Source organism: Anomaloglossus baeobatrachus, chromosome 2 (assembly GCF_048569485.1).
Source record: "Anomaloglossus baeobatrachus isolate aAnoBae1 chromosome 2, aAnoBae1.hap1, whole genome shotgun sequence".
Classification (NCBI taxonomy): domain Eukaryota; kingdom Metazoa; phylum Chordata; class Amphibia; order Anura; family Aromobatidae; genus Anomaloglossus; species Anomaloglossus baeobatrachus.
In genome coordinates this window covers 356,745,487-356,809,148 of record NC_134354.1, presented here as the reverse complement: position 1 = coordinate 356,809,148, position 63,662 = coordinate 356,745,487, and the positions used below count along the sequence as shown (strand labels likewise).

At 42.3% G+C, this 63,662-nt stretch overlaps 16 non-coding genes across 16 annotated transcripts; all 16 read right to left on the bottom strand.

Moving 5' to 3' along the window:
- Nucleotides 1-20,910: 20,910 nt before the first annotated feature.
- Nucleotides 20,911-20,983, bottom strand: TRNAV-CAC (transfer RNA valine (anticodon CAC)). Its single transcript has one exon. It is a non-coding gene; the product is annotated as a tRNA-Val (tRNA).
- A 666-nt stretch (nt 20,984-21,649) lies between these two features.
- On the bottom strand, nt 21,650-21,722 carry TRNAV-CAC (transfer RNA valine (anticodon CAC)). Its single transcript has one exon. It is a non-coding gene; the product is annotated as a tRNA-Val (tRNA).
- Nucleotides 21,723-23,907: 2,185 nt separating this feature from the next.
- Nucleotides 23,908-23,980, bottom strand: TRNAV-CAC (transfer RNA valine (anticodon CAC)). The gene has a single exon. It is a non-coding gene; the product is annotated as a tRNA-Val (tRNA).
- A 176-nt stretch (nt 23,981-24,156) lies between these two features.
- TRNAV-UAC (transfer RNA valine (anticodon UAC)) lies at nt 24,157-24,229 on the bottom strand. Its single transcript has one exon. It is a non-coding gene; the product is annotated as a tRNA-Val (tRNA).
- Nucleotides 24,230-25,882: 1,653 nt separating this feature from the next.
- TRNAV-AAC (transfer RNA valine (anticodon AAC)) lies at nt 25,883-25,955 on the bottom strand. Its single transcript has one exon. It is a non-coding gene; the product is annotated as a tRNA-Val (tRNA).
- Nucleotides 25,956-28,885: 2,930 nt separating this feature from the next.
- TRNAV-AAC (transfer RNA valine (anticodon AAC)) lies at nt 28,886-28,958 on the bottom strand. Its single transcript has one exon. It is a non-coding gene; the product is annotated as a tRNA-Val (tRNA).
- Nucleotides 28,959-31,102: 2,144 nt separating this feature from the next.
- On the bottom strand, nt 31,103-31,175 carry TRNAV-AAC (transfer RNA valine (anticodon AAC)). The gene has a single exon. It is a non-coding gene; the product is annotated as a tRNA-Val (tRNA).
- A 2,240-nt stretch (nt 31,176-33,415) lies between these two features.
- TRNAV-CAC (transfer RNA valine (anticodon CAC)) lies at nt 33,416-33,488 on the bottom strand. The gene has a single exon. It is a non-coding gene; the product is annotated as a tRNA-Val (tRNA).
- Nucleotides 33,489-36,375: 2,887 nt separating this feature from the next.
- Nucleotides 36,376-36,448, bottom strand: TRNAV-UAC (transfer RNA valine (anticodon UAC)). Its single transcript has one exon. It is a non-coding gene; the product is annotated as a tRNA-Val (tRNA).
- Nucleotides 36,449-38,101: 1,653 nt separating this feature from the next.
- TRNAV-AAC (transfer RNA valine (anticodon AAC)) lies at nt 38,102-38,174 on the bottom strand. The gene has a single exon. It is a non-coding gene; the product is annotated as a tRNA-Val (tRNA).
- A 3,480-nt stretch (nt 38,175-41,654) lies between these two features.
- On the bottom strand, nt 41,655-41,727 carry TRNAV-UAC (transfer RNA valine (anticodon UAC)). The gene has a single exon. It is a non-coding gene; the product is annotated as a tRNA-Val (tRNA).
- A 1,403-nt stretch (nt 41,728-43,130) lies between these two features.
- Nucleotides 43,131-43,203, bottom strand: TRNAV-UAC (transfer RNA valine (anticodon UAC)). Its single transcript has one exon. It is a non-coding gene; the product is annotated as a tRNA-Val (tRNA).
- Nucleotides 43,204-44,860: 1,657 nt separating this feature from the next.
- TRNAV-AAC (transfer RNA valine (anticodon AAC)) lies at nt 44,861-44,933 on the bottom strand. Its single transcript has one exon. It is a non-coding gene; the product is annotated as a tRNA-Val (tRNA).
- Nucleotides 44,934-47,326: 2,393 nt separating this feature from the next.
- Nucleotides 47,327-47,399, bottom strand: TRNAV-UAC (transfer RNA valine (anticodon UAC)). The gene has a single exon. It is a non-coding gene; the product is annotated as a tRNA-Val (tRNA).
- A 10,173-nt stretch (nt 47,400-57,572) lies between these two features.
- Nucleotides 57,573-57,645, bottom strand: TRNAV-AAC (transfer RNA valine (anticodon AAC)). Its single transcript has one exon. It is a non-coding gene; the product is annotated as a tRNA-Val (tRNA).
- A 665-nt stretch (nt 57,646-58,310) lies between these two features.
- TRNAV-UAC (transfer RNA valine (anticodon UAC)) lies at nt 58,311-58,383 on the bottom strand. Its single transcript has one exon. It is a non-coding gene; the product is annotated as a tRNA-Val (tRNA).
- Nucleotides 58,384-63,662: the final 5,279 nt, after the last annotated feature.

The window sequence follows — 63,662 nt, the reverse complement described above, 5'->3', positions numbered from 1 at the left end:
CCCAATGATGATGACACAGTTCACGGTAAAACAAGTGGCTGGATGGACGGGTCCCTCGGACGGCTGCGGTTGTTCCTCCCTGCAGGTTAGTGAGGACTGTCTCTCCCTGCACCTAAGTTCAGTGTTGGTAGTGATGGTTTCCCACCGATATCCCGTTCCCCAACCTGGATTTGGGCCGGAGGAGCCCCTTTTGCCCACAGGCGCTGGCCCTGGGAGACGGTTGCCCTTGGCGGTGGCGGTGTCTCCCCTTCACAGTTGGACGGTTGCCTTCTATCATGACTTGGCTGTTTGGAAACCCTGAGGTCCCCTTCACTAATGGATTTGGCAAATTCACGACGACACCAAGCCTTGCCGGGATCCGAAAGGCCCCTGCCAATGGTGCTGTCTTCTCTTTGTATACCGGTCCGGTACGGCCGGGTCACCACCCGTCCACGGTCCTTACGGCAGACTCCAATCGGCCTCCACTGCAGACGGTCACCACATCCTGCCAACCTTGCTGTCCTGTCCGGGCCACACACCCGGACCAACTTCAGGCTCTTTGCTGTCACTTTTCTCCTCTCTACTACTTTCCTCCTTCCACTTCCTTAGCTTAACTCTCACTGCCTGTGTTTTCCCTCCTCCTTGGTGGGTGGAGACCAACCGCCTGGCTCCACCACCTGGTGTGGACAACAGCCCCTGGGGAAGGCAACAAGGATTTTGTGTTTTGACTATGATATGCCTGCAGGGAGTGTGGGGTGTGTAAGTGTTGTGCTCTGTGGCCCCTGGCTTGTCCAGGGCGACACAGAAGCACTGCAGCACTGCCTCGGCGAAGCGGCAACAGGCTGTGCTGAAGCTAATCTGCATAGGTGACAAACCCCACAATGCAGAAGAGGTGTGGACAGCTCTGAAACAGCAGGCAGATCACTGGCTCACACCTCTGAACCTAAAGCCAGGAAAGGTTGTGTGTGACAATGGCCGGAACCTGGTGGCGGCTTTGAGGCGAGGCCAGCTGACACATGTTCCATGTGTGGCCCATGTGCTCAACCTCGTGGTTCAGCGTTTTCTAAAGTCATACCCAGAGCTGTCTGATCTGCTGGTAAAAGTTCGCCGCCTGTCTGTACATTTTCGAAAGTCACCTACTGCTTCAGCCAGCCTTGCCGGCTTTCAGCGCCATTTGCATCTTCCGGCTCACAGACTGGTGTGTGATGTCCCCACGCGTTGGAATTCAACTCTGCACATGTTGGTCATGATATGTGAGCAGAAGAGGGCAGTTGTTGAGTACCTGCATCACCTAAGCCGTCGGGAAATGGGTCAAACTCCACACATAACACCTGAGGAGTGGAGATGGATGTCCGACCTATGTACCATCCGCCAAAAGTTTGAGGACTCCACCAAGATGGTGAGCGGCGATGACGACATTATTAGCGTCACCATACCGCTTCTCTGCCTTCTAAAATGGTCTCTGCTCAAAAAACAACCATGATGCATTTCAGGCGGAGCGCGATGAGTTTGAGCAAGAAAAAGTAGTGGGTGTGGGTGATAACACACATCCCAGCCTCGTCTCATCACAACGTGCAGTGGAGGATAGAGATGAGCGAACCGGTCCCGGTTCGGCTCGAGGCGGTTCGCCGAACGGGGGGTCTGGCTCGAGTTCGGCTCGTCGAACGTTCGACGAACCGAACTCGAGCCCATAGGAAACAATGGCAGGCAATCACAAACACAGTAAAACACCTAGAAAACACCCTCAAAGGTGTCCAAAAGGTGACAAACAACTCACAACACAACACAAACACATGGGAAAGTGACAAGGACATGTACTCATGCGAAAACAAAACAGCTGGACAAGGAAAAAGAGGAGGACACACAGATATAGGCATGGCACGCCCTTCTAAAGTCATGTAAAACACCGCAAGGTGACTCCAAGCGGAGTCTCCCTTTTTTCCAAAAATTGGGCCCCACACACCCACCCCTTCAGTGGCAGCAGTTGTGCCCCAGTTGTACACTTCACAGCTAGATTTGCATCAAGCACATTCAAAAATACGCCATTCTTATCCGTCCCCAGGATGACACCGGGGTAGGTAGCAAAGTCTTTCCTGATCCCAGCTCTGTTCATCTTGGCTTCTTTTAAAAACACAGCAAGCAAGGGTTACTCCAAGCGGAGTCTCCCTTTTTTCCAAAAATTGGGCCCCACACACACCCACCCCTTCAGTGGCAGCACTTGGGCCCCAGTTGTACACTTCACAGCTAGATTTGCATCAAGCACATTCAAAAATACGCTATTCTTAACCGTCCCCAGGATGACACCGGGGTAGGTAGCAAAGTCTTTCCTGATCCCAGCTCTGTTCATCTTGGCTTCTTTTAAAAACACAGCAAGCAAGGGTTACTCCAAGCGGAGTCTCCCTTTTTTCCAAAAATTGGGCCACACAGACACCCACCCCATCAGTGGCAGCACTTGGGCCCTAGTTGCAAACAGGATGTTTTGATTTGCATCAAGCACATTCAAAAATACGCTATTCTTAGCCGTCCACAGGATGACACCGGGGTAGGTAGCAAAGTCTTTCCTGATCCCAGCTCTGTTCATCTTGGCTTCTTTTAAAAACACAGCAAGCAAGGGTTACTCCAAGCGGAGTCTCCCTTTTTTCCAAAAATTGGGCCACACAGACACCCACCCCATCAGTGGCAGCACTTGGGCCCTAGTTGCAAACAGGATGTTTTGATTTGCATCAAGCACATTCAAAAATACGCTATTCTTAGCCGTCCCCAGGATGACACCGGGGTAGGTAGCAAAGTCTTTGCTGACCCATGACTTGTTCATCTTGGCTTCTTTTAAAAACAATGTAAGCAAGGGTTACTCCAAGCGGAGTCTCCCTTTTTTCCAAAAATTGGGCCACACAGACACCCACCCCATCAGTGGCAGCACTTGGGCCCTAGTTGCAAACAGGATGTTTTGATTTGCATCAAGCACATTCAAAAATACGCTATTCTTAGCCGTCCACAGGATGACACCGGGGTAGGTAGCAAAGTCTTTCCTGATCCCAGCTCTGTTCATCTTGGCTTCTTTTAAAAACACAGCAAGCAAGGGTTACTCCAAGCGGAGTCTCCCTTTTTTCCAAAAATTGGGCCACACAGACACCCACCCCATCAGTGGCAGCACTTGGGCCCTAGTTGCAAACAGGATGTTTTGATTTGCATCAAGCACATTCAAAAATACGCTATTCTTAGCCGTCCACAGGATGACACCGGGGTAGGTAGCAAAGTCTTTCCTGATCCCAGCTCTGTTCATCTTGGCTTCTTTTAAAAACACAGCAAGCAAGGGTTACTCCAAGCGGAGTCTCCCTTTTTTCCAAAAATTGGGCCACACAGACACCCACCCCATCAGTGGCAGCACTTGGGCCCTAGTTGCAAACAGGATGTTTTGATTTGCATCAAGCACATTCAAAAATACGCTATTCTTAGCCGTCCCCAGGATGACACCGGGGTAGGTAGCAAAGTCTTTGCTGACCCATGACTTGTTCATCTTGGCTTCTTTTAAAAACAATGTAAGCAAGGGTTACTCCAAGCGGAGTCTCCCTTTTTTCCAAAAATTGGGCCACACAGACACCCACCCCATCAGTGGCAGCACTTGGGCCCTAGTTGCAAACAGGATGTTTTGATTTGCATCAAGCACATTCAAAAATACGCTATTCTTAGCCGTCCACAGGATGACACCGGGGTAGGTAGCAAAGTCTTTCCTGATCCCAGCTCTGTTCATCTTGGCTTCTTTTAAAAACACAGCAAGCAAGGGTTACTCCAAGCGGAGTCTCCCTTTTTTCCAAAAATTGGGCCACACAGACACCCACCCCATCAGTGGCAGCACTTGGGCCCTAGTTGCAAACAGGATGTTTTGATTTGCATCAAGCACATTCAAAAATACGCTATTCTTAGCCGTCCACAGGATGACACCGGGGTAGGTAGCAAAGTCTTTCCTGATCCCAGCTCTGTTCATCTTGGCTTCTTTTAAAAACACAGCAAGCAAGGGTTACTCCAAGCGGAGTCTCCCTTTTTTCCAAAAATTGGGCCCCACACACACCCACCCCTTCAGTGGCAGCACTTGGGCCCCAGTTGTACACTTCACAGCTAGATTTGCATCAAGCACATTCAAAAATACGCTATTCTTAACCGTCCCCAGGATGACACCGGGGTAGGTAGCAAAGTCTTTCCTGATCCCAGCTCTGTTCATCTTGGCTTCTTTTAAAAACACAGCAAGCAAGGGTTACTCCAAGCGGAGTCTCCCTTTTTTCCAAAAATTGGGCCACACAGACACCCACCCCATCAGTGGCAGCACTTGGGCCCTAGTTGCAAACAGGATGTTTTGATTTGCATCAAGCACATTCAAAAATACGCTATTCTTAGCCGTCCCCAGGATGACACCGGGGTAGGTAGCAAAGTCTTTGCTGACCCATGACTTGTTCATCTTGGCTTCTTTTAAAAACAATGTAAGCAAGGGTTACTCCAAGCGGAGTCTCCCTTTTTTCCAAAAATTGGGCCACACAGACACCCACCCCATCAGTGGCAGCACTTGGGCCCTAGTTGCAAACAGGATGTTTTGATTTGCATCAAGCACATTCAAAAATACGCTATTCTTAGCCGTCCACAGGATGACACCGGGGTAGGTAGCAAAGTCTTTCCTGATCCCAGCTCTGTTCATCTTGGCTTCTTTTAAAAACACAGCAAGCAAGGGTTACTCCAAGCGGAGTCTCCCTTTTTTCCAAAAATTGGGCCACACAGACACCCACCCCATCAGTGGCAGCACTTGGGCCCTAGTTGCAAACAGGATGTTTTGATTTGCATCAAGCACATTCAAAAATACGCTATTCTTAGCCGTCCCCAGGATGACACCGGGGTAGGTAGCAAAGTCTTTGCTGACCCATGACTTGTTCATCTTGGCTTCTTTTAAAAACAATGTAAGCAAGGGTTACTCCAAGCGGAGTCTCCCTTTTTTCCAAAAATTGGGCCACACAGACACCCACCCCATCAGTGGCAGCACTTGGGCCCTAGTTGCAAACAGGATGTTTTGATTTGCATCAAGCACATTCAAAAATACGCTATTCTTAGCCGTCCACAGGATGACACCGGGGTAGGTAGCAAAGTCTTTCCTGATCCCAGCTCTGTTCATCTTGGCTTCTTTTAAAAACACAGCAAGCAAGGGTTACTCCAAGCGGAGTCTCCCTTTTTTCCAAAAATTGGGCCACACAGACACCCACCCCATCAGTGGCAGCACTTGGGCCCTAGTTGCAAACAGGATGTTTTGATTTGCATCAAGCACATTCAAAAATACGCTATTCTTAGCCGTCCCCAGGATGACACCGGGGTAGGTAGCAAAGTCTTTCCTGATCCCAGCTCTGTTCATCTTGGCTTCTTTTAAAAACACAGCAAGCAAGGGTTACTCCAAGCGGAGTCTCCCTTTTTTCCAAAAATTGGGCCACACAGACACCCACCCCATCAGTGGCAGCACTTGGGCCCTAGTTGCAAACAGGATGTTTTGATTTGCATCAAGCACATTCAAAAATACGCTATTCTTAGCCGTCCACAGGATGACACCGGGGTAGGTAGCAAAGTCTTTCCTGATCCCAGCTCTGTTCATCTTGGCTTCTTTTAAAAACACAGCAAGCAAGGGTTACTCCAAGCGGAGTCTCCCTTTTTTCCAAAAATTGGGCCACACAGACACCCACCCCATCAGTGGCAGCACTTGGGCCCTAGTTGCAAACAGGATGTTTTGATTTGCATCAAGCACATTCAAAAATACGCTATTCTTAGCCGTCCCCAGGATGACACCGGGGTAGGTAGCAAAGTCTTTGCTGACCCATGACTTGTTCATCTTGGCTTCTTTTAAAAACAATGTAAGCAAGGGTTACTCCAAGCGGAGTCTCCCTTTTTTCCAAAAATTGGGCCACACAGACACCCACCCCATCAGTGGCAGCACTTGGGCCCTAGTTGCAAACAGGATGTTTTGATTTGCATCAAGCACATTCAAAAATACGCTATTCTTAGCCGTCCACAGGATGACACCGGGGTAGGTAGCAAAGTCTTTCCTGATCCCAGCTCTGTTCATCTTGGCTTCTTTTAAAAACACAGCAAGCAAGGGTTACTCCAAGCGGAGTCTCCCTTTTTTCCAAAAATTGGGCCACACAGACACCCACCCCATCAGTGGCAGCACTTGGGCCCTAGTTGCAAACAGGATGTTTTGATTTGCATCAAGCACATTCAAAAATACGCTATTCTTAGCCGTCCACAGGATGACACCGGGGTAGGTAGCAAAGTCTTTCCTGATCCCAGCTCTGTTCATCTTGGCTTCTTTTAAAAACACAGCAAGCAAGGGTTACTCCAAGCGGAGTCTCCCTTTTTTCCAAAAATTGGGCCACACAGACACCCACCCCATCAGTGGCAGCACTTGGGCCCTAGTTGCAAACAGGATGTTTTGATTTGCATCAAGCACATTCAAAAATACGCTATTCTTAGCCGTCCCCAGGATGACACCGGGGTAGGTAGCAAAGTCTTTCCTGATCCCAGCTCTGTTCATCTTGGCTTCTTTTAAAAACACAGCAAGCAAGGGTTACTCCAAGCGGAGTCTCCCTTTTTTCCAAAAATTGGGCCACACAGACACCCACCCCATCAGTGGCAGCACTTGGGCCCTAGTTGCAAACAGGATGTTTTGATTTGCATCAAGCACATTCAAAAATACGCTATTCTTAGCCGTCCCCAGGATGACACCGGGGTAGGTAGCAAAGTCTTTCCTGATCCCAGCTCTGTTCATCTTGGCTTCTTTTAAAAACACAGCAAGCAAGGGTTACTCCAAGCGGAGTCTCCCTTTTTTCCAAAAATTGGGCCACACAGACACCCACCCCATCAGTGGCAGCACTTGGGCCCTAGTTGCAAACAGGATGTTTTGATTTGCATCAAGCACATTCCAAATCCACAAGCATTTACTCTCCCCAGGATGACACAGGGGTAGTAAATTCCTTCTGGATCCATGACTTGTTCATTTTGATGAACGTCAGTCTGTCCACATTGTCACTGGACAGACGCGTGCGCTTATCTGTCAGCACACACCCAGCAGCACTGAATACACGTTCAGAGACAACGCTGGCAGCTGGACACGACAAAATCTCCAAGGCGTAAGTTGCGAGCTCTGGCCATTTTTGTAGGTTTGAAGCCCAAAAGGAGCAAGGCTCCAGTTGCACAGTCATGGCATCGATGTTCATTTGGAGATACTCCTGTATCATCCTCTCCAGCCGTTGACTATGTGTCAGACTTGTTGTCTCTGGTGGCCTTGCAAAAGAGGGTCTAAAAAAATTATGAAAAGATTCCATAAAATTGCTGTTACCGGCACCAGAAAAGGTCCTACTGGTACGGGTAGACTGTTGAAGATGACGAGACCGTCCCATGTTTGTCAAGTTACAACTGGGAGATTCACTCCCTGCACCTGCACGGTTGTTTGGTGGAAAAGCCGAGCTAAGATCTAGTAACAGCTTCTGCTGATACTCCTGCATACGTGCGTCCCTTTCTATGGCTGGAATTATGTCACAAAATTTGGACTTGTACCGGGGATCTAATAGTGTGGCAATCCAGTAGTCATCATCACTTCTAATTTTGACAATACGACTGTCATGTTGGAGGTAGTGCAACAAAAAGGCACTCATGTGTCTTGCGCAGCCATGCGGACCAAGTCCATGCTGTGTTTGTGGCATAGAGGTGCTACCCGTTCTTTCTTCCTCTGACATCTGACCCCAACCTCTTTCAACTGAAATTTGACCAAGGTCTCCCTCATCCGCTGAGTCTTCCATGTCCATGGACAGTTCGTCCTCCATTTCTTCATGTTCTCCTGCACCTTGCTCAACATTTCGCCTGCTACTATGCGCCCTTGTCGATCCCTGTCCCCCATGGTCCCATGCCTGCTGCGTTGGTGATGATGAACGTCTGGACCTTCGTGATGTTGTTGTCCCTTGCGCATATGAATCCTCCTGTAGTTCCTCCCCTTCATGTTGTCCCACCCCCTGACTCCGAATAGTGTTTAGCGTGTGCTCCAGCATGTAAATGACTGGAATCGTCATGCTGATAATGGCATTGTCAGAGCTAAACATATTCGTCGCCATGTCGAAACTGTGCAGAAGGGTGCATAGGTCCTTGATCTGAGACCACTCCATCAGGGTGATCTGCCCCACCTCTGCATCTCGTTGGCCCAGGCTATACGTCATGACGTATTGCACCAGGGCTCTGCGGTGCTGCCACAGTCGCTGTAACATGTGGAGAGTTGAATTCCAGCGTGTCGCCACATCGCATTTCAGGCGATGAACCGGCAGGCCGAAAGACTTCTGGAGCGATGCAAGTCGCTCTGCTGCGGCGCTTGAACGGCGGAAGTGAGCTGACAGTTTTCGTGCCCTGTTCAGAAGGCCATCTAGGCCGGGATAGTGTGTTAAAAATTGCTGCACGACAAGGTTCAACACGTGAGCCATACAAGGTACGTGTGTCACCTTGCCCAGGCGAAGTGACGCACCCAGGTTTGCAGCATTGTCGCACACGGCCTTACCAGGCTGCAGTTTGAGTGGAGACAACCATTTATTAAACTCGGACCGCAAAGCTGACCACAACTCCTCAGCTGTGTGACTCTTATTACCAAGACATGTCAAGCTAAAGACCGCCTGATGCCGTTGCGCTCTGCTGCCAGCATAGTAATGAGGGGTGCGTGATTCCTTCTGCGCAGTGAGAACGCTGGTGGCCTGACCAGGCAGGCTTGGGGCGGAGGTGGAGGACCCAGATGAGGTGGAGGATGCAGAAGCAGTGGCGGAACTTGGACAGACAGAGGATTGACACACAAGTCGTGGGGACGGCAAGACTTGTGCAGCAGACCCTTCACCATCTATCACCATAGTTACCCAGTGCCCAGTCAGCGACATGTAACGTCCCTGTCCATGCTTACTGGTCCAAGTATCGGTGGTGAAATGCACCCGTTCACACACAGAGTTTCTCAAGGAAGCGGTGATGTTGTGTGCGACATGCTGGTGTAGCGCGGGCACACCTTTCTTAGAGAAGTAGTGGCGACTAGGCATCTGGTACTGGGGCACAGCGACAGACATAAGGTCTCTAAAATCCTGTGTGTCCACTAGGCGGAAAGGCAGCATTTCGGTAGCCAACAGCTTACAGAGGGATAGAGTCAACCTCTTAGCTTTGTCATGGGTCGGAGGAAGTGGCCTTTTATTTGACCACATCTGAGGGACAGAGATCTGGCTGCTGTGTGTAGACGGTGTTGAGTAGGGTGTCCCTGGAAAAATGCAGGTTTGTGAGGAAAGTGCAGGCGGAGACATGATGTTGCCTTCATCCAACGTTGGTGCTATCGATGTCTGAGAGAGCTGTACACACTCACTTGTTTCCCCTTCCAAACCAACTGACGACCTTACAAGCAAACTGCCTGTTGCGGTTACAGTGGTGGAAGTTTTGCGTGGAAAAACAGGTGTGGCAGCTGTCCCCACAGTCCTAGAAGATGAAGAGCGCGCGGATGCAGTGGAAGGGGCGGGCGGTGGATGGTTCGCTCCGCTAGGCCGCATTGCAGCACGGTGAGCTTCCCACCGGGACTTATGATATTTATTCATGTGACGATTCATGGAAGAAGTTGTCAAACTGCTGAGCTTTTGACCTCTACTAAGAGAATCATGACAAATGTTACATATCACATGAGTTGGGCGATCTTTTTCGATGTGAAAAAAGGACCAGGCTAGGCAAGGCTTAGAGGCCATGCGACCTGTTGATCCACCCCGAATAATGCTCATAGGCAGAGTGGTGGCTGAGGATGCAGTTGTAGACGTGCTACCAGTGCTCCGACTCTGTCCAGGAAGGCGCAAGGTAACTTCGTCGTCGGTTGCATCCTCCTCCACCGCCTCTGTTGACCTCCTCGAGTGCCTGACTGGGGGTTGACAGTAGGTGGGATCTAGAACGTCATCATCAATTGTTGTGTTTGCACTCCCCTCCCCCTCAGACCGAGCCTCTTCTTGCCCTGACGGAATATTTAAGTTGTCATCCCAATCGGGTATCTGCGTCTCATCTTCATCAGTATGTTCCTCATTGTCTATAACCACAGGTGTTACAGTTTGTGACAAAGGGTCAACATTATGCTCAGAAACTTGGTCCTCACGGCCTGAATCAGAGTCACAAAGGTTCTGGGCATCACTGCAGACCATTTCCTGTTCTGTACTCACTGTAGCTTGGGAGCAGACCTCTGATTCCCAGGCTATAGTGTGACTGAACAGCTCTGCAGACTCAGCCATCTCAGTTCCACCATACTGTGCAGGGCTGATGGAGACTTCAGAGCTGGGAGAAATCAAGTGTGATTGGGATGACAACTCAGAGGACTGGTGTTTTTTGGATGCGGTACTTGAAGTGGCTGAGAGGGCACTTGTTGGACCACTTGAGATCCATTCAAGCATTTTCCTTTTTTGCCCATCATCTACCTTTCTTCCTGTTGTTCGTGTCCGTAAAAAAGGGAGCACATCGGATTGTCCACGGTAAGTAGTAGACATCTTACTTTTGCTGGTAGATGGTCTATCTTCAGCAGATGATAATGGAGCTTTGCCACCTTCCCCACGGACAAAACCTTTTTTGCCTTTTCCACCACGCCTCTTCCCCTTTCCACCAGCATCTGTCATTTTGCCACTCATGTTGATTGCGACAAGATTGTGGACTGAAAATGTGGTAGTAAAAATTGAGAGGTGGTGAAGATTGCAGTGGTGGTCTAGCTTTATTAACAGCAGAATAATAAAGAATAAATATCCCTGACAATGCAACTTAGTTATAATTAGTTGGAGTGTGCAACGCAGGCAGACGCGCTCTGCAAATGTCTTTGCACTAGTGGGACTATAGCAAAGTCCAATAGCCACGTATAGGATGCCACTAGGTACACTGAGTGTTTGCTAGTATAATGGCTTGGTTAGAATGAGTTGTAGTGTGCAACGCAGGCAGACGCGCTCTGCAAATGTCTTTGCACTAGTGGGACTATAGCAAAGTCCAATAGCCACGTATAGGATGCCACTAGGTACACTGAGTGTTTGCTAGTATAATGGCTTGGTTAGAATGAGTTGTAGTGTGCAACGCAGGCAGACGCGCTCTGCAAATGTCTTTGCACTAGTGGGACTATAGCAAAGTCCAATAGCCACGTATAGGATGCCACTAGGTACACTGAGTGTTTGCTAGTATAATGGCTTGGTTAGAATGAGTTGTAGTGTGCAACGCAGGCAGACGCGCTCTGCAAATGTCTTTGCACTAGTGGGACTATAGCAAAGTCCAATAGCCACGTATAGGATGCCACTAGGTACACTGAGTGTTTGCTAGTATAATGGCTTGGTTAGAATGAGTTGTAGTGTGCAACGCAGGCAGACGCGCTCTGCAAATGTCTTTGCACTAGTGGGACTATAGCAAAGTCCAATAGCCACGTATAGGATGCCACTAGGTACACTGAGTGTTTGCTAGTATAATGGCTTGGTTAGAATGAGTTGTAGTGTGCAACGCAGGCAGACGCGCTCTGCAAATGTCTTTGCACTAGTGGGACTATAGCAAAGTCCAATAGCCACGTATAGGATGCCACTAGGTACACTGAGTGTTTGCTAGTATAATGGCTTGGTTAGAATGAGTTGTAGTGTGCAACGCAGGCAGACGCGCTCTGCAAATGTCTTTGCACTAGTGGGACTATAGCAAAGTCCAATAGCCACGTATAGGATGCCACTAGGTACACTGAGTGTTTGCTAGTATAATGGCTTGGTTAGAATGAGTTGTAGTGTGCAACGCAGGCAGACGCGCTCTGCAAATGTCTTTGCACTAGTGGGACTATAGCAAAGTCCAATAGCCACGTATAGGATGCCACTAGGTACACTGAGTGTTTGCTAGTATAATGGCTTGGTTAGAATGAGTTGTAGTGTGCAACGCAGGCAGACGCGCTCTGCAAATGTCTTTGCACTAGTGGGACTATAGCAAAGTCCAATAGCCACGTATAGGATGCCACTAGGTACACTGAGTGTTTGCTAGTATAATGGCTTGGTTAGAATGAGTTGTAGTGTGCAACGCAGGCAGACGCGCTCTGCAAATGTCTTTGCACTAGTGGGACTATAGCAAAGTCCAATAGCCACGTATAGGATGCCACTAGGTACACTGAGTGTTTGCTAGTATAATGGCTTGGTTAGAATGAGTTGTAGTGTGCAACGCAGGCAGACGCGCTCTGCAAATGTCTTTGCACTAGTGGGACTATAGCAAAGTCCAATAGCCACGTATAGGATGCCACTAGGTACACTGAGTGTTTGCTAGTATAATGGCTTGGTTAGAATGAGTTGTAGTGTGCAACGCAGGCAGACGCGCTCTGCAAATGTCTTTGCACTAGTGGGACTATAGCAAAGTCCAATAGCCACGTATAGGATGCCACTAGGTACACTGAGTGTTTGCTAGTATAATGGCTTGGTTAGAATGAGTTGTAGTGTGCAACGCAGGCAGACGCGCTCTGCAAATGTCTTTGCACTAGTGGGACTATAGCAAAGTCCAATAGCCACGTATAGGATGCCACTAGGTACACTGAGTGTTTGCTAGTATAATGGCTTGGTTAGAATGAGTTGTAGTGTGCAACGCAGGCAGACGCGCTCTGCAAATGTCTTTGCACTAGTGGGACTATAGCAAAGTCCAATAGCCACGTATAGGATGCCACTAGGTACACTGAGTGTTTGCTAGTATAATGGCTTGGTTAGAATGAGTTGTAGTGTGCAACGCAGGCAGACGCGCTCTGCAAATGTCTTTGCACTAGTGGGACTATAGCAAAGTCCAATAGCCACGTATAGGATGCCACTAGGTACACTGAGTGTTTGCTAGTATAATGGCTTGGTTAGAATGAGTTGTAGTGTGCAACGCAGGCAGACGCGCTCTGCAAATGTCTTTGCACTAGTGGGACTATAGCAAAGTCCAATAGCCACGTATAGGATGCCACTAGGTACACTGAGTGTTTGCTAGTATAATGGCTTGGTTAGAATGAGTTGTAGTGTGCAACGCAGGCAGACGCGCTCTGCAAATGTCTTTGCACTAGTGGGACTATAGCAAAGTCCAATAGCCACGTATAGGATGCCACTAGGTACACTGAGTGTTTGCTAGTATAATGGCTTGGTTAGAATGAGTTGTAGTGTGCAACGCAGGCAGACGCGCTCTGCAAATGTCTTTGCACTAGTGGGACTATAGCAAAGTCCAATAGCCACGTATAGGATGCCACTAGGTACACTGAGTGTTTGCTAGTATAATGGCTTGGTTAGAATGAGTTGTAGTGTGCAACGCAGGCAGACGCGCTCTGCAAATGTCTTTGCACTAGTGGGACTATAGCAAAGTCCAATAGCCACGTATAGGATGCCACTAGGTACACTGAGTGTTTGCTAGTATAATGGCTTGGTTAGAATGAGTTGTAGTGTGCAACGCAGGCAGACGCGCTCTGCAAATGTCTTTGCACTAGTGGGACTATAGCAAAGTCCAATAGCCACGTATAGGATGCCACTAGGTACACTGAGTGTTTGCTAGTATAATGGCTTGGTTAGAATGAGTTGTAGTGTGCAACGCAGGCAGACGCGCTCTGCAAATGTCTTTGCACTAGTGGGACTATAGCAAAGTCCAATAGCCACGTATAGGATGCCACTAGGTACACTGAGTGTTTGCTAGTATAATGGCTTGGTTAGAATGAGTTGTAGTGTGCAACGCAGGCAGACGCGCTCTGCAAATGTCTTTGCACTAGTGGGACTATAGCAAAGTCCAATAGCCACGTATAGGATGCCACTAGGTACACTGAGTGTTTGCTAGTATAATGGCTTGGTTAGAATGAGTTGTAGTGTGCAACGCAGGCAGACGCGCTCTGCAAATGTCTTTGCACTAGTGGGACTATAGCAAAGTCCAATAGCCACGTATAGGATGCCACTAGGTACACTGAGTGTTTGCTAGTATAATGGCTTGGTTAGAATGAGCTGTAGTGTGCAACGCAGGCAGACGCGCTCTGCAAATGTCTTTGCACTAGTGGGACTATAGCAAAGTCCAATAGCCACGTATAGGATGCCACTAGGTACACTGAGTGTTTGCTAGTATAATGGCTTGGTTAGAATGAGTTGTAGTGTGCAACGCAGGCAGACGCGCTCTGCAAATGTCTTTGCACTAGTGGGACTATAGCAAAGTCCAATAGCCACGTATAGGATGCCACTAGGTACACTGAGTGTTTGCTAGTATAATGGCTTGGTTAGAATGAGTTGTAGTGTGCAACGCAGGCAGACGCGCTCTGCAAATGTCTTTGCACTAGTGGGACTATAGCAAAGTCCAATAGCCACGTATAGGATGCCACTAGGTACACTGAGTGTTTGCTAGTATAATGGCTTGGTTAGAATGAGTTGTAGTGTGCAACGCAGGCAGACGCGCTCTGCAAATGTCTTTGCACTAGTGGGACTATAGCAAAGTCCAATAGCCACGTATAGGATGCCACTAGGTACACTGAGTGTTTGCTAGTATAATGGCTTGGTTAGAATGAGTTGTAGTGTGCAACGCAGGCAGACGCGCTCTGCAAATGTCTTTGCACTAGTGGGACTATAGCAAAGTCCAATAGCCACGTATAGGATGCCACTAGGTACACTGAGTGTTTGCTAGTATAATGGCTTGGTTAGAATGAGTTGTAGTGTGCAACGCAGGCAGACGCGCTCTGCAAATGTCTTTGCACTAGTGGGACTATAGCAAAGTCCAATAGCCACGTATAGGATGCCACTAGGTACACTGAGTGTTTGCTAGTATAATGGCTTGGTTAGAATGAGTTGTAGTGTGCAATGCAGGCAGACGCGCTCTGCAAATGTCTTTGCACTAGTGGGACTATAGCAAAGTCCAATAGCCACGTATAGGATGCCACTAGGTACACTGAGTGTTTGCTAGTATAATGGCTTAGTTATCAGTTGGAGTGTGCAGAGGACAAGAGGGTACAGTGGCAGGATTGTGGTGCTCTGGGTAGAGGAATGGAAGACTGCCTTTCTATTCCCTCCTAATGGTGAAATGCAGGTAGGAAATCCCTGACCTGGGCTACACAGACGCTGTTGCTGTTTGCAGGACCTGTCACCTATGGCTCTCTGACCCTGCCGGTTGGAGCCCTTAAAAGGACTGCTATAAAGTGCTCTCCCTAAGCTGTCTAACGCTGTGTATGCAGCGCATACAGCTGTATCGGCTATAGGACTCAGGAAGACGGAGCTGCGACAGTGATGTCTGACACCAAAGACGCAGAAGGCAGATAATGGCGTCCGTGAAGAAAATGTCCGGTTTTATAATGCAGGGACATGTGACATGCAGATCCTATCACACATGCCGTTGCTTCTCTGGCTCAAAGTCCACTTAGCTGTGTGTGTGTCTGGGATTGGCTGACATGCTGGCCCGCCCCACAAGACGCGCGCGCTTAGGGAAGGAAGACAAGAAAAAAAAAAAAAAAAAATGGCGATCGCCATTATAGAAACAGCAGTGATCTGAAGGCGCTGTTCACGCACACTATACACTGAAATGTGATAATAGTTTGATTCACAGAGTGACTTACACTATTACAGCAGAAACCAAGCTATGATTTAGCTGTTTTTTGGCTGCTAGAACCGTTCTCGAACGTTTCTAGAACTACCGAGCTTTTGCAAAAAGCTCGAGTTCTAGTTCGATCTAGAACATGCCCCAAAATCACTCGAGCCGCGAACTGGAGAACCACGAACCACGAACCGCGCTCAACTCTAGTGGAGGACTATGACGAGGAGGAGGATGAAGACATGGAGCAACTCTCCGGCCAAATTGAGGATATGACATGCAGTCATATCCTCGGTTCAGCGTGGCTGGCCAGAGGACAGGGTAGATGAGGAGGAGGAGGAGGAGGAGGAGGAGGAGGACAGCATGTTCAGTCATCGTGTTGGTCAGGATACTGAAGTGATGGCTGTTAAGAGTTTGGCACACATGGCTGACTTTATGGTAAGCTGCCTGTCTCGTGACCCTCGCGTTAAGAACATCTTTGCCGACAATCATTACTGGTTGGTAACACTGTTAGACCCACGCTACAAGGAGAACTTTATGTCTCTTATTCCCGAGGCGAAGAGGTCAGGCAAAATGCAGCAGTTCCAGAAGGCCATAGTCACGGAAGTAGGCAAAGCATTCCCCTCACAAAACGCTAGCGGCATAGGTCAGGAATCAGTGGACAACCAAGGCGTACAGCCGAGAGGGGCACAAGTCCAATCCGCCAGAGGTAGGGGAACAGTCTTTAAGATGTGGGACAGTTTTCTCAGGCCCTCACATACCACAGCCCCTGAGGTGCGGGGTAGTGCCACAAAAAATCCTAAGTTTGCCCAGATGCTCAAGGAGTACCTTGCAGATCAAACAACTGTACTCCGACATTCCTCTGTGCCTTACAATTAATGGGTATCCAAGCTGGACACGTGGCATGAATTGGCTCTCTACGCCTTGGAAGTCCTGGCCTGCCCTGCCGCTAGCGTTTTGTCAGAGAGGGTTTTTAGTGCCGCAGGTGGAATCATTACAGATAAACGCACCTGCCTGTCAACTGTAAATGCTGACAGGCTGACTCTGATCAAGATGAACAAGGGTTGGATTGGGCCAGACTTCACCACACCACCAGCAAATGAGAGCGGAATTTAAAGTTTGCCATGTACCTACACTCACCCATGGGTACACACTTCTGGACTTTGGCTAATCGCTGGACTGCTCCTCCTTCTCCTCATGCGCCATCATGATGACCGTTACAATAGTTAGGCCGTTGTTTCTGGTATACCCCCAGTGGTAAATTTTTTCGACCATTCTTTCAGAATGGACATTACAACGACAGGAGACCCGCTCCTTTGCAATAGGAACAATGTTTTGAGACCCTTATGCACATCTCTATCCAGGGACAATGTGGAGCCTGACGCTGCCACCGACAGGCACACACGTGCGGTTTTTAAATGCAAGCATGGACGCAATAAGAACCTAACAGGTTTTTAGGAGCGACAATTACTGAGAAGTCTGACACTATCAGCCACTGCTGACTGACGTGTATTATACACTAGACTTGTGCGTTATATAATAGTTTGTGCAAAACGTGCACCTGTACGCTGCCACCGACAGGCACACACGTGCGGTTTTTAAATGCAAGCATGGACGCAATAAGAACCTAACAGGTTTTTAGGAGCGACAATTACTGAGAAGTCTGACACTATCAGCCACTGCTGACTGACGTGTATTATACACTAGACTTGTGCGTTATATAATAGTTTGTGCAAAACGTGCACCTGTACGCTGCCACCGACAGGCACACACGTGCGGTTTTTAAATGCAAGCATGGACGCAATAAGAACCTAACAGGTTTTTAGGAGCGACAATTACTGAGAAGTCTGACACTATCAGCCACTGCTGACTGACGTGTATTATACACTAGACTTGTGCGTTATATAATAGTTTGTGCAAAACGTGCACCTGTACGCTGCCACCGACAGGCACACACGTGCGGTTTTTAAATGCAAGCATGGACGCAATAAGAACCTAAAAGGTTTTTAGGAGCGACAATTACTGAGAAGTCTGACACTATCAGCCACTGCTGACTGACGTGTATTATACACTAGACTTGTGCGTTATATAATAGTTTGTGCAAAACGTGCACCTGTACGCTGCCACCGACAGGCACACACGTGCGGTTTTTAAATGCAAGCATGGACGCAATAAGAACCTAACAGGTTTTTAGGAGCGACAATTACTGAGAAGTCTGACACTATCAGCCACTGCTGACTGACGTGTATTATACACTAGACTTGTGCGTTATATAATAGTTTGTGCAAAACGTGCACCTGTACGCTGCCACCGACAGGCACACACGTGCGGTTTTTAAATGCAAGCATGGACGCAATAAGAACCTAACAGGTTTTTAGGAGCGACAATTACTGAGAAGTCTGACACTATCAGCCACTGCTGACTGACGTGTATTATACACTAGACTTGTGCGTTATATAATAGTTTGTGCAAAACGTGCACCTGTACGCTGCCACTGACAGGCACACACGTGCGGTTTTTAAATGCAAGCATGGATGCAATAAGAACCTAACAGGTTTTTAGGAGCGACAATTACTGAGAAGTCTGACACTATCAGCCACTGCTGACTGACGTGTATTATACACTAGACTTGTGCGTTATATAATAGTTTGTGCAAAACGTGCACCTGTACGCTGCCACCGACAGGCACACACGTGCGGTTTTTAAATGCAAGCATGGACGCAATAAGAACCTAACAGGTTTTTAGGAGCGACAATTACTGAGAAGTCTGACACTATCAGCCACTGCTGACTGACGTGTATTATTCACTAGACTTGTGCATTATATAATAGTTTGTGCAAAACGTGCACCTGTACGCTGCCACCGACAGACACACACGTGCTGTTTTTAAATGCAAGCACGGACGCAATAAGAACCTAACAGGTTTTTAGGAGCGACAATTACTGAGAAGTCTGACACTATCTGGACTGTTTTAGACTGTGTACACCAGCCCCAGATATGATGAAGGCTGGTATACGGTCACCGCTAGGAATGGCTATATACCCTGCCTGCCTGCCTGCCTGCCTGTATACTGCTACAATAGTCCTGACAAGGACTCTTCTGGTCACTAGCCTGTATTCCGACCTGGCTATACCCTGCCTGTATATAGCAACAATAGTCCTGAGAAGGACTCTGCTACTGTACTCCGACCTGGCTATACCCTGTCTGCCTGTATACAACTAGAATAGTCCTGAGAAGGACTTCTGGTCACACTGTTTGCAGCCCTGCTCCGGAACTAACTATAAAGGGCCGCAAACCTTTCCCTGAAGCAGCGACATTCTCCCTGCACTGACTGTCTGGATAGCTGTGAGCAGAGCACAGCGCGCCGGCCGGTATAAAGGCTCGGTCATGCTGTGCGGGCCGGCCAATCACTGCAATTCCACAACTAACAGGGCTGTGGCATTGCAGTGGTCTGCCAGCCAATCCCTGCATGAGGGCTGGCTCTCAAAAGAGCGCCAACATGCAGGGATGAAGACCACGAGTACAGCACGAGTATCGCGAGATTACTCGGTCCCCGCCGAGTAGCCCGAGTACAGTGATACTCGTGCGAGTACCGAGTAGTAACAAGCATGCTCGCTCATCACTAAAGTTTACATTGAATGTGTTACTTTTTTCTACATAGTTTAGTCGTTTGCTTTTGTATTTAAAGGAACTATATATTTTGAAACAAACAGAATTTTTATAATATGGGATTATGTTTTCTGCTAAAATGGTCAATAAAAAAGAAACCCAAAATCGTAGTTCTCTTGGTGATTGAAGCCAAAATATATTATCAGTTGGCAACAAAATTAAGAATTTCAAATATTACAGGTTGATAGCAAATTACTTCAACAGCGAAAACGGCTTGTTTTTACTGGGGATTGAACCCAGGACCTTCTGCGTGTGAAGTAGACGTGATGACCACTCCACTATGAAAGCTGTGAAATCCTGCAAAGTAATGGCATTTAGAGACGAGTTTTGACCGCCAGGGGGAAAAAAAAAATAATTTGTAGTTCTGTTTGTAATGGAAGCCAAAACATCCCGTCATTCGGCAACAAAGCCGAGAACTTCATATATTGTAGTTGGATTGCGTATTATTTCAACACTAAGAACAGATTGGTTTTACTGGGGATTGAACCCAGGACCTTCTGCGTGTTAAGCAGACGTGATGACCACTACACTATGAAACCTGACGAAAATTTACTGTGTATTGGCTAGCAGAGCAGAATTGTGACTGACGGGGCCTTTTTATTGCTGAAGGAAAGTATTTTTGGTTAATGAAACATTTACAATTTTTATTACATATTTTACCAGTTTTATTCCTACAAAGGGATTTTGCTTAAATTGAAGTTTATATTCAATGTGTTACTTTTTTCTCCATAGTTTTGTCTTTTGCTTTTGTATTTATGGGAACTATATATTTTGAAACAAACAGGATTTTTATAATATGGGATTATGTTTTCTGCTAAAATGGTCAATAAAAAAGAAACCCAAAATCGTAGTTCTCTTGGTGATGGAAGCCAAAATGTATTGTCATTTGGCAACGAAACCAAGAATTTCATATATTACAAGTCGATAGGAAAATACTTCAACACCAAAAATGGATTGGTTTCACTGGGGTTGAACCCAGGACCTTCTGCGAAAGAAGCAGACGTGATGACCACTACACTATGAAACCTTTGAAATCCTGCAAAGTAATGGCAATTACAGACGAGTTTTGACCGCCAGGGGAAAAAAAAAACAAATTCGTAGCTCTGTTGGTGATGGAAGCCAAAACATCCCATCATTCGGCGACAAAGCCGAGAACTTCATATATTGCTGGTTGATAGGGTTTTATTTCAACACCATGAACAGATAGGTTTTCCTGGGGATTCAACCTAGGACCTTCTGCGTGTTAAGCAGACGTGATGAGCACTACACTATGAAACCTGATGGAAAGTTACTGTGTATTGGCTAGCAGAGCAGAATTGTGACTGATGGGGCCTTTATATTGCTGAAGGAAAGTATTTTTGGTTAATGAAACATTTACAATTTTTATTATATATTTCAACAGTTTTATTCCTACAAAGGGATTTTGCTTAAATTGAAGTTTACATTGAATGTGTTACTTTTTTCTACATAGTTTAGTCGTTTGCTTTTGTATTTATGGGAACTATATATTTTAAAACAAATAGGATTTTTATAATATGGGATTATGTTTTCTGCTAAAATGGTCAATAAAAAAGAAACCCAAAATCGAAGTTCTCTTTGTGATGGAAGCCAAAATGTATTGTCATTTTTTCAACGAAACCAAGAATTTCACATATTACAAGTCAATAGGAAATTACATCAACACCAAAAACAGATTGGTTTCACTGGGGATTGAACCCAGGACCTTCTGCGTGTGAAGCAGACGTGATGACCACTACACTATGAAACCTTTGAAAGCCTGGAAAGTAATGGCAATTAGAGACGAGTTTTGACCGCCAGGAAAAACAAAACAAATTCGTAGCTCTGTTGGGGATGGAAGCCAAAACATCCCATCATTCGGCAACAAAGCCAAGAACTTCATATATTGTAGTTTAATTGAGTATTATTTCAACACCAAGAACAGATTGGTTTCACTGGGGATTGAATCCAGGACCTTCTGCGTGTTAAGCAGACGTGATGACCACTACACTATGAAACCTGCCGAAAAGTTACTGTGTATTAGCTAGTAGAGCAGAATTTTGACTGACGGGGCCTTTTTATTGCTGAAGGAAAGTATTTTTGGTTAATGAAACATTTACAATTTTTATTACATATTTTACTAGTTTTATTCCTACAAAGGGATTTTGCTTAAATTGAAGTTTTTATTGAATGAGTAACTTTTTTCTACATAGTTTAGTCGTTTGCTTTTGTATTTATGGGAACTATATATTTTAAAACAAATAGGATTTTTATAACATGGGATTATGTTTTCTGCTAAAATGGTCAATAAAAAAGAAACCCAAAATCGAAGTTCTCTTTGTGATGGAAGCCAAAATGTATTGTCATTTTTTCAACGAAACCAAGAATTTCACATATTACAAGTCAATAGGAAATTACATCAACACCAAAAACAGATTGGTTTCACTGGGGATTGAACCCAGGGCCTTCTGCGTGTGAAGCAGACGTGATGACCACTACACTATGAAACCTTTGAAATCCTGCAAATTAATGGCAATTACAGACGAGTTTTGACCGCCAGGGAAAAAAGAAACAAATTCGTAGCTCTGTTGGTGATGGAAGCTAAAACATCCCGTTATTCGGCAACAAAGCCAAGAACTTCATATATTGTAGTTTAATTGGGTATTATTTCAACACCAAGAAGAGATTGGTTTTACTGGGGATTGAACGCAGGACCTTCTGCGTGTTAAGCAGACGTGAAGACCACTACACTATGAAACCTTTGAAATCCTGCAAAGTAATGGCAATTAGAGACGAGTTTTGACCACCAGGGAAAAAAAAAACAAATTCGTAGCTCTGTTGGTGATGGAAGCCAAAACGTCCCATAATTCGGCAACAAAGCCAAGAACTTCATATATTGTAGTTTAATTGGGTATTATTTCAACACCAAGAACAGATTGGATTTACTGGGGATTGAACGCAGGACCTTCTGCGTGTTAAGCAGACGTGATGACCACTACTCTATGAAACCTGATGGAAAGTTACTGTGTATTGGCTAGCAGAGCAGAATTGTGACTGACGGGGCCTTTTTATTGCTGAAGGAAAGTATTTTTGGTTAATGAAACATTTACAATTGTTATTACATATTTTACCAGTTTTATTCCTACAAAGGGATTTTGCTTAAATGGAAGTTTACATTGAATGTGTTACTTTTTTCTACATTTTTTAGTCGTTTGCTTTTGTATTTAAAGGAACTATATATTTTGAAACAAACAGGATTTTTATAATATGGGATTATGTTTTCTGCTAAAATGGTCAATAAAAAAGAAACCCAAAATCGTAGTTCTCTTGGTTATGGAAGCCAAAATATATTATCAGTTGGCAACAAAAGAAAGAATTTCATGTTACAGGTTAATATCAAATTACTTCCCATCATTCGGCAACAAAGCCAAGAACTTCATATATTGTAGTTTTATTGAGTATTATTTCAACACCAAGAACAAATTGGTTTTACTGGGGATTGAACGCAGGACCTTCTGCGCGTTAAGCAGACGTGATGACCACTACTCTATGAAACCTGATGGAAAGTTACTGTGTATTGGCTAGCAGAGCAGAATTGTGACTGACGGGGCCTTTTTATTGCTGAAGAAAGTATTTTTTGTTAATGAAACATTTAGAATTTTTATTACATATTTTACCAGTTTTATTCCTACAAAGGAATTTTGCTTAAAAGGAAGTTTACATTGAATGTGTTACTTTTTTCCACATAGTTTAGTTGTTTGCTTTTGTATTTTGAAACAAACAGGATTTTTATAATATAGGATTATGTTTTCTGCTAAAATGGTCAATAAAAAAGAAACCCAAAATCGTAGTTCTCTTGGTAATAAAAGCCAAAATAAATTATCAGTTGGCAACAAAACAAAGAATTTCATATGTTACAGGTTGATAGCAAATTACTTCAACAGCGAAAACGGCTTGTTTTTACTGAGGATTGAACCCAGGACCTTCTGCGTGTGAAGTAGACGTGATGACGACTCCACTACGAAACTTGTGAAATTCTGCAAAGTAATGGCATTTAGAGACGAGTTTTGACCGCCAGGGGAAAAAAATAATAATTTGTAGTTCTGTTTGTGATGGAAGCCAAGACATCCCGTCATACGGCAACAAAGCCGAGAACGTCATATATTGTAGTTGGATAGCGTATTATTTCAACACTAAGAACAGATTGGTTTCACTGGGGATTAAACCCAAGGACCTTCTGCGTGTTAAGTAGATGTGATGACCACTACACTATGAAACCTGACGATAAGTTACTGTGTATTGGCTAGCAGAGCAGAATTGTGACTGACGGGGCCTTTTTATTGCTGAAGGAAAGTATTTTTGGTTAATGAAACATTTACAATTATTATTACATATTTTACCAGTTTTATTCCTACAAAGGGATTTTGCTTACATTGAAGTTTATATTGAATGTGTTACTTTTTTCTCCATAGTTTGGTCTTTTGCTTTTGTATTTATGGGAACTATATATTTTGAAACAAATAGGATTTTTATAATATGGGATTATGTTTTCTGCTAAAATGGTCAATAAAAAAGAAACCCAAAATCGTAGTTCTCTTTGTGATGGAAGCCAAAATGAATTGTCATTTGGCAACGAAACCAAGAATTTCACATATTACAAGTCGATAGGAAATTACTTCAACACCAAAAACGGATTGGTTTCACTGGGGATTGAACCCAGGACCTTCTGCGTGTGAAGCAGACGTGATGACCACTACACTATGAAACCTTTGAAGTTCTGCAAAGTAATGGCAATTAGAGACGAGTTTTGACTGCCAGGGGGAAAAAAACAAATTCGTAGCTCTGTTGGTGATGGAAGCTAAAACATCCCGTTATTCGGCAACAAAGCCAAGAACTTTATATACTGCAGGTTGATAGGGGATTATTTCAACACCAAGAACACATGGGTTTCACTGGGGATTGAACCCAGGACCTTCTGCGTGTAAAGCAGACGTGATTTCCACTACACTATGAAACCTTTGAAAGCCTGCAAAGTAATGGCAATTAGAGACGAGTTTTGACCGCAAGGGAAAAAAAAACCAAAGTCGTAGCTCTGTTCGGGATGGAAGCCAAAACATCCCATCATTCGGCAACAAAGCCAAGAACTTCATATATTGTAGTTTAATGGAGTATTATTTCAACACCAAGAACAGATTGGTTTTACTGGGGATTGAACGCAGGACCTTCTGCGCGTTAAGCAGACGTGATGACCACTACTCTATGAAACCTGATGGAAAGTTACTGTGTATTGGCTAGCAGAGCAGAATTGTGACTGACGTTGCCTTTTTATTGCTGAAGAAAGTATTTTTTGTTAATGAAACATTTACAATTTTTCTTACATATTTTACCAGTTTTATTCCTACAAAGGAATTTTGCTTAAAAGGAAGTTTACATTGAATGTGTTACTTTTTTCCACATAGTTTAGTTGCTTGCTTTTGTATTTAAAGGAACTATATATTTTGAAACAAACAGGATTTTTATAATATGGGATTATGTTTTCTGCTAAAATGGTCAATAAAAAAGAAACCCAAAATCGTAGTTCTCTTTGTGATGGAAGCCAAAATGTATTGTCATTTGGCAACGAAACCAAGAATTTTACATATTACAAGTCGATAGGAAATTAATTTAACACCAAAAACAGATTGGTTTCACTGGTGATTGAAGCCAGGACCTTCTGCGTGTGAAGCAGACGTGATGACCACTACACTATGAAACCTTTGAAAGCCTGCAAAGTAATGGCAATTAGACACAAGTTTTGACCGCCAGGGGAAAAAAAACAAATTCGTAGCTCTGTTGGTGATGGAAGCTAAAACATCCCGCTGTTCGGCAACAAAGCCAAGAACTTCATATATTGTAGTTTAATTGAGTATTATTTCAACACCAAGAACAGATTGGTTTTACTGGGGATAGAACGCAGGACCTTCTGCGTGTTAAGCAGACGTGATGACCACTACTCTATGCAACCTGATGGAAAGTTACTGTGTATTGGCTAGCAGAGCAGAATTGTCACTGACGGGGCCTTTTGATTGCTGAAGGAAAGTATTTTTTGTTAATGAAACATTTACAATTTTTATTACATATTTTACCAGTTTTATTCCTACAAAGGGATTTTGCTTAAAAGGAAGTTTACATTGAATATGTTACTTTTTCCACATAGTTTAGTTGTTTGCTTTTGTATTTAAAGGAACTATATATTTTGAAACAAACAGGATTTTTATAATATGGGATTATGTTTTATGCTAAAATGGTCAATAAAAAAGAAACCCAAAATCGTAGTTCTCTTGGTGATGGAAGCCAAAATATATTATCAGTTGGCAACAAAACAAAGAATTTCATATGTTACAGGTTGATAGCAAATTACTTCAACAGAAAAAATGGCTTGTTTTTACTGGGGATTGAACCCAGGACCTTCTGCGTGTGAAGTAGATGTGATGACGACTACACTATGAAACCTGTGAAATCCTGCAAAGTAATGGAATTTAGAGACGAGTTTTGACCGCCAGGGGAAAAAAAATAATAATTTGTAGTTCTGTTTGTGATGGAAGCCAAAACATACCGTCATTCGGAAACAAAGCCGAGAACTTCATATTTTGGAGTTGGATAGCGCATTATTTCAACACTAAGAACAGATTGGTTTCACTGGGGATTGAACCCAGGACCTTCTGCGTGTTAAGCAGAAATGATGACCACTACACTATGAAACCTGGCGAAAAGTTACTATGTATTAGCTAGCAGAGCAGAATTGTGACTGACGGGGCCTTTTTATTGCTGAAGGAAAGTATTTTTGGTTAATGAAACATTTACAATTATTATTACATATTTTACCAGTTTTATTCCTACAAAGGGATTTTGCTTAAATTGAAGTTTATATTGAATGTGTTACTTTTTTCTCCATAGTTTGGTCTTTTGCTTTTGTATTTATGGGAACTACATATTTTGAAACAAGTAGGATTTTTATAATATGGGATTATGTTTTCTGCTAAAATGGTCAATAAAAAAGAAACCCAAAATCGTAGTTCTCTTTGTGATGACCGCCAGGGAAAAAAAAAACTAATTCGTTGCTCTGTTGGGGATGGAAGCCAAAACATTCCATCCTTCGGCAACAAAGCCAAGAACTTCATATATTGTAGTTTAATTGAGTATTATTTCAACACCAAGAACAGATCGGTTTTACTGGGGATTGAACGTAGGACCTTCTGCGTGTTAAGCAGACATGATGACCACTACTCTATGAAACCTGATGGAAAGTTACTGTGTATTGGCTAGCAGAGCAGAATTGTGACTGACGGGGACTTTTTATTGCTGAAGGAAAGTATTTTTGGTTAATGTAACATTTACAATTTTTTTACATATTTTACCAGTTTTATTCCTACAAAGGGATTTTGCTTAAAAGGAAGTTTACATTGAATGTGTTAGTTTTTTCCACATAGTTTAGTTGTTTGCTTTTGTATTTAAAGGAACTATATATTTTGAAACAAACAGGATTTTTATAATATGGGATTATGTTTTCTGCTAAAATGGTCAATAAAAAAGAAACCCAAAATCGTAGTTCTCTTTGTGATGGAAGCCAAAATGTATTGTCATTTGGCAACGAAACCAAGAATTTTACATATTACAAGTCGATAGGAAATTACTTTAACACCAAAAACAGATTGGTTTCACTGGTGATTGAACCCAGGACCTTCTGCGTGTGAAGCAGACGTGATGACCACTTCACTATAAAACCTTTGAAAGCCTGCAAAGTAATGGCAATTAGAGACAAGTTTTGACCGCCAGGGGAAAAAAAACAAATTCGTAGCTCTGTTGGTGATGGAAGCTAAAACATCCCGTTATTCGGCAACAAAGCCAAGAACTTCATATATTGTAGTTTAATTGAGTATTATTTCAACACCAAGAACAGATTGGTTTTACTGGGGATTGAACGCAGGACCTTCTGCGTGTTAAGCAGACGTGATGACCACTACTCTATGAAACCTGATGGAAAGTTACTGTGTATTGGCTAGCAGAGCAGAATTGTCACTGACGGGGCCTTTTTATTGCTGAAGGAAAGTATTTTTTGTTAATGAAACATTTACAATTTTTATTACATATTTTACCAGTTTTATTCCTACAAAGGGATTTTGCTTTAATTGAAGTTTATATTGAATGTGTTACTTTTTTCTCCATAGTTTGGTCTTTTGCTTTTGTATTTATGGGAACTATATATTTTGAAACAAATAGGATTTTTATAATATGGGATTATGTTTTCTGCTAAAATGGTCAATAAAAAAGAAACCCAAAATCGTAGTTCTCTTTGTGATGGAAGCCAAAATGTATTGTCATTTGGCAATGAAACCAAGAATTTCACATATTACAAGTCGATAGGAAATTACTTCAACACCAAAAACAGATTGGTTTCACTGGGGATTGAACCCAGGACCTTGTGCGTGTGAAGCAGACGTGATGACCACTACAATATGAAACCTTTGAAATCCTGCAAAGTAATGGCAATTAGAGACGAGTTTTGACCGCCAGGGGAAAAAAAACAAATTCGTAGCTCTGTTGGTGATGGAAGCTAAAACATCCCGTTATTCGGCAACAAAGCCAAGAACTTTATATACTGCAGGTTGATAGGGGATTATTTCAACACCAAGAACACATGGGTTTCACTGGGGATTGAATCCAGGACCTTCTGCGTGTAAAGCAGACGTGATTTCCACTACACTATGAAACCTTTGAAAGCCTGCAAAGTAATGGCAATTAGAGACGAGTTTTGACCGCCAGGGAAAAAAAAACAAACAAATTCGTAGCTCTGTTGGGGATGGAAGCCAAAACATTCCATCATTCGGCAACAAAGCCAAGCACTTCATATATTGTAGTTTATTTGAGTATTATTTCAACACCAAGAACAGATTGGTTTTACTGGGGAATGAACGCAGGACCTTCTGCGTGTTAAGCAGAGGTGATGACCAGTACTCTATGAAACCTGATGGAAAGTTACTGTGTATTGGCTAGCAGAGCAGAATTGTGACTGACGGGGCCTTCTTATTGCTGAAGGAAAGTATTTTTGGTTAATGAAACATTTTCAATTTTTATTACATATTTTACCAGTTTTATTCCTACAAAGGGATTTTGCTTAAAAGGAAGTTTACATTGAATGTGTTACTTTTTTCCACATAGTTTAGTTGTTTGCTTTTGTATTTAAAGGAACTATATATTTTGAAACAAACAGGATTTTTATAATATGGGATTATGTTTTCTGCTAAAATGGTCAATAAAAAAGAAACCCAAATTCGAAGTTCTCTTGGTGATGGAAGTTAAAATATATTATCAGTTGGCAACAAAACAAAGAATTTCATATGTAACAGGTTGATAGCAAATTACTTCAACAGCGAAAACGGCTTGTTTTTACTGGGGATTGAACCCAGGACCTTCTGCATGTGAAGTAGACGTGATGACGACTTCACTATGAAACCTGTGAAATCCTGCAAAGTAATGGCATTTAGAGACGAGTTTTGACCGCCAGGGGAAAAAAAAAAAAAAATTTGTAGTTCTGTTTGTGATGGAAGCCAAAACATCCCGTCATTCGGCAACAAAGCCGAGAACTTCATATATTGGAGTTGGATAACGTACTATTTCAACACTAAGAACAGATTGGTTTCACTGGGGATTGAACCCAGGACCTTCTGCGTGTTAAGCAGAAATGATGACCACTACACTATGAAACCTGACGAAAAGTTACTGTGTATTGGCTAGCAGAGCAGAATTGTGACAGACGGGGCCTTATTATTGCTGAAGGAAAGTATTTTTGGTTAATGAAACATTTACAATTATTATTACATATTTTACCAGTTTTCTTCCTACAAAGGGATTTTGCTTAAATTGAAGTTTATATTGAATGTGTTACTTTTTTCTCCATAGTTTTTTTTTCTTTTGTATTTTTGGGAACTATATATTTTGAAACAAATAGGATTTTTATAATATGGGATTATGTTTTCTGCTAAAATGGTCAATAAAAAAGAAACCCAAAATCGTAGTTCTCTTTGTGATGTAAGCCAAAATGTATTGTCATTTGGCAACGAAACCAAGAATTTCACATATTACAAGTCGATAGGAAATTACTTCAACACCAAAAACAGATTGGTTTCACTAAGGATTGAACCCAGGACCTTCTGCGTGTTAAGCAGACGTGATGACCACTACACTATGAAACCTGACAAAATGTTACTGTGTATTGGCTAGCAGAGCAGAATTGTGACTGACGGGGCCTTTTTATTGCTGAAGGAAGGTATTTTTGGTTAATGAAACATTTACAATTATTATTACATATTTTATCAGTTTTATTCCTACAAAGGGATTTTGCTTTAATTGAAGTTTATATTGAATGTGTTACTTTTTTCTCCATAGTTTGGTCTTTTGCTTTTGTATTTATGGGAACTATATATTTTGAAACAAATAGGATTTTTATAATATGGGATTATGTTTTCTGCTAAAATGGTCAATAAAAAAGAAACCCAAAATCGTAGTTCTCTTTGTGATGGAAGCCAAAATGTATTGTCATTTGGCAATGAAACCAAGAATTTCACATATTACAAGTCGATAGGAAATTACTTCAACACCAAAAACAGATTGGTTTCACTGGGGATTGAACCCAGGACCTTGTGCGTGTGAAGCAGACGTGATGACCACTACAATATGAAACCTTTGAAATCCTGCAAAGTAATGGCAATTAGAGACGAGTTTTGACCGCCAGGGGAAAAAAAACAAATTCGTAGCTCTGTTGGTGATGGAAGCTAAAACATCCCGTTATTCGGCAACAAAGCCAAGAACTTTATATACTGCAGGTTGATAGGGGATTATTTCAACACCAAGAACACATGGGTTTCACTGGGGATTGAATCCAGGACCTTCTGCGTGTAAAGCAGACGTGATTTCCACTACACTATGAAACCTTTGAAAGCCTGCAAAGTAATGGCAATTAGAGACGAGTTTTGACCGCCAGGGAAAAAAAAACAAACAAATTCGTAGCTCTGTTGGGGATGGAAGCCAAAACATTCCATCATTCGGCAACAAAGCCAAGCACTTCATATATTGTAGTTTATTTGAGTATTATTTCAACACCAAGAACAGATTGGTTTTACTGGGGAATGAACGCAGGACCTTCTGCGTGTTAAGCAGAGGTGATGACCAGTACTCTATGAAACCTGATGGAAAGTTACTGTGTATTGGCTAGCAGAGCAGAATTGTGACTGACGGGGCCTTTTTATTGCTGAAGGAAAGTATTTTTGGTTAATGAAACATTTTCAATTTTTATTACATATTTTACCAGTTTTATTCCTACAAAGGGATTTTGCTTAAAAGGAAGTTTACATTGAATGTGTTACTTTTTTCCACATAGTTTAGTTGTTTGCTTTTGTATTTAAAGGAACTATATATTTTGAAACAAACAGGATTTTTATAATATGGGATTATGTTTTCTGCTAAAATGGTCAATAAAAAAGAAACCCAAAATCGTAGTTCTCTTGTTGATGGAAGCCAAAATATATTATCAGTTGGCAACAAAACAAAGAATTTCATATGTTACAGGTTGATAGCAAATTACTTCAACAGCGAAAACTGCTTGTTTTTACTGGGGATTGAACCTAGGACCTTCTGCGTGTGAAGTAGACGTGATGACGACTCCACTATGAAACCTGTGAAATCCTGCAAAGTAATGGCATTTAGAGACGAGTTTTGACCGCCAGGGGAAAAAAAATAATAATTTGTAGTTCTGTTTGTGATGGAAGCCAAAACATCCCGTCATTCAACAACAAAGCCGAGAACTTCATATATTGTAGTTGGATAGCGTATTATTTCAACACTAAGAATAGATTGGTTTCACTGGGGATTGAACCCAGGACCTTCTGCGTGTTAAGCAGACGTGATGACCACTATACTATGAAACCTGATGAAAAGTTACTGTGTATTTGGCTAGCAGAGCAGAATTGTGACTGATGGGGCCTTTTTATTGCTGAAGGAAAGTATTTTTGGTTAATGAAACATTTACAATTATTATTACATATTTTACCAGTTTTATTCCTACAAAGGGATTTTGCTTAAATTGAAGTTTATATTGAATGTGTTACTTTTTTCTCCATAGTTTGGTCTTTTGCTTTTGTATTTATGGGAACTATATATTTTGAAACAAATAGGATTTTTATAATATGGGATTATGTTTTCTGCTAAAATGGTCAATAAAAAAGAAACCCAAAATCGTAGTTCTCTTTGTGATGACCGCCAGGGAAAAAAAAAACTAATTCGTTGCTCTGTTGGGGATGGAAGCCAAAACATTCCATTTTTCGGCAACAAAGCCAAGAACTTCATATATTGTAGTTTAATTGAGTATTATTTCTACACCAAGAACAGATTGGTTTTACTGGGGATTGAACGAAGGACCTTCTGCGTGTTAAGCAGACGTGATGACCACTACTCTATGCAACCTGATGGAAAGTTACTGTGTATTGGCTAGCAGAGCAGAATTGTGACTGACGGGGCCTTTTTATTGCTGAAGGAAAGTATTTTTGGTTAATGAAACATTTACAATTTTTATTACATATTTTACCAGTTTTATTCCTACAAAGGGATTTTGCTTAAAAGGAAGTTTACATTGAATGGGTTACTTTTTTCCACATAGTTTAGTTGTTTGCTTTTGTATTTAAAGGAACTATATATTTGAAACAAACAGAATTTTTATAATATGGGATTATGTTTTCTGCTAAAATGGTCAACAAAAAAGAAACCCAAAATCGTAGTTCTCTTGGTGATGGAAGTCAAAATATATTATTATCAGTTGGCAACAAAAGAAAGAATTTCATATGTTACAGGTTGATAGCAAATTACTTCCCATCATTCGGCAACAAAGCCAAGAACTTCATATATTGTAGTTTAATTGAGTATTATTTCAACACCAAGAACAGATTGGTTTTACTGGGGATTGAACGCAGGACCGTCTGCGCGTTAAGCAGACGCGATGACCACTACTCTATGAAACCTGATGGAAAGTTACTGTGTATTGGCTAGCAGAGCAGAATTGTGACTGACGGGGCCTTTTTATTGCTGAAGGAAAGTATTTTTGGTTAATGAAACATTTACAATTTTTATTACATATTTTACCAGTTTTATTCCTACAAAGGGATTTTGCTTAAAAGGAAGTTTACATTGAATGTGTTACTTTTTTCCACATAGTTTAGTTGTTTGCTTTTGTATTTAAAGGAACTATATATTTTGAAACAAACAGGATTTTTATAATATGGGATTATGTTTTCTGCTAAAATGGTCAATAAAAAAGAAACCCAAAATCGTAGCTCTCTTGGTGAGGGAAGCCAAAATATATTATCAGTTGGCAACAAAACCAAGAAGTTCATATATAACAGGTTGATAGCAAATTACTTCAACAGCGAAAACGGCTTGTTTTTACTGGGGATTGAACCCAGAACCTTCTGCAGGTGAAGTAGACGTGACGACCACTCCACTATGAAACCTGTGAAATCCTTCAAAGTAATGGCATTTAGAGACGAGTTTTGACAGCCAGGGGAAAAAAAAAAAATAATTTGTAGTTCTGTTTGTGATGGAAGCCAAAACATACCGTCATTCGGCAACAATGCCGAAAACTTCATATATTGTAGTTGGATAGCGTATTATTTCAACACTAAGAACAGATTGGTTTCACTGGGGATTGAACCCAGGACCTTCTGCGTGTTAAGCAGACGTGATGACCACTACATTATGAAACCTGACAAAAAGTTACTGTGTATTGGCTAGCAGAGCAGAATTGTGACTGACGGGGCCTTTTTATTGCTGAAGGAAAGTATTTTTGGTTAATGAAACATTTACAATTATTACATATTTTACCAGTTTTATTCCTACAAAAAGATTTTGCTTAAATTGAAGTTTATATTGAATGTGTTACTTTTTTCTCCATAGTTTGGTCTTTTGCTTTTGTATTTATGGGAACTATATATTTTGAAACAAATAGGATTTTTATAATATGGGATTATGTTTTCTGCTAAAATGGTCAATAATAAAGAAACCCAAAATCGTAGTTCTCTTTGTGATGGAAGCCAAAATGTATTGTCATTTGGCAACGAAACCAAGAATTTCACATATTACAAGTCGATAGGAAATTACTTCAACACCAAAAACAGATTGGTTTCACTGGGGATTGAACCCAGGACCTTCTGCGTGTGAAGCAGACGTGATGACCACTACACTACGAAACCTTTGTAATTCTGCAAAGTAATGGCAATTAGAGACGAGTTTTGACCGCCAGGGAAAAAAAAACAAATTCGTAGCTCTGTTGGTGATGGAAGCTAAAACATCCCGTTATTCGGCAACAAAGCCAAGAACTTTATATACTGCAGGTTGATAGGGGATTATTTCAACACCAAGAACACATGGGTTTCACTGGGGATTGAACCTAGGACCTTCTGCGTGTAAAGCAGACGTGATTTCCACTACACTATGAAACCTTTGAAAGCCTGCAAAGTAATGGCAATTAGAGACGAGTTTTGACCGCCAGGGAAAAAAAAAACAAATTCGTAGCCCTGTTCGGGATGGAAGCCAAAACATCCCATCATTCGGCAACAAAGCCAAGAACTTCATATATTGTAGTTTAATTGAGTATTATTTCAACACCAAGAACAGATTGGTTTTACTGGGGATTGAACGCAGGACCTTCTGCGCGTTAAGCAAACGTGATGACCACTACTCTATGAAACCTGATGGAAAGTTACTGTGTATTGGCTAGCAGAGCAGAATTGTGACTGACGTTGCCTTTTTATTGCTGAAGAAAGTATTTTTTGTTAATGAAACATTTACAATTTTTATTACATATTTTACCAGTTTTATTCCTACAAAGGAATTTTGCTTAAAAGGAAGTTTACATTGAATGTGTTAGTTTTTTCCACATAGTTTAGTTGTTTGCTTTTGTATTTAAAGGAACTATATATTTTGAAACAAACAGGATTTTTATAATATGGGATTGTTTTCTGCTAAAATGGTCAATAAAAAAGAAACCCAAAATCGTAGTTCTCTTTGTGATGGAAGCCAAAATGTATTGTCATTTGGCAACGAAACCAAGAATTTTACATATTACAAGTAGATAGGAAATTACTTTAACACCAAAAACAGATTGGTTTCACTGGTGATTGAACCCAGGACCTTCTGCGTGTGAAGCAGACGTGATGACCACTACACTATGAAACCTTTGAAAGCCTGCAAAGTAATGGCAATTAGAGACAAGTTTTGACCGCCAGGGGAAAAAAAACAAATTCGTAGCTCTGTTGGTGATGGAAGCTAAAACATCCCGTTATTCGGCAACAAAGCCAAGAACTTCATATATTGTAGTTTAATTGAGTATTATTTCAACACCAAGAACAGATTGGTTTTACTGGGGATTGAACGCAGGACCTTCTGCGTGTTAAGCAGACGTGATGACCACTACTCTATGAAACCTGATGGAAAGTTACTGTGTATTGGCTAGTAGAGCAGAATTGTCACTGACGGGGCCTTTTTATTGCTGAAGGAAAGTATTTTTTGTTAATGAAACATTTACAATTATTACATATTTTACCAGTTTTATTCCTAGAAAGGGATTTTGCTTAAATTGAAGTTTATATTGAATGTGTTACTTTTTTCTCCATAGTTTGGTCTTTTGCTTTTGTATTTATGGGAACTATATATTTTGAAACAAATAGGATTTTTATAATATGGGATTATGTTTTCTGCTAAAATGGTCAATAAAAAAGAAACCCAAAATCGTAGTTCTCTTTGTGATGGAAGCCAAAATGTATTGTCATTTGGCAACGAAACCAAGAATTTCACATATTACAAGTCGATAGGAAATTACTTCAACACCAAAAACAGATTGGTTTCACTGGGGATTGAACCCAGGACCTTCTGCGTGTGAAGCAGACGTGATGACCTCTACACTATGAAACCTTTAAAATCCTGCAAAGTAATGGCAATTAGAGACGAGTTTTGACCGCCAGGGGAAAAAAAACAAATTCGTAGCTCTGTTGGTGATGGAAGCTAAAACATCCCGTTATTCGGCAACAAAGCCAAGAACTTTATATACTGCAGGTTGATAGGGGATTATTTCAACACCAAGAACACATTGGTTTCACTGTGGATTGAATCCAGGACCTTCTGCGTGTAAAGCAGACGTGATTTCCACTACACTATGAAACCTTTGAAAGCCTGCAAAGTAATGGCAATTAGAGACGAGTTTTGACCGCCAGGGAAAAAAAAAAAAACAAATTCGTAGCTTTTTGGGGATGGAAGCCAAAACATCCCATCATTTGGCAATGAAGCCTAGAACTTCATATATTGTAGTTTAATTGAGTATTATTTTAACACCAAGAACAGATTGGTTTTACTGGGGATGGAACCCAGGACCTTCTGCGTGTTAAGCAGACGTGATAACCACTACACTATGAAACCTGACGAAAAGTTACTGTGTATTGGCTAGCAGAGCAGAATTGTGACTGACGGGGCCTTTTTATTGCTGAAGGAAAGTATTTTTGGTTAATGAAACATTTACAATTATTATTACATGTTTTACCAGTTTTATTCCTACAAAGGGATTTTGCTTAAATTGAAGTTTATATTGAATGTGTTACTTTTTTCTCCATAGTTTGGTCTTTTGCTTTTGTATTTATGGGAACTATATATTTTGAAACAAATAGGATTTTTATAATATGGGATTATGTTTTCTGCTAAAATGGTCATTAAAAAAGAAACCCAAAATCGTAGTTCTCTTTGTGATGGAAGCCAAAATGTATTGTCATTTGGCAACGAAACCAAGAATTTCACATATTACAAGTCGATAGGAAATTACTTCAACACCACAAACAGTTTGGTTTCACTGGGGATTGAACCCAGGACCTTCTGCGTGTGAAGCAGACATGATGACCACTACACTATGAAACCTTTGAAATCTAGCAAAGTAATGGCAATTAGAGACGAGTTTTGACCGCCAGGGGAAAAAAAAACAAAATCGTAGCTCTGTTGGTGATGGAAGCTAAAACATCCAGTTATTCAGCAACAAAGCCAAGAACTTTAAATACTGCAGGTTGATAGGGGATTATTTCAACATCATGAACACATGGGTTTCACTGGGGATTGAACCCAGGACCTTCTGCGTGTAAAGCAGACGTGATTTCCACTACACTATGAAACCTTTGAAAGGCTGCAAAGTAATGGCAATTAGAGACGAGTTTTGACCGCCAGGGAAAAAAAAAACAAATTCGTAGCTCTGTTGGGGATGGAAGCCAAAACATCCCATCATTCGTCAACAAAGCCAAGAACTTCATATATTGTAGTTTAATTGAGTATTATTTCAACACCAAGAACAGATCGGTTTTACTGGGGATTGAACGTAGGACCTTCTGCGTGTTAAGCAGACATGATGACCACTACTCTATGAAACCTGATGGAAAGTTACTGTGTATTGGCTAGCAGAGCAGAATTGTGACTGACGGGGACTTTTTATTGCTGAAGGAAAGTATTTTTGGTTAATGAAACATTTACAATTTTTTTACATATTTTACCAGTTTTATTCCTACAAAGGGATTTTGCTTAAAAGGAAGTTTACATTGAATGTGTTAGTTTTTTCCACATAGTTTAGTTGTTTGCTTTTGTATTTAAAGGAACTATATATTTTGAAACAAACAGGATTTTTATAATATGGGATTATGTTTTCTGCTAAAATGGTCAATAAAAAAGAAACCCAAAATCGTAGTTCTCTTTGTGATGGAAGCCAAAATGTATTGTCATTTGGCAACGAAACCAAGAATTTTACATATTACAAGTCGATAGGAAATTACTTTAACACCAAAAACAGATTGGTTTCACTGGCGATTGAACCCAGGACCTTCTGCGTGTGAAGCAGACGTGATGACCACTACACTATGAAACCTTTGAAAGCCTGCAAAGTAATGGCAATTAGAGACAAGTTTTGACCGCCAGGGGAAAAAAAACAAATTCGTAGCTCTGTTGGTGATGGAAGCTAAAACATCCCGTTATTCGGCAACAAAGCCAAGAACTTCATATATTGTAGTTTAATTGAGTATTATTTCAACACCAAGAACAGATTGGTTTTACTAGGGATTGAACGCAGGACCTTCTGCGTGTTAAGCAGACGTGATGACCACTACTCTATGAAACCTGATGGAAAGTTACTGTGTATTGACTAGCAGAGCAGAATTGTCACTGACGGGGCCTTTTTATTGCTGAAGGAAAGTATTTTTTGTTAATGAAACATTTACAATTTTTATTACATATTTTACCAGTTTTATTCCTACAAAGGGATTTTGCTTAAAAGGAAGTTTACATTGAATATGTTACTTTTTCCACATAGTTTAGTTGTTTGCTTTTGTATTTAAAGGAACTATATATTTTGAAACAAACAGGATTTTTATAATATGGGATTATGTTTTATGCTAAAATGGTCAATAAAAAAGAAACCCAAAATCGTAGTTCTCTTGGTGATGGAAGCCAAAATATATTATCAGTTGGCAACAAAACAAAGAATTTCATATGTTACAGGTTGATAGCAAATTACTTCAACAGAAAAAATGGCCTGTTTTTACTGGGGATTGAACCCAGGACCTTCTGCGTGTGAAGTAGATGTGATGACGACTACACTATGAAACCTGTGAAATCCTGCAAAGTAATGGAATTTAGAGACGAGTTTTGACCGCCAGGGGAAAAAAAATAATAACTTGTAGTTCTGTTTGTGATGGAAGCCAAAACATACCGTCATTCGGCAACAAAGCCGAGAACTTCATATATTGGAGTTGGATAGCGCATTATTTCAACACTAAGAACAGATTGGTTTCACTGGGGATTGAACCCAGGACCTTCTGCGTGTTAAGCAGAAATGATGACCACTACACTATGAAACCTGGCGAAAAGTTACTGTGTATTAGCTAGCAGAGCAGAATTGTGACTGACGGGGCCTTTTTATTGCTGAAGGAAAGTATTTTTGGTTAATGAAACATTTACAATTATTATTACATATTTTACCAGTTTTATTCCTACAGAGGGATTTTGCTTAAATTGAAGTTTATATTGAATGTGTTACTTTTTTCTCCATAGTTTGGTCTTTTGCTTTTGTATTTATGGGAACTACATATTTTGAAACAAGTAGGATTTTTATAATATGGGATTATGTTTTCTGCTAAAATGGTCAATAAAAAAGAAACCCAAAATCGTAGTTCTCTTTGTGATGACCGCCAGGGAAAAAAAAAACTAATTCGTTGCTCTGTTGGGGATGGAAGCCAAAACATTCCATCCTTCGGCAACAAAGCCAAGAACTTCATATATTGTAGTTTAATTGAGTATTATTTCTACACCAAGAACAGATTGGTTTTACTGGGGATTGAACGAAGGCCCTTCTGCGTGTTAAGCAGACGTGATGACCACTACTCTATGAAACCTGATGGAAAGTTACTGTGTATTGGCTAGCAGAGCAGAATTGTGACTGACGGGGCCTTTTTATTGCTGAAGGAAAGTATTTTTGGTTAATGAAACATTTACAATTTTTATTACATATTTTACCAGTTTTATTCCTACAAAGGGATTTTGCTTAAAAGGAAGTTTACATTGAATGGGTTACTTTTTTCCACATAGTTTAGTTGTTTGCTTTTGTATTTAAAGGAACTATATATTTGAAACAAACAGAATTTTTATAATATGGGATTATGTTTTCTGCTAAAATGGTCAACAAAAAAGAAACCCAAAATCGTAGTTCTCTTGGTGATGGAAGTCAAAATATATTATTATCAGTTGGCAACAAAAGTAAGAATTTCATATGTTACAGGTTGATAGCAAATTACTTCCCATCATTCGGCAACAAAGCCAAGAACTTCATATATTGTAGTTTAATTGAGTATTATTTCAACACCAAGAACAGATTGGTTTTACTGGGGATTGAACGCAGGACCGTCTGCGCGTTAAGCAGACGCGATGACCACTACTCTATGAAACCTGATGGAAAGTTACTGTGTATTGGCTAGCAGAGCAGAATTGTGACTGACGGGGCCTTTTTATTGCTGAAGGAAAGTATTTTTGGTTAATGAAACATTTACAATTTTTATTACATATTTTACCAGTTTTATTCCTACAAAGGGATTTTGCTTAAAAGGAAGTTTACATTGAATGTGTTACTTTTTTCCACATAGTTTAGTTGTTTGCTTTTGTATTTAAAGGAACTATATATTTTGAAACAAACAGGATTTTTATAATATGGGATTATGTTTTCTGCTAAAATGGTCAATAAAAAAGAAACCCAAAATCGTAGCTCTCTTGGTGAGGGAAGCCAAAATATATTATCAGTTGGCAACAAAACCAAGAAGTTCATATATAACAGGTTGATAGCAAATTACTTCAACAGCGAAAACGACTTGTTTTTACTGGGGATTGAACCCAGAACCTTCTGCAGGTGAAGTAGACGTGACGACCACTCCACTATGAAACCTGTGAAATCCTTCAAAGTAATGGCATTTAGAGACGAGTTTTGACAGCCAGGGGAAAAAAAAAAAATAATTTGTAGTTCTGTTTGTGATGGAAGCCAAAACATACCATCATTCGGCAACAATGCCGAAAACTTCATATATTGTAGTTGGATAGCGTATTATTTCAACACTAAGAACAGATTGGTTTCACTGGGGATTGAACCCAGGACCTTCTGCGTGTTAAGCAGACGTGATGACCACTACATTATGAAACCTGACAAAAAGTTACTGTGTATTGGCTAGCAGAGCAGAATTGTGACTGACGGGGCCTTTTTATTGCTGAAGGAAAGTATTTTTGGTTAATGAAACATTTACAATTATTACATATTTTACCAGTTTTATTCCTAGAAAGGGATTTTGCTTAAATTGAAGTTTATATTGAATGTGTTACTTTTTTCTCCATAGTTTGGTCTTTTGCTTTTGTATTTATGGGAACTATATATTTTGAAACAAATAGGATTTTTATAATATGGGATTATGTTTTCTGCTAAAATGGTCAATAAAAAAGAAACCCAAAATCGTAGTTCTCTTTGTGATGGAAGCCAAAATGTATTGTCATTTGGCAACGAAACCAAGAATTTCACATATTACAAGTCGATAGGAAATTACTTCAACACCAAAAACAGATTGGTTTCACTGGGGATTGAACCCAGGACCTTCTGCGTGTGAAGCAGACGTGATGACCTCTACACTATGAAACCTTTAAAATCCTGCAAAGTAATGGCAATTAGAGACGAGTTTTGACCGCCATTGGAAAAAAAACAAATTCGTAGCTCTGTTGGTGATGGAAGCTAAAACATCCCGTTATTCGGCAACAAAGCCAAGAACTTTATATACTGCAGGTTGATAGGGGATTATTTCAACACCAAGAACACATTGGTTTCACTGTGGATTGAATCCAGGACCTTCTGGGTGTAAAGCAGACGTGATTTCCACTACACTATGAAACCTTTGAAAGTCTGCAAAGTAATGGCAATTAGAGACGAGTTTTGACCGCCAGGGAAAAAAAAAAAAACAAATTCGTAGCTTTGTTGGGGATGGAAGCCAAAACATCCCATCATTTGGCAACGAAGCCTAGAACTTCATATATTGTAGTTTAATTGAGTATTATTTCAACACCAAGAACAGATTGGTTTTACTGGGGATGGAACCCAGGACCTTCTGCGTGTTAAGCAGACGTGATAACCACTACACTATGAAACCTGACGAAAAGTTACTGTGTATTGGCTAGCAGAGCAGAATTGTGACTGACGGGGCCTTTTTATTGCTGAAGGAAAGTATTTTTGGTTAATGAAACATTTACAATTATTATTACATGTTTTACCAGTTTTATTCCTACAAAGGGATTTTGCTTAAATTGAAGTTTATATTGAATGTGTTACTTTTTTCTCCATAGTTTGGTCTTTTGCTTTTGTATTTATGGGAACTATATATTTTGAAACAAATAGGATTTTTATAATATGGGATTATGTTTTCTGCTAAAATGGTCATTAAAAAAGAAACCCAAAATCGTAGTTCTCTTTGTGATGGAAGCCAAAATGTATTGTCATTTGGCAACGAAACCAAGAATTTCACATATTACAAGTCGATAGGAAATTACTTCAACACCACAAACAGTTTGGTTTCACTGGGGATTGAACCCAGGACCTTCTGCGTGTGAAGCAGACATGATGACCACTACACTATGAAACCTTTGAAATCCAGCAAAGTAATGGCAATTAGAGACGAGTTTTGACCGCCAGGGGAAAAAAAAACAAAATCGTAGCTCTGTTGGTGATGGAAGCTAAAACATCCAGTTATTCAGCAACAAAGCCAAGAACTTTAAATACTGCAGGTTGATAGGGGATTATTTCAACATCAAGAACACATGGGTTTCACTGGGGATTGAACCCAGGACCTTCTGCGTGTAAAGCAGACGTGATTTCCACTACACTATGAAACCTTTGAAAGGCTGCAAAGTAATGGCAATTAGAGACGAGTTTTGACCGCCAGGGAAAAAAAAAACAAATTCGTAGCTCTGTTGGGGATGGAAGCCAAAACATCCCATCATTCGTCAACAAAGCCAAGAACTTCATATATTGTAGTTTAATTGAGTATTATTTCAACACCAAGAACAGATCGGTTTTACTGGGGATTGAACGTAGGACCTTCTGCGTGTTAAGCAGACATGATGACCACTACTCTATGAAACCTGATGGAATGTTACTGTGTATTGGCTAGCAGAGCAGAATTGTGACTGACGGGGACTTTTTATTGCTGAAGGAAAGTATTTTTGGTTAATGTAACATTTACAATTTTTTTACATATTTTACCAGTTTTATTCCTACAAAGGGATTTTGCTTAAAAGGAAAATTACATTGAATGTGTTACTTTTTTCCACATAGTTTAGTTGTTTGCTTTTGTATTTAAAGGAACTATATATTTTGAAACAAACAGGATTTTTATAATATGGGATTATGTTTTCTGCTAAAATGGTCAATAAAAAAGAAACCCAAATTCGTAGTTCTCTTGGTGATGGAAGCCAAAATATATTATCAGTTGGCAACAAAACAAAGAATTTCATATGTTACAGGTTGATAGCAAATTACTTCAACAGCGAAAATGGCTTGTTTTTACTGGGGATTGAACCCAGGACCTTCTGCATGTGAAGTAGACGTGATGACGACTTCACTATGAAACCTGTGAAATCCTGCAAAGTAATGGCATTTAGAGACGAGTTTTGACCGCCAGGGGAAAAAAAAAAAAAATTTGTAGTTCTGTTTGTGATGGAAGCCAAAACATCCCGTCATTCGTCAACAAAGCCGAGAACTTCATATATTGGAGTTGGATAGCGTACTATTTCAACACTAAGAACAGATTGGTTTCACTGGGGATTGAACCCAGGACCTTCTGCGTGTTAAGCAGAAATGATGACCACTACACTATGAACCCTGACGAAAAGTTACTGTGTATTGGCTAGCAGAGCAGAATTGTGACAGACGGGGCCTTTTTATTGCTGAAGGAAAGTATTTTTGGTTAATGAAACAATTACAATTATTATTACATATTTTACCAGTTTTCTTCCTACAAAGGGATTTTGCTTAAATTGAAGTTTATATTGAATGTGTTACTTTTTTCTCCATAGTTTTTTTTTTCTTTTGTATTTTTGGGAACTATATATTTTGAAACAAATAGGATTTTTATAATATGGGATTATGTTTTCTGCTAAAATGGTCAATAAAAAAGAAACCCAAAATCGTAGTTCTCTTTGTGATGTAAGCCAAAATGTATTGTCATTTGGCAACGAAACCAAGAATTTCACATATTACAAGTCGATAGGAAATTACTTCATCACCAAAAACAGATTGGTTTCACTGGGGATTGAACCCAGGACCTTCTGCGTGTAAAGCAGACGTGATGACCACTACACTATGAAACCTGACAAAATGTTACTGTGTATTGGCTAGCAGAGCAGAATTGTGACTGACGGGGCCTTTTTATTGCTGAAGGAAGGTATTTTTGGTTAATGAAACATTTACAATTATTATTACATATTTTACCAGTTTTATTCCTACAAAGGGATTTTGCTTAAATTGAAGTTTATATTGAATGTGTTACTTTTTTCTCCATAGTTTGGTCTTTTGCTTTTGTATTTATGGGAACTATATATTTTGAAACAAATAGGATTTTTATAATATGGGATTATGTTTTCTGCGAAAATGGTCAATAAAAAAGAAACCCAAAATCGTAGTTCTCTTTGTGATGGAAGCCAAAATGTATTGTCATTTGGCAACGAAACCAAGAATTTCACATATTACAAGTCGATAGGAAATTACTTCAACACCAAAAACAGATTGGTTTCACTGGGGATTGAACCCAGGACCTTCTGCGTGTGAAGCAGACGTGATGACCACTACAACATGAAACCTTCGAAATCCTGCAAAGTAATGGCAATTAGAGACGAGTTTTGACCGCCAGGGGAAAAAAAACAAATTCGTAGCTCTGTTGGTGATGGAAGCTAAAACATCCCGTTAATCGGCAACAAAGCCAAGAACTTTATATACTGCAGGTTGATAGGGGATTATTTCAACACCAAGAACACATGGGTTTCACTGGGGATTGAATCCAGGACCTTCTGCGTGTAAAGCAGACGTGATTTCCACTACACTATGAAACCTTTGAAAGCCTACAAAGTAATGGCAATTAGAGACGAGTTTTGACCGCCAGGGAAAAAAAAAAAAACAAATTCGTAGCTCTGTTGGGGATGGAAGCCAAAACATTCCATCATTCGGCAACAAAGCCAAGCACTTTATATATTGTAGTTTATTTGAGTATTATTTCAACACCAAGAACAGATTGGTTTTACTGGGGAATGAACGCAGGACCTTCTGCGTTTTAAGCAGACGTGATGACCACTACTCTATGAAACCTGATGGAAAGTTACTGTGTATTGGCTAGCAGAGCAGAATTGTGACTGACGGGGCCTTTTTATTGCTGAAGGAAAGTATTTTTGGTTAATGAAACATTTTCAATTTTTATTACATATTTTACCAGTTTTATTCCTACAAAGGGATTTTGCTTAAAAGGAAGTTTACATTGAATGTGTTACTTTTTTCCACATAGTTTAGTTGTTTGCTTTTGTATTTAAAGGAACTATATATTTTGAAACAAACAGGATTTTTATAATATGGGATTATGTTTTCTGCTAAAATGGTCAATAAAAAAGAAACCCAAATTCGTAGTTCTCTTGGTGATGGAATTTAAAATATATTATCAGTTGGCAACAAAACAAAGAATTTCATATGTTACAGGTTGATAGCAAATAACTTCAACAGCGAAAACGGCTTGTTTTTACTGGGGATTGAACCCAGGACCTTCTGCATGTGAAGTAGACGTGATGACGACTTCACTATGAAACCTGTGAAATCCTGCAAAGTAATGGCATTTAGAGACGAGTTTTGACCGCCAGGGGAAAAAAAAAAAAATTTGTAGTTCTGTTTGTGATGGAAGCCAAAACATCCCGTCATTCGGCAACAAAGCCGAGAACTTCATATATTGGAGTTGGATAGCGTATTATTTCAACACTAAGAACAGATTGGTTTCACTGGGGATTGAACCCAGGACCTTCTGCGTGTTAAGCAGAAATGATGACCACTACACTATGAAACCTGACGAAAAGTTACTGTGTATTGGCTAGCAGAGCAGAATTGTGACAGACGGGGCCTTTTTATTGCTGAAGGAAAGTATTTTTGGTTAATGAAACATTTACAATTATTATTACATATTTTACCAGTTTTCTTCCTACAAAGGGATTTTGCTTAAATTGAAGTTTATATTGAATGTGTTACTTTTTTCTCCCTAGTTTGGTCTTTTGTTTTTGTATTTATGGGAACTATATATTTTGAAACAAATAGGATTTATATAATATGGGATTATGTTTTCTGCTAAAATGGTCAATAAAAAAGAAACCCAAAATCGTAGTTCTCTTTGTGATGGTAGCCAAAATGTATTGTCATTTGGCAACGAAACCAAGAATTTCACATATTACAAGTCGATAGGAAATTACTTCAACACCAAAAACAGATTGGTTTCACTGGGGATTGAACCCAGGACCTTCTGCGTGTGAAGCAGACGTGATGACCACTACAATATGAAACCTTTGAAATCCTGCAAAGTAATGGCAATTAGAGACGAGTTTTGACCGCCAGGGGAAAAAAAAAAATTCGTAGCTCTGTTGGTGATGGAAGCTAAAACAAACCGTTATTCGGCAACAAAGCCAAGAACTTTATATACTGCAGGTTGATAGGGGATTATCTCAACACCAAGAACACATGGGTTTCACTGGGGATTGAACCCAGGACCTTCTGCGTGTGAAGCAGACGTGATGACCACTACACTACGAAACTTTTGTAATTCTGCAAAGTAATGGCAATTAGAGATGAGTTTTGACCGCCAGGGAAAAAAAAAAAACAAATTCGTAGCTCTGTAGGGGATGGAAGCCAAAACATCCCATCATTCGGCAACAAAGCCAAGAACTTCATATATTGTAGTTTAATTGAGTATTATTTCAACACCAAGAACAGATTGGTTTTACTGGGGATTGAACGCAGGACCTTCTGCGTGTTAAGCAGATGTGATGACCACTACTCTATGAAACCTGATGGAAAGTTACTGTGTATTGGCTATCAGAGCAGAATTGTGACTGACGGGGCCTTTTTATTGCTGAAGGAAAGTATTTTTGGTTAATGAAACATTTACAATTTTTATTACATATTTTACCAGTTTTATTCCTACAAAGGGATTTTGCTTAAAAGGAAGTTTACATTGAATGTGTTACTTTTTTCCACATAGTTTAGTTGTTTGCTTTTGTATTTAAAGGAACTATATATTTTGAAACAAACAGGATTTTTATAATATGGGATTATGTTTTCTGCTAAAATGGTCAATAAAAAAGAAACCCAAAATCGTAGTTCTCTTGGTGATGGAAGCCGAAATATATTATCAGTTGGCAACAGAACAAAGAATTTCATATGTTACAGGTTGATAGCAAATTACTTCAACAGTGAAAACGGCTTGATTTTACTGGGGATTGAACCCTGGACCTTCTGCGTGTGAAGTAGACGTGATGACGACTCCACTATGAAACCTGTGAAATCCTGCAAAGTAATGGCATTTAGAGACGAGTTTCGACCGCCAGGGGAAAAAAAAAAATAATTTGTAGTTCTGTTTGTGATGGAAGCCAAAACATCCCGTCATTCGGCAACAAAGCCGAGAACTTCATTTATTGTAGTTGGATAGCGTATTATTTCAACACTAAGAACATATTGGTTTCACTGGGGAATGAACCCAGGACCTTCTGCGTGTTAAGCAGACGTGATGACCACTACACTATGAAACCTGACGAAAAGTAGCTGTGTATTGGCTAGCAGAGCAGAATTGTGACTGACGGGGCCATTTTATTGCTGAAGGAAAGTATTTTTGGTTAATGAAACATTTACAATTATTATTACATATTTTACCAGTTTTATTCCTACAAAGGGATTTTGCTTAAATTGAAGTTTATATTGAATGTGCTACTTTTTTCTCTATAGTTTGGTCTTTTGCTTTTGTATTTATGGGAACTATATATTTTGAAACAAATAGGATTTTTATAATATGGGATTATGTTTTCTGCTAAAATGGTCAATAAAAAAGAAACCCAAAATCGTAGTTCTCTTTGTGATGGAAGCCAAAATGTATTGTCATTTGGCAACGAAACCAAGAATTTCACATATTACAAGTCGAAAGGAAATTACTTCAACACCAAAAACAGATTGGTTTTACTGGGGATTGAACCCAGGAACTTCTGCGTGTGAAGCAGACGTGATGACCACTACACTATGAAACCTTTGAAATCCTGCAAAGTAATGGCAATTAGAGACGAGTTTTGACCGCCAGGGGAAAAAAACAAATTCGTAGCTCTGTTGGTGATGGAAGCTAAAACATCCCGTTATTCGGCAACAAAGCCAAGAACTTAATATACTGCAGGTTGATAGGGGATTATTTCAACACCAAGAACACATGGGTTTCACTGGGGATTGAACCCAGGACCGTCTGCGTGTAAAGCAGACGTGATTTCCACTACACTATGAAACCTTTGAAAGCCTGCAAAGTAATGGCAATTAGAGACGAGTTTTGACCGCCAGGGAAAAAAAAAAACAAATTCGTAGCTCTCTTGGGGATGGAAGCCAAAACATCCCATCATTTGGCAACAAAGCCAAGAACTTCATATATTGTAGTTTAATTGAGTATTATTTCAACACCAAGAACAGATTGGTTTTACTGGGGATTGAACGCAGTACCTTCTGCGTGTTAAACAGACGTGATGACCACTACTCTGTGAAACCTGATGGAAAGTTACTGTGTATTGGCTAGCAGAGCAGAATTGTGACTGACGGGGCCTTTTTATTGCTGAAGGAAAGTATTTTTGGTTAATGAAACATTTACAATTTTTATTACATATTTTACCAGTTTTATTCCTACAAAGGGATTTTGCTTAAAAGGAAGTTTACATTGAATGTGTTACTTTTTTCCACATAGTTTAGTTGTTTGCTTTTGTATTTAAAGGAACTATATATTTTGAAACAAACAGGATTTTTATAATATGGGATTATGTTTTCTGCTAAAATGGTCAATAAAAAAGAAACCCAAAATCGTAGTTCTCTTGGTGAGGGAAGCCAAAATATATTATCAGTTGGCAACAAAACCAAGAATTTCATATATTACAGGTTGATAGCAAATTACTTCAACAGCGAAAACGGCTTGTTTTTACTGGGGATTGAACCCAGAACCTTCTGCATGTGAAGTAGACGTGATGACCACTCCACTATGAAACCTGTGAAATCCTGAAAAGTAATGGCATTTAGAGACGAGTTTTGACAGCCAGGGGAAAAAAAAAAAATAATTTGTAGTTCTGTTTTTGATGGAAGCCAAAACATACCGTCATTCGGCAACAATGCCGAGAACTTCATATATTGTAGTTGGATAGTGTATGATTTCAAAACTAAGAACAGATTGGTTTCACTGGGATTGAACCCAGGACCTTCTGCGTGTTAAGCAGACGTGATGACTAGAGATGAGCGAACCAGTCCCGGTTCGGCTCGAGGTCGGTTCGCCGAACGGGGGTCCCGTTTGAGTTCGGTTCGTCGAACGTTCAACGAACCGAACTCGAACTGCATAGGAAACAATGACAGGCATTCATAAACACATAAAAACACCTAGAAAACACCCTCAAAGGTGTTCAAAAGGTGACAAACAACTCACAACACAACACAAACACATGGGAAAGTGACAAGGACATATACTCATGCGAAAACAAAACAGCTGGACAAGGAAAAAGAGGAGGACACACAGATATAGGCATGGCACGCCCTTCTGAAATCATGTAAAACACCGCAAGGTTACTCCAAGCGGAGCCTCCCTTTTTTCAAAAAATTGTGCCCCACACACACCCACTCAGTGGCAGCACTTGTGCCCTAGTTGTACACTTCACAGCTAGATTTGCATCAAGCACATTCAAACATACGCCATTGTTATCCGTCCCCAGGATGACACCGGGGTAGGTAGCAAAGTGTTTCCTGATCCCAGCTCTGTTCATCTTGGCTTCTTTTAAAAACACATCAAGCAAGGGTTACTCCAAGCGGAGCCTCTTTTTTTTTCCAAAAATTGTGCCCCACACACACCCACCCATTCAGTGGCAGCACTTGTGCCCTAGTTGTACACTTCACAGCTAGATTTGCATCAAGCACATTCAAAAATACGCCATTGTTATCCGTCCCCAGGATGACACCAGGGTAGGTAGCAAAGTCTTTGCTGAACCATGACTTGTTCATCTTGGCTTCTTTTAAAAACACATCAAGCAAGGGTTACTCCAAGCGGAGCCTCCCTTTTTTTCAAAAAATTGTGCCCCACACACACCCACTCAGTGGCAGCACTTGTGCCCTAGTTGTACACTTCACAGCTAGATTTGCATCAAGCACATTCAAAAATACGCCATTGTTATCCGTCCCCAGGATGACACCGGGGTAGGTAGCAAAGTGTTTCCTGATCCCAGCTCTGTTCATCTTGGCTTCTTTTAAAAACACATCAAGCAAGGGTTACTCCAAGCGGAGCCTCCCTTTTTTCCAAAAATTGTGCCCCACACACACCCACCCATTCAGTGGCAGCACTTGTGCCCTAGTTGTACACTTCACAGCTAGATTTGCATCAAGCACATTCAAAAATACGCCATTGTTATCCGTCCCTAGGATGACACCAGGGTAGGTAGCAAAGTCTTTGATGAACCATGACTTGTTCATCTTGGCTTCTTTTAAAAACACATCAAGCAAGGGTTACTCCAAGCGGAGCCTCCCTTTTTTCCAAAAATTGTGCCCCACACACACCCACCCATTCAGTGGCAGCACTTGTGCCCTAGTTGTACACTTCACAGCTAGATTTGCATCAAGCACATTCAAAAATACGCCATTGTTATCCGTCCCCAGGATGACACCAGGGTAGGTAGCAAAGTCTTTGCTGAACCATGACTTGTTCATCTTGGCTTCTTTTAAAAACACATCAAGCAAGGGTTACTCCAAGCGGAGCCTCCCTTTTTTTCAAAAAATTGTGCCCCACACACACCCACCCATTCAGTGGCAGCACTTGTGCCCTAGTTGTACACTTCACAGCTAGATTTGCATCAAGCACATTCAAAAATACGCCATTGTTATCCATCCCCAGGATAACACCAGGGTAGGTAGCCAAGTCTTTGCTGAACCATGACTTGTTCATCTTGGCTTCTTTTAAAAACACATCAAGCAAGGGTTACTCCAAGCAGAGCCTCCCTTTTTTCCAAAAATTGTGCCCCACACACACCCACCCATTCAGTGGCAGCACTTGTGCCCTAGTTGTACACTTCACAGCTAGATTTGCATCAAGCACATTCAAAAATACGCCATTGTTATCCGTCCCCAGGATGACACCAGGGTAGGTAGCAAAGTCTTTGCTGAACCATGACTTGTTCATCTTGGCTTCTTTTAAAAACAATGTAAGCAAGGGTTACTCCAAGCGGAGCCTCCCTTTTTTAAAAAAATTGGGCCACACACACACACACACACCCCATCAGTGGCAGCAGTTGTGCCCTAGTTGCAAACAGGATGTTTTGATTTGCATCAAGCACATTCCAAATCCACAAGCATTTACTCTCCCCAGGATGACACAGGGGTAGTAAATTCCTTCTGGATCCATGACTTGTTCATTTTGATGAACGTCAGTCTGTCCACATTGTCACTGGACAGACGCGTGCGCTTATCTGTCAGCACACACCCAGCAGCACTGAAGACACGTTCAGAGACAACGCTGGCAGCTGGACACGACAAAATCTCCAAGGCGTAACTGGAGAGCTCTGGCCATTTTTCTAGATTTGAAGCCCAAAAGGAGCAAGGCTCCATTTGCAAAGTCATGGCATCGATGTTCATTTGGAGATACTCCTGTATCATCCTCTCCAGCCGTTGACTATGTGTCAGACTTCTTGTCTCTGGTGGCCTTACAAAAGAGGGTTTAAAAAAATTATGAAAAGATTCCATAAAATTGCTGTTACCAGCACCAGATACGGTCCTACTGGTACGGGTAGACTGTTGAAGATGACGAGACCGTCCCATGTTTGTCAAGTTACAACTGGGAGATTCACTCCCAGCACCTGCATGGTTGTTTGGCGGAAAAGCCGATCTAAGATCGAGTAACAGCTTCTGCTGATACTCCTGCATACGTGCGTCCCTTTCTATGGCTGGAATTATGTCACAAAATTTGGACTTGTACCGGGGATCTAATAGTGTGGCAAGCCAGTAGTCATCATCACTTCTAATTTTGACAATACGAGGGTCATGTTGGAGGTAGTGCAACAAGAAGGCGCTCATGTGTCTGGCGCAGCCATGCGGACCAAGTCCACGCTGTGTTTGTGGCATAGAGGTGCTAACCGTTCTTTCTTCCTCTGACATCTCCCCCCAACCTCTTTCAACTGAAATTTGACCAAGGTCTCCCTCATCTGCTGAGTCTTCTATGTCCATGGACAGTTCGTCCTCCATTTCTTCATGTTCTCCTGCACCTTCCTCAACATCTCGCCTGCTAACATGCGCCCTTGTTGATCCCTGTCCCCCATGGTCCCATGCCTGGCGCCTTGGTGATGATGAACGTCTGGACCTTGGTGATGTTGTTGTGTCTTGCGCATATGAATCCTCCTGTAGTTCATCCTCTTCCTGTTGTCCCACCCCCTGACTCCGAATAGTGTTTAGCGTCTGCTCCAGCATGTAAATGACTGGAATCGTCATGCTGATAATGGCATTGTCAGCGCTAAACATATTCGTCGCCATGTCGAAACTGTGCAGAAGGGTGCATAGGTCCTTGATCTGAGACCACTCCATCAGGGTGATCTGACCCACCTCTGCATCTCGTTGGCCCAGGCTATACGTCATGACGTATTGCACCAGGGCTCGGCGGTGCTGCCACAGTCGCTGTAACATGTGGAGAGTTGAATTCCAGCGTGTCGCCACATCGCATTTCAGGCGATGAACCGGCAGGCCGAAAGACTTCTGGAGCGATGCAAGTCGCTCTGCTGCGGCGCTTGAACGGCGGAAGTGAGCAGACAGTTTTCGGGCCCTGTTCAGAAGGCCATCTAGGCCGGGATAGTGTGTTAAAAATTGCTGCACGACAAGGTTCAACACGTGAGCCATACAAGGTACGTGTGTCACCTTGCCCAGGCGAAGGGCCGCACCCAGGTTTGCAGCATTGTCGCACACGGCCTTACCAGGTTGCAGGTTGAGTGGAGACAACCATTTATTAAACTCGGACCGCAGAGCTGACCACAACTCCTCAGCTGTGTGACTCTTATTACCAAGACATGTCAAGCTAAAGACCGCCTGATGCCGTTGCGCTCTGCTGCCAGTATAGTAATGATGGGTGCGTGATTCCTTCTGCGCAGTGAGAACGCTGGTGGCCTGACCAGGCAGGCTTGGGGCGGAGGTGGAGGACCCAGATGAGGTGAAGGATGCAGAAGCAGTGGCGGAACTTGGACAGACAGAGGATTGACACACAAGTCGTGGGGACGGCAAGACTTGTGCAGCAGACCCTTCACCATCTATCACCATAGTTACCCAGTGCCCAGTCAGCGACATGTAACGTCCCTGTCCATGCTTACTGGTCCAAGTGTCGGTGGTGAAATGCACCCGTTCACACACAGAGTTTCTCAAGGAAGCGGTGATGTTGTGTTCGACATGCTGGTGTAGCGCGGGCACACCTTTCTTAGAGAAGTAGTGGCAACTAGGCATCTGGTACTGGGGCACAGCGACAGACATAAGGTCTCTAAAATCCTGTGTGTCCACTAGGCGGAAAGGCAGCATTTCGGTAGCCAACAGCTTACAGAGGGATAGAGTCAACCTCTTAGCTTTGTCATGGGTCGCAGGAAGTGGCCTTTTATTTGACCACATCTGAGGGACAGAGATCTGGCTGCTGTGTGTAGACGGTGTTGAGTAGGGTGTCCCTGGAAAAATGCAGGTTTGTGAGGAAAGTGCAGGCGGAGACATGATGTTGCCTTCATCCAACGTTGGTGCTATCGATGTCTGAGATTGCTGTACACACTCACTTGTTTCCCCTTCCAAACCAACTGACGACCTACCAAGCAAACTGCCTGTTGCGGTTACAGTGGTGGAAGTTGTGGGTGGAAAAACAGGTGTGACAGCTGTCCCCACAGTCCTAGAAGATGACGAGCGCGCGGATGCCATGGAAGGGGCAGGCGGTGGATGGTTCACTCCACTACGCCGCATTGCAGCACGGTGAGCTTCCCACCGGGCCATATGATGTTTATTCATGTGACGATTCATGCAAGAAGTTGTCAAACAGCTGAGGTTTTGACCTCTACTAAGAGAACCATGACAAATTTTACAGATCACATGATTTGGGCGATCTTTTTCTTTGTCAAAAAAGGACCAGGCTAGGCAAGGCTTAGAGGCCATGCGACCTGTTGATCCACCCCGAATAATGCTCAGAGGCAGAGTGGTGGCTGAGGATGCAGTTGTAGACGTGCTACCAGTACTCCGACTCTGTCCAGGAAGGCGCAAGGTAACTTCGTCATCAGTTGCATCCTCCTCCACCACCTCTGTTGACCTCCTCAAGGGCCTGACTGTGGGTTGACAGTAGGTGGGATCTAGAACTTCATCATCAATTGTTGTGTTTGCACTCCCCTCCCACTCAGACCGAACCTCTTCTTGCCCTGACCGAATATTTAAGTTGTCATCCCAATCGGGTATCTGCGTCTCATCTTCATCAGTATGTTCCTCATTGTCTATAACCACAGGTGTTACAGTTTGTGACAAAGGGTCAACATTATGCTCAGAAACTTTGTCCTCACGGCCTGAATCAGAGTCACAAAGGTTCTGGGCATCACTGCAGACCATTTCCTGTTCTGTACTCACTGTAGCTTGGGAGCAGACCTCTGATTCCCAGGCTATAGTGTGACTGAACAGCTCTGCAGACTCAGCCATCTCAGTTCCACCATACTGTGCAGGGCTGATGGAGACTTCAGAGCTGGGAGAAATCAAGTTTGATTGGGATGACAACTCAAAGGACTGGTGTTTTTGGATGCGGTACTTGAAGTGGCTGAGAGGGCACTTGTTGGACCACTTGAGATCTATTCAAGCATTTTCCTTTTTTGGCTATCATCTACCTTTGTTCCTGTTGTTCGTGTCCGTAAAAAAGGGAGCACATCGGATTGTCCACGGTAAGTAGTAGACATCTTACTTTTGCTGGTAGATGGTCTATCTTCAGCAGATGATAATGGAGCTTTGCCACCTTCCCCACGTACAAAACCTTTTTTGCCTTTTCCACCACGCCTCTTCCCCTTTCCACCAGCATCTGTCATTTTGCCAATCATGTTGATTGCGACAAGATTGTGCACTGAAAATGTGGTAGTAAAAATTGAGAGGTGGTGTAGATTGCAGTGGTGGTCTAGCTTTATTAACAGCAGAATAATAAAGAATAAATATCCCTGACAATGCAACTACGGCCCTTAAACTGGCAGCAAAAATTGCTAGTATAATGGCTTAGTTATAATGAGTTGGAGTGTGCAATGCAGGTAGAGGTGCTGCAAATGTCTTTGCACTAGTGGGACTATAGCAAAGTCCAATAGCCACGTTTAGGATGCCACTAGGTACACTGAGTGTTTGCTAGTATAATGGTTTAGTTATAATGAGTTGGAGTGTGCAATGCAGGTAGAGGTGCTGCAAATGTCTTTGCACTAGTGTGACTAGACAAATGTCCAATAGCCACGTTTAGGATGCCACTAGGTACACTGAGTGTTTGCTAGTATAATGGCTTAGTTATAATGAGTTGGAGTGTGCAATGCAGGTAGAGGTGCTGCAAATGTCTTTGCACTAGTGTGACTAGACAAATGTCCAATAGCCACGTTTAGGATGCCACTAGGTACACTGAGTGTTTGCTAGTATAATGGCTTAGTTATAATGAGTTGGAGTGTGCAATGCAGGTAGAGGTGCTGCAAATGTCTTTGCACTAGTGTGACTAGACAAATGTCCAATAGCCACGTTTAGGATGCCACTAGGTACATTGAGTGTTTGCTAGTATAATGGCTTAGTTATAATGAGTTGGAGTGTGCAATGCAGGTAGAGGTGCTGCAAATGTCTTTGCACTAGTGTGACTAGACAAATGTCCAATAGCCACGTTTAGGATGCCACTAGGTACACTGAGTGTTTGCTAGTATAATGGCTTAGTTATAATGAGTTGGAGTGTGCAATGCAGGTAGAGGTGCTGCAAATGTCTTTGCACTAGCATGACTAGACAATTGTCCAATAGCCACGTTTAGGATGCCACTAGGTACACTGAGTGTTTGCTAGTATAATGGCTTAGTTATAATGAGTTGGAGTGTGCAATGCAGGTAGAGGTGCTGCAAATGTCTTTGCACTAGTGTGACTAGACAAATGTCCAATAGCCACGTTTAGGATGCCACTAGGTACACTGAGTGTTTGCTAGTATAATGGCTTAGTTATAATGAGTTGGAGTGTGCAGAGGACAGGAGGGTACAGTGCCAGGATTGTGGGGTTCTGGGTAGAGGAATGGAAGCCTGCCTTTCTATTCCCTTCTAATGGGGAAATGGAGCGACGAAATCCCTGACCTTGGCTACACAGACGCTGTCCCTGTTTTCAGGACCTGTCACCTATGGCTCTGACCCTGCCGGTGCGAGCCCTTAAAAGGACTGATGGAAAGTGCTATCCCTATGCTGTCCAGCGCTGTGTATGGAGCGCATACAGCTGTATCAGCGATAGGACTCAGGACGGAGCTTCGCAAGTGATGACTGACACCAAGAACGCAGAAGAGATAATGGCGTCCTGGAGGAAAATGTCCGGTTTTATAATGCAGGGACATGTGACATGGACATCCTATCACACATGCCGTTGCTTCTCTGGCTAAAAGTCCACTTAGCTGTGTGTGTGTCTGGGATTGGCTGACATGCTGGCCCGCCCCACAAGACGAGCGCGCTTAGGGAAGGAAGACAAGGATAAAAAAAAAAAAAAAAATGGCGATCGCCATTATACAAACAGTAGTGATCTGAAGGCGCTGTTCACGCACACTATACACTGAAATGTCATAATAGTGTGAGTCACAGAGTGACTTACACTATTACAGCGGAAAGCCAGCTAGGAATTAGCTGGTTTTTTGCTGCTAGAACCGTTCTCGAACGTTTCTAGAACTACCGAGCTTTTGCAAAAAAGCTCGAGTTCTAGTTCGATCTAGAACAGGCCCCAAAATCACTCGAGCCTAGAACTGGAGAACCTCGAACCGCAAACCGCGCTCAACTCTAGTGATGACCACTACACTATGAAACCTGACGAAAAGTTACTGTGTATTGGCTAGCAGAGCAGAATTGTGACTGACGGGGCCTTTTTATTGCTGAAGGAAAGTATTTTTGGTTAATGAAACATTTACAATTATTATTACATATTTTACCAGTTTTATTCCTAGAAAGGGATTTTGCTTAAATTGAAGTTTATATTGAATGTTTTACTTTTTTCTCCATAGTTTGGTCTTTTGCTTTTGTATTTATGGGAACTATATATTTTGAAACAAATAGGATTTTTATAATATGGGATTATGTTTTCTGCTAAAATGGTCAATAAAAAAGAAACCCAAAATCGTAGTTCTCTTTGTGATGGAAGCCAAAATGTATTGTCATTTGGCAACGAAACCAAGAATTTCACATATTACAAGTCGATAGGAAATTACTTCAACACCAAAAACAGATTGGTTTCACTCGGGATTGAACCCAGGACCTTCAGCGTGTGAAGCAGACGTGATGACCACTACACTATGAAACCTTTGAAATCCTGCAAAGTAATGGCAATTAGAGACGAGTTTTGACCGCCAGGGGAAAAAAAACAAATTCGTAGCTCTGTTGGTGATGGAAGCTAAAACATCCCGTTATTTGGCAACAAAGCCAAGCACTTCATATATTGTAGTTTAATTGAGTATTATTTTAACACCAAGAACAGATTTGTTTTACTGTGGATTGAACGCAGGACCTTCTGCGTGTTAAGCAGACGTGATGACCACTACTCTATGAAAACTGATGGAAAGTTACTGTGTATTGGCTAGCATAGCAGAATTGTCACTGACGGGGCCTTTTTATTGCTGAAGGAAAGTATTTTTTGTTAATGAAACATTTACAAATTTTATTACATATTTTACCAGTTTTATTCCTACAAAGGGATTTTGCTTAAAAGGAAGTTTACATTGAATGTGTTACTTTTTTCCACATAGTTTAGTTGTTTGCTTTTGTATTTAAAGGAACTATATATTTTGAAACAAACAGGATTTTTATAATATGGGATTATGTTTTCTGCTAAAATGGTCAATAAAAAACCCCCCCAAAATCGTAGTTCTCTTGGTGATAACAGCCAAAATATATTATCAGTTGGCAACAAAACAAAGAATTTCATATGTTACAGGTTGATAGCAAATTACTTCAACAGCGAAAACGGCTTGTTTTTACTGGGGATTTAACCCAGGACCTTCTGCGTGTGTAGTAGACGTGATGACGACTCCACTATGAAACCTGTGAAATCCTGCAAAGTAATGGCATTTAGAGACGAGTTTTGACCGCCAGGGGAAAAAAAATAATAATTTGTAGTTCTGTTTGTGATGGAAGCCAAAACATCCCATCATACGGCAACAAAGCCGAGAACTTCATATATTGTAGTTGGATAGCGTATTATTTCAACATTAAGAACAGATTGGTTTCACTGGGGATTGAACCCAGGACCTTCTGCGTGTTAAGCAGACGTGATGACCACTACACTATGAAACCTGACAATAAGTTACTGTGTATTGGCTAGCAGAGCAGAATTGTGACTTACGGGGCCTTTTTATTGCTGAAGGAAAGTATTTTTGGTTAATGAAACATTTACAATTATTATTACATATTTTACCAGTTTTATTCCTACAAAGGGATTTTGCTTAAATTGAAGTTTATATTGAATGTGTTACTTTTTTCTCCATAGTTTGGTCTTTTGCTTTTGTATTTATGGGAACTATATATTTTGAAACAAATAGGATTTTTATAATATGGGATTATGTTTTCTGCTAAAATGTTCAATAAAAAAGAAACCCAAAATCGTAGTTCTCCTTGTGATGGAAGCCAAAATGTATTGTCATTTGGACACGAAACCAAGAATTTCACATATTACAAGTCGATAGGAAATTACTTCAACACCAAAAACAGATTGGTTTCACTGGGTATTGAACCCAGGACCTTCTGCGTGTGAAGCAGACGTGATGACCACTACACTATGAAACCTTTGAAATTCTGCAAAGTATTGGCAATTAGAGACGAGTTTTAACCGCCAGGGGAAAAAAAACAAATTCGTAGCTCTGTTGGTGATGGAAGCTAAAACATCCCGTTATTCGGCAACAAAGCCAAGAACTTTATATACTGCAGGTTGATAGGGGATTATTTCAACACCAAAAACACATGGGTTTCACTGGGGATTGAACCCAGGACCGTCTGCGTGTAAAGCAGACGTGATTTCCACTACACTATGAAACCTTTGAAAGTCTGCAAAGTAATGGCAATTACAGACGAGTTTTGACCGCCAGGGAAAAAAAAAAACAAATTCGTAGCTCTGTTGGGGATGGAAGCCAAAACATCCCATCATTCGGCAACAAAGCCAAGAACTTCATATATTGTAGTTTAATTGAGTATTATTTCAACACCAAGAACAGATTGGTTTTACTAGGGATTGAACGCAGGACCTTCTGCGTGTTAAGCAGACGTGATGACCACTACCTTATGAAACCCGATGGAAAGTTATTGTGTATTGGCTAGCAGAGCAGAATTGTGACTGACGGGGCCTTTTTATTGCTGAAGGAAAGTATTTTTGGTTAATGAAACATTTACAATTTTTATTACATATTTAAACAGTTTTATTCCTACAAAGGGATTTTGCTTAAAAGGAAGCTTACATTGAATGTGTTACTTTTTTCCACATAGTTTAGTTGTTTGCTTTTGTATTTAAAGGAACTATATATTTTGAAACAAACAGGATTTTTATAATATGGGATTATGTTTTCTGCTAAAATGGTCAATAAAAAAGAAACCTAAAATCGTAGTTCTCTTGGTGAGGGAAGACAAAATATATTATCAGTCAAACAAAACCAAGAATTTCATATATTACAGGTTGATAGCAAATTACTTCAACAGCGAAAACGGCTTGTTTTTCCTGGGGATTGAACCCAGAACCTTCTGCATGTGAAGTAGACGTGATGACTACTGATGAGCGAGTACTAAAAAGCTCGGGTGCTCGAGGCTCGGGCCGAGCATCCCAAGATACTCGTGTACTCGGCCCGAGCAACGAGCCCAATGTTATCCTATGGGAGACCCGAGTATTTTTGTGAAATGACCCCCGGCAGCATGGAGAAACCCTAAAAATGTCACAAAAGTCTCAGAAGAGTGCTCAAATGACATGGCAACAGCATGGGGAAGACCCCTTGAAGCATTTATCACTCAAAAGTCACAGCTGTGAACAATTTTGTCCGCGTTTTACGCCATTTTTACGGACTCACCAGAAAACCTTCCAAAATGACCCCAAAATGATTTTTCATGGCAGAAATGTTAAGGGCACATACCCAATAGTGAGATAGAGCTGGTGTATGTTACTTTTTGAGATTAATACATGAAAGATTTTACGTAAAACATTGTGTGGCACTCCGATGTCCCTGAGAAGAGACGTACATGAAGGCCTCTTGAGTCTAATGTGCCCATTTTGAGGAAGTGAGTCTTTGTAGTATTTTCCTTTGGCAGGGCAGCCAAAAATTGGGAGGTTCATCAATGCCCCTGCATACAGACGTGCATGAGGGCCTGTAAACCTGAAGTGCCCATTGTAAGGAAGTGGGTCTATTGTAGTATAGCCCTTTGGCAGGGCAGCCAAAAATTGGGAGGCGCCACATTGTCCCTAGATAGAGACGTGCATGAGGGCCTGTAAACCTGAAGTGCCCATTGTAAGGAAGTGGGTCTATTGTAGTATAGCCCTTTGGCAGGGCAGCCAAAAATTGGGAGGCGCCACGTTGTCCCTAGATAGAGACGTGCATGAGGGCCTGTAAACCTGAAGTGCCCATTGTAAGGAAGTGGGTCTATTGTAGTATAGCCCTTTGGCAGGGCAGCCAAAAATTGGGAGGCGCCGCATTGTCCCTAGATAGAGACGTGCATGAGGGCCTGTAAACCTGAAGTGCCCATTGTAAGGAAGTGGGTCTATTGTAGTATAGCCCTTTGGCAGAGCAGCCAAAAATTGGGAGGCTCCACGTTGTCCCTGGATAGAGACCTGTTAGGTTCTTAGTGCCTCCGTGCTTGCATTTAAAAACCGCACATGTGTGCCTGTTGGTGGCAGCTTTCCGCTGCACTTGTGTGCGTTTTGCAAAAACTTGGATATAACGCACAAGTCTAGTGAATACACATCAGCACAGCATTGCAAAATGCGCAAGGGCGTTGGCAACGAACAAGGAAGTGGACGTGATGGTGGTGCAGGCAGAGACCGAGGTCGTGTGCAAGCTCTAATTTCGCCACAACAAAGGGCCACATCTACTCGCTCGCACGTCCTGTCCCAAATTCTTGGGGACCGCAGCAGTACACCGCTCTTGAACCAAGACCAGTGTCAACAGGTTGTTAGTTGGATAGCGGATAATGCTTCCAGTCAGATTGGCACCACCACAAACACTCTGTCTTCCACACGGTCAAGTGTCAGTAGCCGTGATACTGCACCGCACATTTTCGAACCTGATCCTCCTTCCTACCACCAGGCCGAGTACACGTCCACGGACATTACTGATCCCACACTTGGACACTCGGAAGAGCTGTTCGTTCACGTTTCCATTCACACATTCTGGCCTCTCGCCAGCTCCTGTTGAAGTGGGCCATGACGAGATTGTATGTACAGATGCCCAAATATTTGAGCAGCCATTTTCTCACGAAGTTGGCAACGTGTCTCAACAAGGGGTGGACGATGATGAGACACAATTGTCAGGAAGTCAGGAGGAGCAGGGTGCGGAAGAGGAAGACGACGTGGTGGATGATCCAGTAACTGACCCAACCTGGCAGGAGGATATGCAGAGCGAGGACAGCAGTGCACAGGGAAAGGGAGGCGTAGCATCCCAACAGGCAGTAAGAAGCAGGGTGGTGGCCCCAGGCAGACGTCAGGCAACTGTTTCCCGGAACAACACGACACAAGGTGCCTGTACAAATGTTAGGTCTTCCCGAGTCTGGCAGTTTTTTAAGTTGGCTCCAGATGATTCTAAAAAGGCCATTTGCAACACCTGCCGTGCCAGCATCAGCAGGGGTACCAAAACTAGCAGCCTGACCACCACCAGAATGATCAGGCACATGTCAGCCAAGCACCCGACTTTGTGGGATGTACAACGGAGTCGAGGAGCAGTGCTTGCTGATGTCACTGCTACATCTTCGCTTGTTGTGCATGCAAGCCAATCCCCTGTCCATGCTGCCCGCAAGCAAGCCTCCTCCGGCCCTGCACCTGCAGTTGCCCACGCAGAAATAACACCATCATCAAGCACGTCCTTGTCCCAGCGCAGCGTTCAGTTATCCATTCAGCAAACCTTTGAACGCAGGCGCAAATACACTGCCAACGCCCCACATGTCACACTTCTAAATGCTAACATTTCGCGACTGCTTGCGCTGGAAATGTTGCCTTTTAGGCTGGTTGAGACAGAAGCATTCCGCGACCTGATGGTGGCAGCTGTCCCACGTTACTCGGTCCCCAGCCGCCACTATTTCTCCCGGTGTGCCGTACCCGCATTGCATAACCACGTGTCACAAAACATCACACGTGCCCTGAACAACGCTGTTTCACCCAAAGTCCACCTAACCACAGGCACGTGGACAAGTGCATGTGGGCAAGGCCACTACATCTCGTTGACGTCACACTGGGTTAATATTGTGGAAGCTGGGACCCAGTCTGAGCGAGGGACGGAACACGTCCTTCACACACCAAGTTTTGCAGGCCCTACCTCAGTCAGGGTTTCACCCACACTCTACAGCTCCGGAATGTCATGCTCCTCAGCCTCCTCCTCCTCCTGCGCATCCTCATCCACTTTACCCTCCACACCAGTCCCAAGCTGTAAGTGTCGCGGGTGGAGGAGGGGACGCTGCGCTCTCCCACTGCTCGGGTCCGGCTGCCGCTGCTCTACGGCTGCTGCTGCTCGGTGGCTCGAGCGATGGCCGGATCCCGGTGGCTCGAGCGGCGCTCCTTGCCCGTGATTGAAAAGGGGTGGTTTGGGTTTTGGGGATATTGTCCGTGACGCCACCCACGGTTGTGGTGATTGTGTGGACACCACCGCTGCTCTGGACGTGGATCCCGGGAGCCTGTGACAGGGAGCAGCTTTGTTGTTATTTCTCCCCTCCGTGGGTAGGGGGGTTGGTTGTCCCGGGGCCCGGTGATGGGGTAGAGATGGATGACAGGCAAATTGCGGGGCCTGATGAGGTGCAGGGTCGCAGGGGCAGCGCTGTGCCGCACGGCACGGAGGTACTCACTCAGCCCAATGATGATGACACAGTTCACGGTAAAACAAGTGGCTGGATGGACGGGTCCCTCGGACGGCTGCGGTTGTTCCTCCCTGCAGGTTAGTGATGACTGTCTCTCCCTGCACCTAAGTTCAGTGTTGGTAGTGATGGTTTCCCACCGGTAACCCGCTCCCCGACCTGGATATGGGCCGGAGGAGCCCCTTTTGCCCACAGGCGCTGGCCCTGGGAGACGGTTGCCCTTGGCGGTGGCGGTGTCTCCCCTTCACGGTTGGACGGTTGCCTTCTATCGTGACTTGGCTGTTTGGAAACCCTGAGGTCCCCTTCACTAACGGATTTGGCAAATTCACGGCGACACTAAGCCCTGCCGGGATCCGAAAGGCCCCTGCCAATGGTGCTGTCTTCTCTTTGTATACCGGTCCGGTACGGCCGGGTCACCACCCGTCCACGGTCCTTACGGCAGACTCCAATCGGCCTCCACTGCAGACGGTCACCACATCCTGCCAACCTTGCTGTCCTGTCCGGGCCACACACCCGGACCAACTTCAGGCTCTTTGCTGTCACTTTTCTCCTCTCTACTACTTTCCTCCTTCCACTTCCTTAGCTTAACTCTCACTGCCTGTGTTTTCCCTCCTCCTTGGTGGGTGGAGACCAACCGCCTGGCTCCACCCCCTGGTGTGGACAACAGCCCCTGGGGAAGGCAACAAGGATTTGGTGTTTTGACTATGATATGCCTGCAGGGAGTGTGGGGTGTGTAAGTGTTGTGCTCTGTGGCCCCTGGCTTGTCCAGGGCGACACAGAAGCACTGCAGCACTGCCTCGGCGAAGCGGCAACAGGCTGTGCTGAAGCTAATCTGCATAGGTGACAAACCCCACAATGCAGAAGAGGTGTGGACAGCTCTGAAACAGCAGGCAGATCACTGGCTCACACCTCTGAACCTAAAGCCAGGAAAGGTTGTGTGTGACAATGGCCGGAACCTGGTGGCGGCTTTGAGGCGAGGCCAGCTGGCACATGTTCCATGCGTGGCCCATGTGCTCAACCTCGTGGTTCAGCGGTTTCTAAAGTCATACCCAGAGCTGTCTGATCTGCTGGTAAACGTTCGCCGCCTGTCTGCACATTTTCGAAAGTCACCTACTGCTTCAGCCGGCCTTGCCGGCTTTCAGCGCCATTTGCATCTTCCGGCTCACAGACTGGTGTGTGATGTCCCCACGTGTTGGAATTCAACTCTGCACATGTTGGTCATGATATGTGAGCAGAAGAGGGCAGTTGTTGAGTACCTGCATCACCTAAGCCGTCGGGAA